This window comes from Cannabis sativa, chromosome 5 (assembly GCF_029168945.1).
Source record: "Cannabis sativa cultivar Pink pepper isolate KNU-18-1 chromosome 5, ASM2916894v1, whole genome shotgun sequence".
Lineage (NCBI taxonomy): Eukaryota > Viridiplantae > Streptophyta > Magnoliopsida > Rosales > Cannabaceae > Cannabis > Cannabis sativa.
In genome coordinates this window covers 72539507-72594528 of record NC_083605.1, presented here as the reverse complement: position 1 = coordinate 72594528, position 55022 = coordinate 72539507, and the positions used below count along the sequence as shown (strand labels likewise).

At 34.3% G+C, this 55022-nt stretch overlaps 5 protein-coding genes across 5 annotated transcripts; 3 read left to right on the top strand and 2 right to left on the bottom strand.

The window, feature by feature from the left end:
* The first annotated feature begins 28770 nt into the window (after positions 1-28770).
* LOC133037687 (uncharacterized) lies at positions 28771-29991 on the top strand. Its single transcript, XM_061115065.1, has 2 exons — positions 28771-29511; positions 29713-29991. Exons 1-2 carry the CDS (start codon positions 29248-29250, stop codon positions 29944-29946), a joined length of 498 nt encoding a protein of 165 aa, XP_060971048.1. The 5' UTR covers positions 28771-29247; the 3' UTR covers positions 29947-29991.
* Positions 29992-30426: 435 nt separating this feature from the next.
* LOC133038015 (nonsense-mediated mRNA decay protein 2-like) lies at positions 30427-32003 on the top strand. The gene is made up of 3 exons (XM_061115948.1): positions 30427-30762; positions 30912-31202; positions 31303-32003. The coding sequence occupies exons 1-3, from the start codon at positions 30493-30495 to the stop codon at positions 31714-31716; spliced, it is 975 nt and encodes a 324-aa protein (XP_060971931.1). The 5' UTR covers positions 30427-30492; the 3' UTR covers positions 31717-32003.
* Positions 31780-32964, top strand: LOC133038497 (uncharacterized). The gene is made up of 4 exons (XM_061116667.1): positions 31780-31830; positions 31955-32286; positions 32394-32523; positions 32665-32964. The coding sequence occupies exons 1-4, from the start codon at positions 31780-31782 to the stop codon at positions 32932-32934; spliced, it is 783 nt and encodes a 260-aa protein (XP_060972650.1). The 3' UTR covers positions 32935-32964.
* A 702-nt stretch (positions 32965-33666) lies between these two features.
* On the bottom strand, positions 33667-36084 carry LOC115718113 (uncharacterized). The gene is made up of 4 exons (XM_061116666.1): positions 35798-36084; positions 35151-35634; positions 34560-35036; positions 33667-34429 (listed from the first exon to the last, which is right to left on the bottom strand). Exons 1-4 carry the CDS (start codon positions 36082-36084, stop codon positions 34283-34285), a joined length of 1395 nt encoding a protein of 464 aa, XP_060972649.1. The 3' UTR covers positions 33667-34282.
* A 5697-nt stretch (positions 36085-41781) lies between these two features.
* Positions 41782-43894, bottom strand: LOC115716791 (receptor-like protein 51). The gene has a single exon (XM_030645692.2). The coding sequence runs from the start codon at positions 43575-43577 to the stop codon at positions 42231-42233; it is 1347 nt and encodes a 448-aa protein (XP_030501552.2). The 5' UTR covers positions 43578-43894; the 3' UTR covers positions 41782-42230.
* Positions 43895-55022: the final 11128 nt, after the last annotated feature.

The following is a 55022-nucleotide window of genomic DNA, read 5'->3' as shown; positions in this document are numbered from 1 at the left end:
TGTATGGGTCTGATGGATCCGTCCGATGTCCCTGGGCTGGGGTCCGATTGTCCGATTTATAGGGTCCGATTTATAGGGCCCGATTGTGATCTACGAAGAGGGTCCGATTGGACCGATGGGTCCGATGGGTACCCCTATCGGGCCAGTCGGACCCATCGGACCCGAGCATTTTTTTTTTTTTTTTGAAAGAATTTTTCGTTTTGTTTTAAATATTAATGATTTAGTTATTGTTTTATGTATTATTTTATTTGTATTGATTTATTAAGTATTGTTTAATTAATTATTGTTTTATTATTAATAATTAATTAGTGTGTTTTGTTTTATTAATTATTGTATTTTTAGTAATTATTAATTAATGTTTTATTATTAATTATTAATTATTGAATTAATTTGTATTGTTTTATTAATTATTATTTTTGTACTAATTGTTAATTATTAATTATTAATTTTTATTATTTATTAATTATTGTTTTATTATTAATTATTAATTTTGTACTAATTGTTTTTTGTTATTTATTGATTAGTGTTTAATTATTAATGATTAATTATTGTATTATTTTATATTGTTTTATTAATTATTGTTATAGTATTGTTTTATTTGTTATTGTTTTGTTAATTATGGTTTTTTTATTAATTATTTATTATTGTTTTTTATTAATTATTAATTAATGTTTTATTATTAATTATTAATTATTGAATTAATTTGTATTGTTTTAGTAATTATTATTTTTGTACTAATTGTTATTTATTAATTATTAATATTTTTTATTTATTAATAATTGTTTTACATTAATCATTAATAATTGTTATATTAATAATTTGTTTATTAATAATTTTTTTTATTATTAATCATTAATTATTGTTTTGTTATTAATTATGAATTAGTGTTTTTTTTCTATTAACAATTATTTTATATTATTTACTAGGTGTGGTTTTATATTAATTATTGTTTTATTATTAATGATTAATTATTGTATTATTTTTTATTGTTTTATTATTTATTAATTTTTTACTAATTATTAGTTATTAATTATTAATTTTTGTTAATTATTAATTAATGTTTATTATTAATTATTATTTTTTTACTAATTATTAATTATTAATTTATATTATTTATTAATTATTGTTTTATTATTAATTATTATTTTTTGTATTAATTTTTATTGTCTTATTAATTTTTTATTATTTATTGATTATTGTTTTATTATTAATGATTAATTGTTGTTTATTTATAGGTTTAGGGTGTAATATAATTTTTTTTTTTTTTTCAGTCTTCCAAAGTTCCACGACTTTTCTTGCCGGTTGTCGAACATTACCTTGGTCGTGTTACTTGGCGGGGCGGTAGTTACTATTACCCCAAAGTAAAAGCCAAGTTTGTACAAATGCGGTTGTTGGAAAGGGTGAAGGAGGAATCCTTTCAACAATTTTTTTGAGAGAGAGCCATTAGCGTTTTCGGGTGCTCTTATCCATCGGCTCTTCATGCATAAGATAAAATCGGATAAAGATGATGAGGTGCATTTTTATATTGCAAAGAAGAGATGCCGATTCGGCGAACCGAGTTTGCCTTGGTAGTGGGCTTAATTTGTTACGTGGACCGACCGAGGCGAGGTTTCGGAGAGGGCGACGTCGGAGCCGTTTGATAGTAGAATATTTTAATGGGGATCCATCTATCAGCATTGGTCGTCTGCGCAGCGTCTTTGAGAGTTGCACTGAGAAGGATGATTGTTACAAGTTGGGTTTGGTCTTGTTCGTGATGGGTGTTCGACCGGGAAAGAAGAGAAGAACACAGGTTCCCCCATTTATCATTAGAATGGTTGAGGACCTCCCTTTTTTCTACAATTACCGTGGGGGAAAATTTCTTTCAACTTGTTGAAAGATACTTGGAGTAAGGACTTTGTACAAAAGAAAAAGCATTTGGATGAGAAGATTGTGAAGGGAACGACTCAGAAGGAGTCAAAGTCTTCGGCCTATGGATATGTTGTAGCATTGCAGTATTGGGCTTATGAGTCCATCCTCCAGCTTGCTGAGAAATTTGCAATCATAAGATTGCATCGCTTTCCCCGAATGGTGAACTGGGAGAGTAAGGATGCCCCACTCGGGAAAGAGGAAGTCATCAGATTATTTGCAAAAAAAGTGAGTTTGTTAATTCATTGCATTTGCTTACGTTTATTTATTTATTTTATTTTAATTTAAGTCTAATAATCAATTTGTTATAATTTGCAGTTGACAGTGTACTCCGTTTTATGTCCGCGGAGTAATGAGGCCGAGTTTTTGAGCCACGTCACTGGAGGTGAGGCGCCTCATTTGTGGATATGGAAGAATTGGTTATTGGCGATGATGGCCACCTACTCGGGATAGTTTGCGCGGCCAAGCTTCAAAGCTTGCACTCACGCTAGAACGGCGAGCGGAGGAAGGCTGGAATCTTCGGAGATGATACACCACCACATTCTCCACCATCGGGGCCCGTTCTATTCCACCGTACGCCTCGATGCCGGGTCTGCATCTATGCGCGGTCGGCATCTATTCCCAGCACCTCACAGCCTCAGGTGCCAATATCTTCTGCCATATTGGCAAGATTGGAGCGTGTTGAAAAGGAACAGCTTGCTTTGAAGCAAGGCCAGACTGATATTTTGAAAGGGCAGAATGAGATAATGGGTTACTTGAAGACCCTATTGGCTCTTATGGGAGATCAGAGAAGGCCCAGCGCGAGAGGCGAGCCACGGCGGACGCCGTGTCTCCGGGAGATGAGTTCATTCTTCGAATGATTACGGACCTAATGATGAGGAAGATGTACTCCGGACACCTCGAACATGTCGGTCACGTCCATTGGAGATACCCCGAGATTCGGAGGTTCGGGTTTTAGAGGCAGTTCCAACACGGTGGAGAAGAGAACGAAGAAAAGGCCAAGGTGGTTTGACGAGTACACCGAAATGAAGAAGAAGATGAAGCCATCAACAACCAATGTGAATGTTGACCCACTTCGGCCGTTGATGAGAAGCTACTACATAGTTTTCGAAATTGGTTAGTGGGAACCATCGGAAACAAGTATCCGAGGGACGTCTTCAACGGTACGTGTGGCGTGGCTTGGTTCTCGACCCTAAATACGGACAAACTATGGCTTTCGATGACGTAAGTTTATTAACTAAGTATTATATGTTGATATTCTTGCTTTTTACCGTTGTTATTGTTTTTTTTTAATGTTGTTATTCTTCTTTGACTTATTTATATGTCTTGTGCGGCATTTGGATCTTGCTTTCCATATGATGAGGAGGAGGCAACACTTCTTCCGGAGTTGTACCCACGTAAGTGTATCTTGTGATGCCATCTTGGTTTACCTCATCGTTGAGGGGTCGGTGGGATGCTTGGAAGAGCAATACTCCATGATGGTTTTGTTTGGGATGAGTCCATCTTGGAACTCCTTCGTGGGGATCCAAACCAATTTTTGCCTTCTTGGAAGGGTATGGAGTGCATATACATGTCCATGTTCTTGAACGCAGACGGAACATTGGATCGCTATGGAGGTCAATCTTGAGTTGTGGAAGATATTCCTCTTCGATTCGAGTCTTGGATCTCTAACGAAAGACGAGCGAATTCGCTTATGGATGTGTGGTGCCCTTTACTAGCCAAATTGGTGGACCGGTGTGGTGTATGTGACACTCATTACATGGTGATGGTCCCTCAAATGACGGCCTCCGAAAGTCAGTCGGACCCTTCGGCGGGAAATGATGGACAATAAAGTTGTACCTCAGACAAAATCGAGGTAATTTAAATGCATTTTTTTATAGTATGTTTATTAATTAACAAAAAAATTTTATAATATTCTCTATGGTTTATTAAATTTGGCGTTTACCTACTATTGCAGCGGCGATTGTGGAATGTACGTCATAGAGCATATTGAGCATAAGTTATTGGATCTACCATTCGATGGAGTACATGATCAGCATATGTCGCTCTTTCGCCAGAGATGGGCAGTAGATTTATTCTACCAGAATTTGGCATGAACTTTAGATGTTTAATTTTTTATATTTGTTGAACAATGTTTACTTTTACACTTTTCAATTTTAACAAACTACTTTCACTAAAATTATTTTATTTTATCAGTAGAACTTGTTTTTGGCTCAGATTTTTAACAAAGTTTAGAAATAATGCAATGCGAAATACGTAACAGTACAACACATGTTCATGCCACAAATTAAAAATTTTTTACACCATAAATATAAATAACATAATAGTCCAGCGCATCACAATACTAATAAACTAAAAATTTATGTTAAACCTCGGTAGGTGCAAGTGCTTCTGTTGTGTCCCGTGGCACCGCACTTGCTACATTTTCGTGATTTGATAATCCTTTCACCATTACAAGCAGTTCGGTTGTTCTTAATTCTTCCAACCTTTTGCTTCTTGGGTCGCCCTACTGGTTGCTTCTCAACAGGCACTCCAAGCTGTCATGTTCTTTATGTCATCGGGTAATTCCCAATCATCCTCGTCACCAGCGGCATAATTGTTCCTTCGTATGTTCTCCTCCAATATTCGGTTGTGTAATATGGCGAGCATAGTGTGTACACGCTAATACTTCGCTCTGAGATGCGGCACATGCATGAGGACAAGGAAACTTCATGCCTTTGGAACAAGCGCAAGTGCAACTCTTTTCCCGCAAGTCCACTACGCCACGGTGAGAACTGTTCTTCCGGGGTGAACACCGCAACGTGTAAGGCCCGCATGAGTCAACGTTCAAAAACTGACCTTTTTCAAAATGCAATGCCAAGTCCTCCTCCATTTCTGGTGCTAGGGGTTTCGTCCACTTGTCAGCTTTTTCTTTTCGTGAAGCAAACCACTTCTGGACTTTGGACCTCAGGAATGCTACAGCAGCAGTGATCGGGAAGCCTCTTGCATCCTTAGTTGTGTTGTTGAAGCTCTCAGCCCAGTTGCTCGTCATTACATTGTAACGTACCCCTGGAAAGTACGACCGAACCCATTTTTCAAATCCGATTTCCTCAAGATATTTTGCAACCGCTGGATTCATGGCCGAATGTTCTCAAATTCTCTGTGAAACTACGATCTTGAATACGTGTACGCACACGTGTAAATGTGATTCGTGAAGACGTCAGTCTTGAACTTGTGGTTCACGTTCATAATAATGTGGTGGTAGCATGCACCGTGGTGTGCATCAGGGAACACGATATCCAAAGCACGAACAATACTTTGATGCCTATCCGAAACAAAAGCTAAGTTCTCAACATCACCAATCGTTTCTTTTAATTTTCTCATAAAATAGGTCCGGGAATTGTGGTTTTCAGTCAACTATAGCAAAAGCTATCGGAAAGATATGACTCCGCATCCAAAGCCACTGCACACAACATTTGCCCACCATACCTAGTCTTCAAGAAAGACCCATCAACACATATAACAGGTCGACAAAACTTAAACCCCTGAATAGAAGGACCCAGAGAGAAGAAACAATACTTGAAGCGACCATCTTCTACCACAAAATCCGTGATGGTACCTGGATTCCGCAGCTGTAGCATGTGCAAGTAACTAGGTAATAAAGAGTACGAATCTTCAGGTGTACCGAGTCGGGTGTATTGCCTTCTCCGCACCTCCATGCCTTTTCGTAACTCATTTGGATCCCGTAATCCTTGTGCATACTTTTTCTTATATCAGAGGGCAACTGATCCGAGCCGTCAGTTGTGAACTTATCCTTAATTAGATGGGCAACTATTACAGGTGATGCTTGACGGTTATCTTTTCCTCGAAGATCAAGGGAACATTTATGTACATTATGAAATGTACTCACCTCAAACATGTTAGAAAGTACGTTCTTCTTCGCTCTTAATCTCCACCCACAATCTGTATCCTTACATGTGACGTACCAAATATCGATCTGGGACTTCCTAACGTAGTAGTCAAACCCTTTCTTCATTGCATACGAGCCAACAACCATCTTTAAATGCTCTTTGTCTCTAAAAAACTTTCCCACATGTAACTCCCCCGGTGTGCCACCGTAGATATATAATGACTATGATCCTCGATGTCTTCTCTTGTATACATTTTCTCCTTGAATTTACCGTAACTTGTCGAAGAAGAAAATGGATCGCTCCATCCGATCACATTGGTACCTCGAGCATCGGTAGGACCACTAACATCATTGGTCTCTCTACCATTATTAGGACTGTCTTGTCGGTAGTTCCTCTAGCATGGTGGTTTCGCCTGGACGACTACTACTAGTACCAGGTGTTTGGCAATTTCCTCTACGGGGCATTCTTTTATGTGTCGGTGGCCTCGGTGGCCTCGGTGGTATTTGGTACGATAGTGGAGTCAAGTTCAAAGGTACAGCAACAGGGGCCTCTGTACCTTCGTCGTCTCTTACGCCATCATTGCCCTCAACATAATATTCGGGGTACGGACCATCACAAAAACCATCAATGAAGGGCATTTGTGCTACAATATCAGCACTCGGCATCATAGTGTTTAATTCAGGTAATACATCCGCAACCAACACCTCTGGATTTGTTTCTGGAACAAAACTCCCAACCTCGCTACGATTATCCTTAACAGAACTTGGTGTGGGACTAGGATCAACCCAAACATTCTTCTTTAACAAAGTCACAAACAAAGGAATAAATTCATCTGGCTTCTTCGCAAGTGTAGATAAAAAGTACCTTGCACGCTTATCATTTCGAATAACTTCAGCAGGATACTCATAGCCTTTCCTGTACTTGTAATTTACTTCCAATTTCAAGTCATACTCCGCTTTGTCAACATCCAGTTCTTCGTACAAAACATCAACCAAACCTGAGTAGCTTAGGTTCGGATCAATGTCAATTGTCAAAGCGGCACTCCCTTTATAAATCCAATCTCTACCATCAAGCTCCCAAACACCATTATACATAACACACGCATTAACGATTGAATGTCACAAACATTTAAAAAAACACAGTTATAATTTACAACAAAAATCTCACCGAAAAAAATCTTAATTAATCATTAATAACAAAACAATAATAATTAATTGATAATAAAACAATAATTAATAATTAATAAATAATAATAAAATAATTATTAATAAAAAAATGAAAAATAAAACTATAATTAATAATTCATAATAAAACAATATTTTAATAATAAAAAATTAAAAAAAAATAATAATAAAATATAATTAATAATTATTACTAAAACCATAAAAAATATAACAATAATTAATAAAACAATAATTAATAATAATTCATAATATAAAACAATTATTATTTAAAATAATAATTAATAATAAAAAATAATTATTAATTGATAATAAAATAATAATTATTAATAAAAGAAAAATTAATAACACAAATATTAATAAATCACTACAAAATAAATTAAGCATACAATAATAAACAATAAATAATCATAATTAATTAAATAAAAAAATAAAGAAAAAACTTGCAGTAGGGTCCGATTGGTCCGACCATCGGACCCCATGGAGGTGCATCGGACCATCCTTTAAAAAAATAAAAAAAAATCAAAAAAGATCCAAAAACCACTCGGGTCCGATGTCGGACCCATATGGAGAGCATCGGCCCCAGGGTCAAAAAAAATTAAAAAATCAAATTTCCCATAAAAATAATAAAAAAAAAAACCAAAAGGGTCGGACCATCGGACCCACATGGTCCGACCATCGGACCCATCGGGCCCACATAAAGAGCATCGGACCCAGGTCCAAAAAATAAAAAAAAATAAAAAAAAAAACCAAAAGGGTCGGACCATCGGACCCACATGGTCCGACCATCGGACCCATCGGGCCCACATAAAGAGCATCGGACCCCGAGTCCAAAAAATAAAAAAAATAAAAAAAAAAAAACCAAAAGGGTCGGACCATCGGACCCACATGGTCCGACCATCGGACCCATCGGGCCCACATAAAGAGCATCGGACCCAGGTCCAAAAAATAAAAAAAAAATTAAAAAAAATTAAAAAAAATACAGAACGGGTCAGACCATCGGACCCATATGGTCCGACCATCGGACCCATCGGGCCGTCTTCCCTGCCATCAAATTTTTCAGCTCATCGGACCCCCATCGGGCCAGCATCGGGCCCGACGAAAAAAATGCAGAAAACCAGAACAAATCCAGATTTCACAGGCAGCAAACTTTATCAGAAAAAACAGCTAAATAACAGCAACAATCTACAGATCAAGCATCAAAATAACATTCTAAACTAAATATAACAACAACAAACAAGATTGTTCAAACAAAAAAAAAATTACCCATAAGTTAGTGTATGATGCTCGTCCAAAAATGAGAGAAATTATATGGTGAGCCTTGTGGTGAGCCTTGTGCAGTGTGGTGCTAGTGTAGTGAGGATGAGAATAGAGGAGCAAAATTTGACCTCCTCTGTGTAGCTTCGGGCAAGTTAGAGAAAAGAAGAGAGAGGGAAAGAGAGAAGAAGTGATAGGGGGGTGAAGGAAAAAAGAGAGGGTATTTTGGGCATAATAGAAAAATTGTCATATATTTTAAATATAGGGTATTATGAGTTTTGAGGATAAATTTTATTATTTATTAAGCATACAAATTCAAATTTCCCAAAATTTAATAGATAAAAAAGTGAAAAAAAAAAAAAAAATCCTAAACTATTGAAATTATTGAATTTAAAAATTTTTGTTCAACTAATTTAGTAAAAAAAATTTAACATGAATGAAAGTTCAAGGGGCATGGTTTAGTACATATCAAAGTTTGAGGGGCATGATTTGGTAGATATCAAAATCTAGGGAGTATGGTTTAGTACATAAACAATCACCGAAACCGTAAAATTGAATGAAATTAGATTAAAGTTTTTAAATCTAACAATCTCAATAATTCAGGGGAAATTTTTAACGGCTAAAAAAGTTCAGAAAACATGATTTGATACATGTCGAAATTCGGAAGGAAAAAAATCATAATTATTAACATGAAAAAAAATTGTTTTTACACTATAATTTTTTATTTATATAAACATATTTTCAATAAAAATAATAAATTATTTTTTAGTTATTTTATAGTTATTATGATATTTAATTTATAATTATTGTGAGATTAATTTCTGGTAAAATTTTCTTATCTTTTGTTAAATAAAATGTATTTTATAATTTTAAAACTTCAAAATATATTTTTAAAAATAAAAATTTTAAGTTTAAAAATATATTGGAGAAGATTGTCCTACATAGATTAATTGTAAAAGTATTGAGCCATATATAAGAACAATGAGCTACTCCACTCATTACTAATTGGTTTTGAGATGGAACCCGATGATTCTCAACATGGTATCAGAGTCATATCCTTAGCGGGCTTTCGATCCACACCTATCCAGATAGTTAGCCAGTCACACGAGATCCAGCTGGTGCAAAGACGCTTGAGATCCAAACAAAAATAAGCGAACAACTGACATGACTTGTGATAAGGTGATTTAAGATTGGTGAGCAAAAATAGCCACAATCTTAAGGGAAAATATTGGAGAAGATTGTTCCATATAGAATTAATGTAAAAGTATTGAGGCATATATAAGAACAATGGACTAATCTATTTATCACTAATTAGTTTTGAGATAGAACCTCATAATTCTCAACAATAAATAAAACATAAATAAAAAAAATTTTAAAACATTTCATATTTATATTTATTTATTGGCATTGTATTACTTTCCTATTTTTGTTTTGTTCAAATTCAGCTTTCATTCTACTGAAAGACAAAACAAGTAATTAATGAAAGAAAGAATCCAAATTCAAAAGCATAGTTAATATATGAGAAAAATGAAGATTAATTACAATTTCCTATTATAATTTTTTAGTTAAATTTTATGTTTGAAATCACATGCCAAAATATATAAATTTTTTTAATTTTTTTATGGTAATTTTGGTTATAGTTACAATATCATCGTTTTAAATTTTTAAAAAACTCTAAATAATTTACAGTTGTTGATGCCAAAAATTAGCTCAATAGCAAAATTGTATTATCACTTTAAATTCTTTACACCAGGTTCAGTCTAATCAAAATATAATATCTATCGGTTTATACAATTTTTCTCTCAATTCACTCAATCTAGTTTGGGTCGATTGCTTCCTTAGCTCAAATGTGTTCTTGAGGATATACTCCAATAGAATTTCGATTAGTCTGGTGTGAGCAAGAATCCACCTTCTTTTTTTGAATGAGAGAATCTTCTATTTTATAGGTGCGAAGAATCATTAGCTTCCCTCCTTCCATTTGTTATGATTTGTCCACGTATATAAATTTTCATCTGCTCCTTCGTGTGCTTTCTTTTTCTCGCTTTCAAAGGTCCTTAGGCACATTGTTGTTCTTTCCTTTACAAAGCTTTTTTCTTTTGTTTCTAGGTTTTCTATTCTGTTTCTTTTCTAATGAAATTAAAATATAATAATAACTTGATACAAAAGTGTCATGACAAGATTGATTATATTTTTTGTTTTTATTTACGCTAAAATTCGACTTTAAGTTGGTTATACTAAAAAAAAACTAATGACGAAAATTGATTTTAAGATCTATTTTATATTATTTTAAAATATACAAAATTTAAATTATTATTTAATAAAATAAAAGTTCCGTTCATTAGTTTTTATAAAACAGATGGTCAAAAAAACAATTACCCAAATATATATCATGTGAAGCACGAGGAAAAGATAAACAATCATGAGTTTGGACATTTTAGTACGTAATTTTAGTGGAATTGCCACTACAGAAGACTAGATATACATTGTACTTATTTAATTCTTAAATTAATATATACTATATAATATTTATTTGACTAATATAGGGGACTAGGAATGATAGTATTGTATTCATATAATATTATATTTGATATTTGTTTGTATTAATAGTTTGTGTAAAATTATAATATCTTTACAATAAACTTGACTCCAACTCTGACCTCGTTCAAGTTTTGGGGATTCAAGATCGGGTCTAGGGTTTGAGTTTGGGGTTCGAGGTCTGAGAACAGGTCGGGGTCTAGGTCCGAGATTCAGGGTCTGAGTCCGGGTCTGAGTTCAAGTTTGGGATTTGGGGCTAGCTAGGTTTGGGGCCGAGTTCAAGATAGGGGCCAGGTCTGGAGTCTGAGTCTAGGTCTAGGGATTTGGGATTGGGGCCAAAGTCCCCAACCTTTGGACCATTTGCAAATATTATAATACAAGTTAATTATGGGTAGTTTGTTATGTATTGAATAATATAATTCACATTGTATTAAATTGTATTGTCGTAATAATTAATACAATATAATATTTTATCCAAACATAATGTTACTTATTATTTAATATAGTACGACTCTTATACGGTCCACTAAATGAGCTTAATATGTATAACATTAAATATTATATTAAGTTTACCGTTATGCAAATTATAGTTCTTGTAGAGTTGTATTATCTTGTATCCAACTAATGTTGTTGCGAACTTGTGATATTGGACCCCCTTCTAATGATAGGCTAAAGATCAATTGTGTCGCTAAGGTGGGGATGAGGTGTGTGCGATTGGCCTTGGCTAGAAATCACCATGGGGAGGTTTCAGGCGGCTTCCAAGCAGCTCGTATTTTTTAATCCCCTCCTCGACGAAGTAGATGTTTGTCTTCTTGCAATTGAGAATGCAGTTTCTCAAAAATGTCTTTTTGTAATGATAAAAAACAACTCGAAAATTGTTATCAACGCGCCAACAAGAATATGTTCTTAGTGGAATTAATAATTATATTTGGTATCGTGTTCCATGTAGTCATTGATATTATATTTAGTGGCTGAGTACTAAGGAAATTTTAAAAATATAACTTAATTATTATTAAAAATTAAATTTAAATATTTATCTCTAATATTAAATTTAATTATTTTTATATGTCAGTCCAAATTATCTTATTATATAAATAATTATAAATTTTCGTTGACCATAAAATAATTTGTCTTGGTCTTCATATTTATATATAGTCAATTAATAGTTAAAGGTGGTTAAATGTGATACACACTCGAATTCTCTCACTTTCCAACTCATGAATAAGATCAAAAATTCTATCTTAAAAATTCACCATCCCATATTAATAATGGCCTATAATAAGTTTATATACCTAATAAGATTTTGAATTTTGATAATGATAATGATGATTACATAAAAAGATTAATTTTCAGATTTAATTAATACATGCAATATTGAACCAGGAAAAATTATATTTATATATAGGTCTTCGCATTATTATGCAATATGCACACTTTTTTCATAGTGAAATTAATTTGTATAAATAATAATTTAATTTAGGTGGTATTTTACATTTTTGTTTTTAAATTTTTTAATCATAAAAATAAAAGTAAAACTTTTGTTTTTGAAATTGTAATTTTGAAAAATAAAAATGTAGTTTATAACCACTTTTATTTTTTAATTTAAAAAATAGAAAATAAAAATGTGTTCCGTAAATTTTATTTTTATTTTTATTTTTATTTACTGATTTTATTTAAGTTGGGTTCGAGTCCGTCAATCTGAAGCTGGGATCGGGAGTTGAGTCCGGGTCCGGAGGTCGGAGCGAGGGTCTATCTGAGTTCCAAAATCTAGGTTGGAGTCAAAATCTAAAATATTATTTAAAAAAATTTAGAAAGTGATTTCTTTTTGTCTTCAAAATTTTAAAATTTTAATTTTCAATTAAAAAATTAAAAAGTGAAAACAAATTTATAGAACACGATTTTAGAAAATACTTTTACTTTTTTAATTTTAAAAATAAAAAACTAATTAAAAAAATATTATAACACACCTAAAAAAAAATTAGATAAGATGATATGCTAACAACTCTTCTTTTGTCTTGTTGGATTGGGTAATAATGCTAGGGTAGTGTGGTGGCTTTCTTATTTTCTTTTTTGAAATAATTAACTAAATAATTAATAAAAATAAGTATAATTAAGATTTGGAAGAAGTGACCAAATTATTGCCAAAGTCTTATTCAAAATCATGTTATGAGAGAATAAGAAATTTAATTATGTACACATATATATACCAAATTTCTTCCTAGATAATATTATAAGTGCAATGGTCTGGTCTGTTTGACCTGTGTTGTTCTCTCTGTTTTGCTGTTTAGTCGTTTATGGTGTAAAGTGGTATTTTGGCTATTTGCGTCTCTTTGTTTCTTGGCCTGATTTGATCATGACAGATACAGAGAGGATGGATATCGAAAATGATAGGGACTTTGTCATCCTTACAAGTGGAGACGATGATGATGGAGGTTTGCTGTATGATACGAACGACAAGGAGTTGTCTGATTTTGATGATCGATGGTGCATTGTCGGACGATTTCTCACTGAAAGATCCTTGGATTTTATGGCTATGCAACACAAGATGGCGTCTTTGTGGAGACCAGGAAAAGGTATGTTTGTGAAAGAATTGGAAGACAACTTATATTTATTTCAATTTTATCATCAAATAGATGTGGATAAAGTGGTAGAAGGCAGCCCCTGGACGTTTGACAGGGTTCCTTTAATTTTTTCAAAACTCAAATCGGGGGAGAATCCACGATCAGTGGTTCTTGATAAACTAGATTTTTGGATTCAATTACATGGATTGTCAACCGGTTTTATGTCAGCGAAAGTGGTTAAGGATGTTGGAAACTACATTGGCATGTTCATTGAAGCCGATAAGAACAATTTCATGGGAATATGGCGTGACTACCTTCGGGTACGGGTTTCTGTTCGAATTGATCTTCCTCTGAAACGAAGAATGAAGCTAGAGAAGAAAGGAGGAGAGATATGCTATGCTAATTTTAAATATGAGGATCTCCCAACCTTTTGTTTCATCTGTGGGATCCTGGGACATTCTGAAAAATTCTGCCCAAGATTGTTTGACACACCACCTCACCTGTTGAAGAAACCTTATAGTCTAGAATTGAAAGCTATGCCGAAAAGGAGACAGCACACAATTGGGACCAAATGGCTTCGACAAGGCTTACTGATTAGAGGAGAGAGCTCCGGTGAAGGATCTGGAAAAAACTCAACCGAGAGGGGCACTACGACAGGGAGAGAAATTGATGGCGAGATTCAAGGGAGGTTGCAATCAGTTCCACAATCTGTGGGATTGGATAGAGGAATTAAAGATATTGGATTGGCTATCAATGGAAATAAATCCCATGTTACTCATTCGGATTTGCCAGCAGGAAATATTGACAGAATCAATGCTACAAGTGAGGATTTAGCTGATGACGTGGATGGGGATTTGTTGGTTCTTGAATCAAAAAGGAAAAGAGTTGCTGAAACACAACTTGTTGGGCCGAATATGGATATTGAGGACTGTATGACTATTTCAGAAATGACAAAAAACTTTGTTGGGGCGGGTTCTGTGTCACAGGCCCGCCAAGCATTATGAATGTGTTAAGCTGGAATTGCCGTGGGCTTGGGAACCAACGGGCTTTTCAATTCCTTAAAGAGACTGTTACTCAAAAGAAACCCAATTTTATTTTTTTGTGTGAGACAAAAAGTAATAAAGCTAGAATTGACTATGTGGGCCGGGGTTTAGGCTTTGAAGGAATGTTCACTGTTGAAGCCCAAGGTAGGAGTGGTGGTCTTGCTTTATTATGGAAAAATGAAAAAGATGGTAAAATAATTGGTTTTTCTCAAAACCATATTGATTTTATGGTAGAAATTGAAGGCAGCCCAACGTGGAGACTTACAGGAATATATGGTGAACCCCAAAGACATCAAAGAATGGATACTTGGAATCTCTTAAGGTCCCTATTCAATAATTCAAGGGATCCGTGGTGTGTTGTAGGCGACTTAAACAATGTCCTTAGCCAAAGTGACAAACGTGGAGGGAAACCTTATCCCAATTGGCTCATCTCCGGGTTTGAACAAGCTATAACGGAGTGCGATTTATTCGATATGGAATTGATTGGTTATCCTTACACTTGGGAAAAAGGGAGGGGAACACCTCGTTGGATAGAAGTCCGGTTGGATCGAGCACTTGTGTCTTCTTCGTGGCTTCAAAACTTCACGCAAGCACGGCTTTTAAACCTTGAAGTTTCTCCTTCGGATCACTCGCCAATTTTCTTAGAGTTCATTGCTCCGGATATTTTCATTCCAAATAGGCGTTTCCGTTTTGAAAATGCATGGTTAAAGGAACCAATGTGCTTGGAAATTGTGAAGGATTGTTGGAATGCTTCTAGCCTTGCTTCGGTAGCAGAGAAGATTTCTTGTTGTGCTGATAAGTTGGCCATTTGGGGAAAGAATGTAACCGGTAACTTTAAACTCCGAATTAAGAATTGCCGTGATGAACTGAAAAACTTGAAGAACAAGAGGGATCCTATCTCGGTTCAGCGGTATAATGAGAAGAGAAAGGAGTTGTTTTTGGTGTTGGATCAAAAGCAAGCATTTTGGAAACAGAGGGCAAAGCAATTTTGGTTGAAGGAAGGCGATCAGAACAGTAAATATTTCCATAGAGCGGCTAGTAATCGTCGAACTTTCAACCAAATATCGAAGCTCATGGATTCTAATGGTATATGGAAAGATTGGGAGAATGGATTAGAGGATGTAGTTGTGGACTATTTCTCTTCATTATTCAGTGCTTCGCATGTGGGCAGTGACATGGTGATTCAATGTATCCAAAGGAAGGTGACATCTCAGATTAATGAAGAACTACATCAACCAATTGTTGCTGAGGAAGTGAAGAAAGCCATTTTCAGTATGCATCCAGATAAGAGTCCTGGCCCGGACGGTATGACACCTGCGTTTTATCAAAAGTGTTGGGAGGTCATTCAGTTTGATATTGTAGCCGTGGTACAGAAATTTGTTACTTCAGGGGAGCTTGATTCGGCTTGTGGTGAGGCAAATGTTGTGTTGATTCCGAAAAAGAAACTTCCTGAAAGTATGGTGGATCTGAGACCTATTGCTCTTTGTAATGTTCTGTATAAGATCATTACTAAAGTAATGGCTAATAAAATGAAGCCGTATATGGATCAAATTGTTTCGGAAGCCCAAAGTGCGTTTATACCGGGAAGACTCATAACTGATAACATCATGGTTTCCTTTGAAGTGCTACATTATTTGAAAAGGAAAAGAAAGGGCAAGGATGGGTATATGGCTTTAAAACTGGACCTCAGCAAAGCCTATGACCGCATTGAGTGGAGCTTCTTGGATTAGTTCTTAGGAAGATTGGCTTCTCGGACCATTGGAGCTCTTTGGTGATGAAGTGTGTTAGTTCGGCAAAGTACAAGGTGATTCATGGAGGGAGAACTATGGGGCCGATTACTCCGTCTCGAGGCATACGTCAAGGTGATCCTTTGTCGCCTTACATCTTTATCCTGTGTGCGGAAGGTTTATCAGCTTTGATTAGAAGATATGAGGCTATGGGCTTTATTCATGGATGTAAAGTGGCGAATGGGGCTCCGAAAGTGACTCACATGCTTTTTGCTGACGATAGTTATCTGTATTGCAAAGCCACTCTTCAAGAAGCCAATCGAATTAGGGACCTCCTTCACCAATTTGAGTGCGCTTCAGGACAGAAAGTCAACCTGGGAAAATCATCAATCTTTTATAGTACAAATACAACAACTCATGTTAGAGATGATATCAATACTCTGTTACAAATGCCACAAGCGGATGAAAGGAGTACGTATCTGGGTCTCCCCAGCACTATGGGAAGAAATAAGTCAGCTGTGTTGGGGTTTCTGAAGGATAGGGTGAGGAAAAAGCTTCAAGGCTGGGATTCAAAAGTCCTTTCTCGTGCTGGTAAAGAAGTGTTAATCAAATCGGTAGCGCAAGCCCTTCCTAGTTATGCTATGAATGTATTCTTACTTCCGTTGGAAATTAGTAGAGATATTGAGAGTACCATGGCGAGATTTTGGTGGAAGAGTTCATCAAAAGAGAACAAGGGCATCCCTTGGATGTCTTGGGATCGTATGTGCAATAGCAAGAGCAATGGGGGACTTGGTTTTCGGAATTTACATGATTTTAATTTGGCTCTCTTGGGAAAACAAGGTTGGCGCTTCTTAACAAGAGCCGAGTCTTTAGTGGCTCGAATATTCAAGGCTAGATACTTTCCCAATGGAACATATACCTCTCGGCCTCTTTAGGGAACAACCCAAGCTTTGTATGGCGTAGTATTTGGGAAGCTCAAGCTCTTGTTCGTGCGGGAGTTCGTTGGAGTGTGGGAAATGGATCTTCCATTGACGTGTTGAACGAACCTTGGCTGCCCGATCAACTACAACCGTGTGTGATTTCCTCCCATCCAGCCCTTCACCTTGCTAAGGTGAGTAACTTAATGTCCATGGACATGGCATCTTGGGATGTGGATATCCTTGAAGATCTTTTTGAGGAGAGGGATCTTAGATTGATATTGCAAATTCCTTTAAGTGTGCACCAGCAACCGGACGTGCTCTGCTGGTCTAATGAAGCCAACGGCTTGTACTCTGTCAAGAGTGCATATGCTTTACAACAAAAAATGAAGGGTACTGCTACAGAGAGTGAAGCTTCCGACTTTTGGAAGGCTCTTTGGTACTTGAAATTGCCTACAAAAATTAAAAATCTGTTGTGGAGGGCTGGCTCTAACTGCCTCCCGACCCTTGCTCAGTTAGCTTCCAAGCGTGTTCCAGTTAATACACGCTGCCCTTTGTGCGAGGAGATGGACGAAACAATATCGCACATTCTCCTTACCTGCAGAGTGGTCAAATTGGTGTGGGAAAGAGTTGGTATTGGTACCACTGTTGTTGCAGCAGGAAGCGGTTTTATGGACTGGTGTATGCATATTTTCACGCCCCTGACAGCAGAAAAAAAAGAATTGGCTGCTGCCCTTTGTTGGGCAATTTGGGGAGCGAGAAATGATGTTGTTTGGCAAGGGAAACCGTTTATTATTTCAACTATAATTGTCTCTGCAAAAGGCTATCTTGATCAATGGAAACACGCTCAAAAAACTCAAATTGAGTCATTATGGTCTAATCTTCAAGACTGTGATGGGATGGAGCGTTGGCTTAAACCTCAGGAAAATAGTATCAAGATCAATGTGGATGCAGCTATATTTGAAAGAGAGAACCGGTTTGGAAGTGCCATGGTGGTGCGTGACCATAATGGTTTGCTCATTGAAGGTCGCACCAAGTTACATAATGGAAACATCGCTCCAACCACCGCTGAAGCATTGAGCTTTCGGGAAGCTTTGAGTTGGCTCAAAGATCAAATTTATACTTCAGCTTGGGTTGAGACAGATTGTTTAGTGGTGGTCCAAGCGCTGAGGAATTCAACTAATCTGTCTTCTCAGTTTGGTTGTGTGATTCAGGAATGTAAAGCCATGTTGGCTAGTCTAAATAATGTTTATTTTTGCTTTGTTAAGCGGTCAGCTAATAGAGTCGCTCATGAGTTTGCTAGAGCGTCTTTATTATATCCTGATTGTATGTTCAGTATGGAAAATATTCCAACTGATTTGTTACCTGTTTTGGTGACGGATTTTGAAGGTTAATAAAGATTGATTTTACCTTTAAAAAAAAAATCATGTTATGAGAGATTAATTAATTTCTCCAATTCGTATTAATTACTATATTAGGGTCGCATTATTAGGGTTAGAAAGTGAATTAGTGTAGACTTTAGAATGGTGCTACATGTAATGAGTTTCTTGTACTTATTTTTTTAAAATAAAAATCATTGCAAATTCTTATTGAAATAAACTAAAATTATAAAATAAATAAATAAATAAATAAATAAAATTATTATTATTATTATTATTATTATTATTATTATTATTATTATTATTATTATTATTATTATTATTATTATTATTATTATTATTATTATTATTATTAGGATAAATGGAGGCAAAACCCCAACACTTTCGTTTTGGTTTCACTAAACCCCCAAAACCCAAATTTGTGCGGGTAAACCCCCAAAACTAGGAAACTGTTAGCAATTTAACACTTCTGTTCAAATTTAGCTGTTAACTGCCAAGTTGGTTTGTCCACGTAGACACAATATACACGTGGCACAATTTTATTAGTCCACGTAAAAAATTATTTAAAAAAAATTCAAAATTAAAATAAAATTAATTTAAAATTAAAAAAAAAATTATAAATAAAACTTTCTTTTTTTCCTTTCTTTCTTTTTCTTTTTCTTTCTTTTCTTTTTTTTTATTTTTCTGGTGAAACCTCTCTCTCTCTCTCTCTCTCTCTCTCTCTCTCTCTCTCTCTCTCTCTCTCTCTCTCTCTCTCTCTCTCTCTCTCTCTCTCTCTCTCTCTCTCTCTCTCTCTCTCTCTCTCTCTCTCTCTCTCTCTCTCTCTCTCTCTCTATAAGGTTTTGCTCCATTTCTCCTTCTTTTCCTGTTTTAGGTTTCTAGTGCTTGGGCGCCGCCGGCCGAATCTGGCTTGTGGCACCTAGGGTCTAGGCTCCTCGTTGCTACAGGTAGAAGGTGGAGGTTCCTCTGTCTGGTAGCTATAGTGAGTGGAGGGGATGAATGTCTGCCCTTTTTCTCTCTCCTTGAGACCGGCTCTTTGATGCCCGAGGTTTCAGGTAAGGGACCGCCGACCATGGTTGATGGATGTCTCTGTTTAAGTGTCGTAAGTCCGAAGTTGGTGGTCATGGGTAGATCTAGTTTCTTGGATTGGTGGGAGGCAGCGTAGGTGGGTTTCTTTGGGCAATCTACCTTTCGATTTTAGGGACAACGAGTTACTGTGGCCTTTCTCAAGTGAGAGTGTGGGCTGTGGAGCGTTGTTCCTCTTTCTTTTTTCTCAGATCTCTTTGTCCCTCGGGTAACTATTCAGGCATCACGGCTTTGGTGCACAAGAGCTCGCAGTTGGCTTTCTAAGTTTTGTTGATGTAGAGGGAGGGACTCAGGTTTTACCGTTCAGAACCCCAGTGGATGGCAGAGTGTAGGCTTTTTTCATCGGAAGATGCCTTCGTTTTTGTGCCTTTGGTCGGCTTGTCTTGGGCCTTCGCGTGACCTCCTTTACGCGAAAAGAAAGTCCTTTAAAACTGTTTTATGTTATGGTTTTATTTGGTTTGTCATTTTTATTTTGTTTAGTTTTGTCAATTTTTTGTACCATTTCTCCTTTGTGGTGTTGGCCTTAGGCCTTTTTGGGCGGTTTATCCTTGTAGATGCTCCTGCGTGAACCATGAGCTTTTTTCTCCTTTCAGTATTGGCATGGTTGGTCGATATTTGAGTCATCTCTAAGTGAGATCTGTGCGGTTCTTCCGCCGAACATGTAAGGCATCTGCCTTTGCTTAACCTTAAATGAAGCTTTCTTTTCAAAAAAAAAAAGTTATAAATATACAAAAGATGTTTAAAAATTAAAATAAAATTTAATGCCTTCACAACAACTAGTTTTTTGTTTAGCTCACTCAACATCTTTTTTGGCCTCTTCCAATGCTTTCTGTAAGTCATCAGTGGTCGTGCTAGTTTTTAGAGCTGTAGACTTGGCTCGGGAATAAGTATAGGCCAACTTCAAGTTAGCTCGCAAAGAGAAATAAAAATTATAATTATCTGGTGGCAAAATTCGTACAAAGAACTCTAGATTTAAAAGTTTACCTTGGTGATCTCTTTCAAAACTCCACCGACCAAGAGTTCTATAGGCATGTCCTCCGCCACAGTAAGTTTCTCATTGACCTCGACCATCAGGCGATCCTTGTGACAGTCAATAGTCCCGTGATCCGTAAGGGGAAACACCGGGTAAGCTGTGCAATCCCACATCGCCTGGGGAAGGTCAAGTGTGATGATTCTGAGACTGTGTAGGTATGGGACTGCACAGTTGAAGAGGGCTTAAATGGATTGATTGGTACTACCTATATCAACAAGGTGCATCTTATTTTTCGGTAGCCCATCTCGAAAGAACTCCACAGTTAAGCGTGCTTGGCCTGGAGCAATTTTAGGATGGGTGACCTCCTGGGAAGTTTTCCCAGGAAGCGTGCGAGTGAGGACAAAGCACGCTACAAACACTCGTGTTGGTCTGTAGGGTCAGTCATCAGTCCATAAAGCAGCTAGAGTGGCGTACTCGTGTATAAGAGCCATTAGTCCGTGGGTGTAAGGATCCAATGGAGGCTTGAAGCGGGGACGTTACAAATGGTATCAGAGCCTTGACCCAGCCGGAAGTGTGGTCGACGAGGACGTCGGACCCCGTAAAGGGGTGATTGTGACATTCAGTAGTCTCGTGATCCGTAAGGGGAAACATCGGGTAAGCTGTGCAATCCCACATCGCCTGGGGAAGGTCAAGTGTGATGATTCTGAGACTGTGTAGGTATGGGACTGCACAGTAGAAGAGGGCTTAAATGGATTGATCGGTACTACCTATATCAACAAGGTGAATCTTATTTTTCGGTAGCCCATCTCGAAAGAACTCCACAGTTAAGCGTGCTTGGCCTGGAGCAATTTTAGGATGGGTGACCTCCTGGGAAGTTTTCCCAGAAAGCGTGCGAGTGAGGACAAAGCGCACTGGAAATACTCGTGTTGGTCTGTAGGGTCAGTCATCAGTCCATAAAGCATCTAGAGTGGCGTACTCGTGTATATGAGCCATTAGTCCGTGGGTGTAAGGATCCAATGGAGGCTTGAAGCGGGGACGTTACAATCCTAGTAGAAGCCAAACATTTCTTTAGCCTTCTTCATCTCTAACTGGATGGTGGGTGTAGTGGCATTTGGCTTTGGCAGGTCAGGCCATTCAACATTGGCCCCTTTAGAACTTTTGGCTGGAGCAGTGGGAAGTTAATCTTTTGAAGTCTTCTTGGCTAGAGGAAGGGACTAATAAATGTCCATGACGACAGTTGTCGAGCTCCTCTCAACTTCTACTTAGGTGTTTTGGAGTTCGAGCCAATACTTGTTGGAAGAGCAGCATCAACCTTTGGTCATTTTGTAGGTAATTTTGGTCGGATGCATCACCGATCCTTTTTTTGAGAGCGCGTGTTTCATCTTCTCTGACATGGCTACACAAAAGAAAACATTTGTTAAAAATTAGAACAAGTAAAAATAAACAAAGATAAGTAAAGCAATGGCTACCCTAGACTTCAGGGGGAGCACCCTCCCAAACAAGAAAAGACGGAGCATCCTCGTTTTAAGAATCCCCATCATCTTCCACTACTACGACCTTCCCATTCCCTATTACATAGACAACATGACGAATGGATACCTCGGGGTCATCTGTGATCTTCATAGACCGGTTAGTTGGCACCTGATGCCCATTTGGAGTTTTCTTCTATCCTGGAGCCTCCTGCTCAGTGATAATCTCCTTAACTTCCTGTTCAGATTCTTAAACCTCATTGGATGGGTAAAGCCCATACTTAAGAAACAAATTTGTCGTTTCCAAGGAAGAAATGTTTCGAGCTGACTCCGACAGTTCAAGAATTTCTTGAGCTCTAGACCTTAGCCTTAAGGTGAAATGAGGACGACAGTAGGGGATCTGTTAGAAAGAAAGGTGGTTAGTATCCATGTCTTTGACAATGTATTAATCCTCAAGAAATCCACCAATCTTGGATACCTCCTTATCCGTAGTACCGCTTAGCCACTAGTGCTCATTTTGGGATAAATAAAAATTTCAGACCAATCCTGCTTCAAACTTGACTTCAAGTGAAAAAGCTAGTTGGTATCATGGGCGGAAGGCTGGCTCCATCCGTGTGTGGCAACACAAACACTGTGGCCAAATACTTAATGCCCTTGGGAGTGAGCTAGGTCAGACAAATCTTGTAGTATTTGGCTATTTTCTTAAAGTACGGATGCAAGGGAAAGATTTCACTTATTTTTGCATGGGGCCCAGACCATTCACATAGCCCTTTTCCTAGGTTCATTGCCAATTGCCCGGAACAAGGTAATAAAGCCTCTACTTCCCCGAGGAGACCCTCGTCTAAGAGGTTCTTCTTCCTCTTTTAAGTGAGTATGGACGGAGGCAAAATCAACCGAGGACCCTTCTTTCCTTCGGTGCTCAAGGGCCAGTCTTCCTCGTATTCCACCTAGACATAATCTTGGCCCGCCACCAGGATATCACTCAGCTCGGAGACAGGCTCTCCAACTTTATTGTATCTACCAAAAGGGAAAACTTGAACTCCTTTTTCCTTTTTTGATATCAGAAGGGCCAGCAAAGCAGACCTCACCCTGGTCCTCAATTTTTTGGACTTTGGCGTCCCCAGTAACAACTTTAACATCCTCATTCGGGGGTCTAGCCTGCTCCACCCCAGCCATTGCTAATAGCGAAGCAAAGTGAGGGTCAGATTCTAAATTCTTCCTCAAGGTTTGTTTTGATTTTGCCATCCTACTATCTTTGGACAGTGGATTCAACTCAGAAGTGTGCCTCGCAACAGTAACGACAACCTCTATTGCGGTGGTGTCAAACGTCACACACGTGTCACACAACTGTCATTACGTGTCTCGAGGTTCAACTTTCAAGAAAAGGTATTAAATTCCCCAAATATTGTAGGGACATTCAATCAGTCACATCGGCTCAAATGAAAGGACTGAACACGTGTCAACCGGATCAGTCAACTTAATGACCGAATAAGTCCACGTGTGACCAAGAAGTTCTTGCACAGACTTGGGGGAAAAATATTATCCTAATTTTTACACAAGGTAATGTGGCATCTATCTGGGTGACACATGGAGAATCCTACAACCTGGATGGGTTATTCTAACTGTGGTGGCCCGTTCAGGGAGATTTGATATTCAAAGTCAGTTGAAGTTGAGACATCCAAGTAGAGCATGAAAGAGCACCCAACTAGCTTTCATCATAAAGGCAGCTCGAATAAGCCGACCAAGGACTGCAAGTTGAACATTTCTATAGATATATCCCATCATCATGCTTGCAAGACACGATAATATCCCTAATTTCATGGGATAAATACGCAGTATCAAGGAAGAAAGAAAACCTACCTTGTTTCCCATTTTATTTATTGTAATTATAGAAAGTAAATAGGTTTTTCATTTTATTTCTTATTAGTTTTGGGAAATCTACTAATGTAATTTATCGCTATAAATAGTAGAATCATCTCACTATTCAGTGACACGAAATTCATATAAAGAAAACACATGAGAAAAATATAGACTTAAGATTGAAATACTCAGAGATCACTGTAAGAGCTTTCGAGAGAGATCAAGGCCTTCTTGATTCTCTACTCAAGTTAGTACAAACTAATGGGGAGTAGGCTATTACCGTCACCAAGGGGTTGAACCTCTATAATTTTGATATTTTTTTTCTTTATTATTATTATCATTATTGTTATTCAATTATTTTAAACGCTTTAATTTGACTCACTGTCGTTAGCTAAAAGTGAGGTCAATAGGTACGATATGTATTTTCATAGGCTTTTCAAAATACTGGTTGGACCAACACGACACACACATATTTACAGCTCTGATATTTTGACATAATAAATCTCTCTTTTGGTAGTTTTTTCTACACAAGAATAAACATGTATTTTCTTTTTATTGTATTTCTACTACATATCTTAGTCTATTCTTTCTTTAAATTTTCAATTGTAACTCCAATGTGTAAATATTTGAGGATTTTTAGTTTTTGTTTCGCTAATGATTTGATCTTATTTTCTAAGTGGTCAACAAAAGCCTATCATGTAATTCAAGATGCCTTCGTTATGTTTAGTAGTTGCTCTAGCCTCAATGCTAATCTAAATTAGTCTCATATTTAATTTGGTGGGTTGATGAAGTGCTTAAATAAGGCATTTTAGATATAGTTTTGTTTGAAGAGGACATTTTCCTCTTAAGTATTTTGGGGCACTATAAGACTGACAAAATAGAAGGCAAAGGATTGTAAGCTTTGTTTTAAAGAAGATTCAATTGAAGCTCCATAATTGGGCAACTCGCCACCTCTTATTTGCTGGTGGGACGCAATTGATTTAGTCAATACTGTTAGGCAATTCGTTGTTATTAGATGAGCATCTTTATGATCCCCCAAGAAGTGGTCAAGAAAGCTAGCAAACTCTATAAGGACTTTCTAGGGGTGCGAAAGGGAATACTAGTAAAATCCACATTGCATCTTGAGACCTTGTTTGTAAGCCTAAGTATTATGGAGGCTTGGGATTCTGTGATGGAACCAAGTAGAACAAAGCCTCGATTGCCCAATTTGTATGGGCTCTTACCATAAAGCAAGATGTTATTTGGGCTAAATGGATTAATTCCATCTACTTAAAGCACCAATACTTTAATGGCATGTTTACTAATAAGTAATGGGAATCAATGGTAAGGTGATCATTCCCTTACATTTGTTTACTTACATTATTAAAATTAGGAAAGGGACAACTTGATTAAATAAGGGAGAAAAGAAAGGGAGAACTTCCTCCACCAATTTTATAAGGAATGGGAATGGGCTGGGGAATGCGAATGAGAATGGAAATGGGTTGGGGAATGGGAATGGGAATGGGCCAGAGAATGGGAATGTGAATGGGAATGTGAATAGGAATGTGAATAAAAATGGAAATGGGAATGGGCCAGGGAACGGGAATGGGAATGGGAATGGATCGGGGAATGGGAATTGGGGTTTGGGATTTGGGGTTTGGGGTTTTGGGGTTTTGGCATTTGGGGTTTTGTGCTTTGGGAATGAGAATGGGAATGGCAATGGGAATAGGAATGGGAATGGGTCGGGGAATGGGAATGAGTGGGAATGGGAATGGGAATTGGCCAGGGAATGGGAATGGGAATGGGCCAGGGAATGGGAATGGGAATGGGAATTGGAATGGGTTAGGGAATGGAAATTAGAATTTGAATGGGAATGAGGATGGGAATGGGAATGGGAATGGGAATGGGCCAGGGAATGGGAATGAGAATGGGAATGGGAATGGGAATAGGAATGGCAATGGGCTGGGGAATGAGAATGAGAATAGGAATGTGAATGTAAATGGGAATAGGGAATGGAATGGGAATGGGATGGGATTTGGGTTTTGAGGTTTTGGGTTTGGGGTTTGGGGTTTGGGGTTTAGGGTTTAGGGGTTAGAGGGTAGGGGTAGGGGTTTGGGGCCAGGGGTCAGGGGTCAGGGTTTACAAATATTGATTCCGATTATTTTTCATTTAACTCGATTAATTTCTTCCATTGATTATTCTGATTCTAAATACAGTTTAGTAAACATGTCATTAATGGCATTCCTTACAAAATTGGTGGGGGAAGTTCTCCCTTTCTTTTCTTCCTTATTTAATCAAGTTCTACATTTTCTAATTTTAATAATTTAAGTAAACAAATGTAAGGGAATGATTACCTTATTATTGATTCCCATTACTTATTAGTAAACATGTCATAAAGTTTTTTTTTTTTATAGGAAAGGGGATGTAAGTCGGTATTGGCGCAAAGTCCTCAATCTCAAAAATAATTTCACTCAAGATGCAATTTTGGAGGCTGAAAAATGGGGGAGATTTCGTGTTAGGAAGCTCTATAATTATTTTCCAATTCCTTATGCAAATGTGGATAATTGTAAGGTGATTTGGTATAGATTATCCACACCAAAGTATAGATTTATTCTTTGGCGTCTATCATAATCACTTGCTAACTAAAGATCACTTAGTGACTATTACTATCAATTCTCAGCTCTGCCTAGTGTGTGATATAGGATATGACTAACAAACTCGCCTTTTCTTTGAGTGTCCTTTCTTCAAGAAAATTGTGCAAGTTATTCAATCTTGGCTTGAAGGGATCATTTGGCCAGATACTTACTTTGATTGGCTGTTATAGAGTTCTTTAAAGAGACATCGCATCTTATTTTTTGATGTTTCAACAGTTGTTTATGTGGCATTAGTACTTCATTTGGTGAAATCAGAATACTTGTATTTTTTAATAGAAAAAGTTTATGATTTCCTATATAGATTGTATGATTAGAATGATTTTGAAAGCTAGATTGAAATTTGTTGATAGGAGAAAAATCTCTAAAAGAGACTAAAAAATTTATGATTTTGTGTGTAATATGTAAGTGTATGGAGCAGGTTATTGGGTGCTGGTTGGTGTAGCAATTTTTCAGTTTTGATTCATAAAATCTTTTTTAATAATAATTAAAATAATTTAAATCTCAAGGCACTCACTCGTAATAAATATGATTATATAGCATAGCAACTCAAAAGGCATGCACCAAAGCAAAATATACATATTTAATTAGAATTAATCAGTACTAATGAGTGTGATTGATATTTGACCAAGAAAATTAAGAGAGGGCAGACAAAATGAGACTCACACACATTAGTAACTAGATTAACAAAATAAAAAAAATCAATTAAATACAAATTAAACTTATATTATTATTATTATATAATATTTACAAGGACTTTTAGAGTAGTCCAAACCACTTTGCCTGAACTTGAGCAAGCATTAGCCAACATTTTGTTTGACATTATAGTAGTTGTTCTCCACAAGTGTTGATAAAATGTTTATTTGTACAATGGCACCAAAGGGACAAATAAAAGGGAATGCCGAAAGAGGTAGACAACAATGACATGGGATAAGGTCTCTCAATTCCCCATGAAAGAAAAAGCTCACCTTACTATAATTTCATTTCCATTTCATTTTTCTTATGAGATTTCACAACTAGACCAATTGCCCTCTTTTCAATTTTGACTTCTTTCTTCACACTTTGAATTGAATAGCATTGTTATAATTAGACACTAACTCTCCGTTTAGCTGGCCGTATAATGGGTAAAAACATTGGATACAACTTTATATTATATAAATTATTACAATCATAATATTTAATACATAAGTCATGTATTACCCTGTATTATATTATTTAAAAATAATCATAGATCGCAGTTTGAGGTCGAGACCGTAGTTCAAGGTTGAGATCGAGGCCACAGTTCAGGTCTGGAGCTGAGGCCAGGGCTAGAGTCCAGGTTCGGGTCTAGAACTGAGGCTAGAGTCTGGGGTTGGGGACAGAATCTGAGTTCGGGTTCGAGTTCAGGTCCGGAATCAGGGTCAGCATCTTGTGTCCGAGGTCCGGGACTGGGGTCGGGGTCGGGGTTGGCGTGCGAGTCCGAGGTCGGGGTTTGCGTCTTGGGCTAGGATTTGGCGCTGAATCTAAGGAAGAGTGAGGTCGGGGCCTTGTTTATGGTGAAGACAGTATAATTTTATACAACCTATTAATACAGCACGATACAATCAATACAATATAATACATTACAATACAGTGTACTAAACAGACTTCATCAGTATTATGCACGACATTATTATGAGGTAGTGGTTTTTTATAATATTTATTAAATTAAGATATATCAAACTCGATATTTTTTTATTGAGATAATAAAAGTATGACCACTCATAGTAATACTAATTGCTTAATTTTTTTGCTCAACTTATTACCCTTGTATTGTATGATAATGTTAATGAACACATCTCATCATCAATATATATGACTTTGTATGAGCCTTGCATTATTGTTGAATTTTTTGTCCTCAAATTATTTCTTCTAAAGATTATTGGGAAATAGATCATTGCTATATATTTCCATGTGAATGTTCACTCATTTGTTGCACAATGTCATTATACCACTGCTCATAGTTTATTTTTTTAATCTATAAATTATACATCATCAATAAACAATTGGTCAATTGTGAAAAAAAAAAGTCAACCATTCAAAATTCAAATTTGTCATTTCTCTATACGCATATACAAACAAAAATCCCAATAGTATGTTCATTAGCTCACTTTTGGTTTTAAAGAAAATTATTTTCGTTTACAAAAGAAAATAAAAATAGTAAAAGCATATGTCAAAAAAAAAAAAAAGTACAAGCATGTCACTTTACAAATATAAAATTAGTTGAATATTATTATCTATTAGGATGGAAGCACCACATATCATAAAAAGGCTTAATATAAGATTAGAGAGATATAAAAGGAATTTTAAGTAGGGAAATTTACATCCTCTACTGTTTTTTCCCAATTTATTACTTTTATACTGTTGCACGGCAAATTCAACATTTATACTGTTTTTTTTTTTTTTTTGGCAGTTTACTGCCTTTAAAACTTTAGCCGCTTGATGTGAGTGGTGTTTGTTTTCATTGCCACTTGTCACGATAGGGTTTTGCCACGTTTTTTTTTCTTTTTTATAAAAAAAAAGTAATTGTTTTGATTTTGACGGTTATATGTTATGATCAAAAAGTGTTGTATTTATGTATTTTTCTTTTATTTTTTTTATATTATTTTCGAATCTAAATTTTGTAATTGGTATTCTCTCTCATTTCAACTGTTCATCTTCTTCCCCATTTTTCAGTTTGCTTAGACGGTTGTAATAGTGGGTAGTTTTTTCATTTTAAAAAATTTCAAATCCCATCCCACTATCTTAAACTTCCCTCTCATTTTCCCTCCCATTTTTATTATTTTTGTCTATAAATACCTTCATAGTTCTTCATAATGGCCGTTACTCGTTCATCACCATCTCCGGCCAAAGTTACAAAACCCAGAAAACAATCGCAGAAAACCAGACCCAAATCAAAAATGGGTAAAAAAAATCTGAAAGAGAACCCTCCTAGCCCCACTTCCCCTTCTGTTAAGAGAAAAACCATTGCTGGACCTTCGAAGAACACTCGAGGAAAAAGACCTCGAACTGTTGTTGAAAATTCAGACTCAGATTTTGAGTTGGATTCTGAATTTCTTAAGTCGCCTGTTTCTGTTAAGGTATTTTACTATTTATCTGTTGTTGTTTTTGAGGTTTTTTGTTTTTTGGTTAAATTCGATATTTGAGGTTCATATATCTGGGTATTTGTTTGTTTTTGTTTATGTATTTGTAATTGTTTTATATATATTGTTCGATTTATTTATGTGTTTTTGTTAATTTTTTATTTGTTGTTTTGTTGGTGTTGTTATTTTTTATTTTAGGGCAAGGGTAAATCCCCTGTGAAGGTGTTGCCATCATCAGGTGTTTCTGAAGAAATTCCTGTTAATAGGATTGTTGAGGTTTGTGATGTTATGCATTCTGTTCTATGTTTTTTGGTTGTTTTTTTGTTGTTGTTATTTTCGTATTGTTTTTTTGGTGTTTTATCAGTGTTTTCATTGTTCTGTTTTTTAGGATTGGGAATGCAAGTACACTCGATCTCAATTTTATCATTCTAGAGTAGTAACATCTGGTTATTACTCTGTACTTGGTGACATTAAGAGAATTTTAGCGAAAGCCAATTGGAAATTTTTTCAAAATCTCGTGTTTGGTTATTTTCTTCGAATTCCTGAGTACATAATTCATTACCAATTGCTGCATTGTTTGCTGTTGAGGGAGGTTCAGCAGCCTAATGGGTTGGAGTTTTGGGTTTGTGTCCAAGGGAAATACCTTAGGTTTAGTATCGAAGAGTTTGCGTTGGTCACGGGGTTAGATTGTCATGTTGATTCTGATTTTTATCAGTTTAAGCAAGATGATAATGAATTGGTCAAATCTTGTTTTAAGGGGTACAAAAAAATTACCAAGGGTGCTATTCAGACTGCTTTTATTGCTGACAATCTTAAGGATAACGACGATCTTGCAGTCAAGTTGGTCGTATTGTATTTTGTGCGGTGTTATTTGTTAGGTGGTCCCCGGTAAAGTTGTTTCGTACCGAGGAAATAGATGTTGTGGATAGTGGTCGATATAATGAATTTGGGTGGGGCAAGCATTGTTTTGATATCACTATGCATTCTTTGAAGGGTAAGATAGATTCTGGTTATAAGAGGGTAGTTCGTAGTGACGAGGATGGTGGGTATTACAGGTTATTGGGTTTTCCTTTGGCTATTCAATTTTGGTTTTTCGAGTGTTGCCCGTATGTTATTGGGAAACTATCCTTGTACTCAAATGTTGGCATTCCAAGGATTTTGAATTGGCCTATATTACCCAAGGACAAGGAGGGTATGGTGAAAATGGATGTCATGAACACCCTCATTTTCGATCGGTCTTTGAAAGAGGTAATCCTGTTGTTTTTTATTATTTTTTCACTGTTGTTTTAATGTTGTTTTTGTATACATTATTTACACTTTATGTTTTTATTGTTGTTGTTATTTTATAATTTCAGTTTCATGTGCATATTGTTTTTTGTTGGTTTTTGTTGTTTCAGTTAAAATTAAGAAACCTCACTCCAACTTCCGTTGAGAGATTGAGTTTGAGCCTCACTGATTTTTTCTCTGGTGAGACTACTCCCGAGGCTGTGAAATTCAAAATTAAAGGTGGTTCCAAGCCTGCTGGTCAACCTGGCTTGATGGGTTCTTCTTCATCAACTGCTCATGAGAATGTCTCCCGAGTTGAATTTGAGGAATTTAAAAAGTGTTTATCTGTTGTTGTCAGCCAGCAAGGGATTCTTATGAAATCTGTTGCTGAGATGAACAAGAAGCTGGACATTCTTATTGAGGTTTTTTTTTTAAATTGTCATTACTTTTTCTGTTATTTTTTTAATAGTTTTTTTATGTTGTTTTATACATTTACTTATTTTTTTTCTTTTTTTTTCTCAGTCATCCCAAGGTGGTCCCACTCACAATGGATCTCAGTCTGAAGATGCTCTTCGTACTTCAGAAAATGAGGATGATGAAGATTCCACTTCGGAGGAAGACGAGGATGATAAATTCGACGATGACAAAGGAGATGATCATCATGACGATGAAACTGATGATGATGATGATGATCTTGGGGGAGATGGTGTTGGTGCTGGTCAGGATGAGGCTCACACGGGCGATGTTCGTAACGATGAGGGTGTTGTTGTCCCCGCGGTTGTTTCGAGGGATGATGATACCGGCAAGGTCGATGATGCCAAGAATTCTGAAACTGTGGAACCTATTGCAGAGATCAAACAGGTGTGTTTCTTGTTTGGACATCATTTTTGGTTTGTGCTTTTTTTTGTGTGTTTCTGTGTTTTGTGTTTGTTTTAATAGTGTTTTACTGTTTTTTTTGTTATCAGCCTGATCAGTCTCAAGGTGGGGAGGAGAACATTGATGTTGATGCAACAATTGCATCTGCTGTTAAAGCTGTGGAGAATTTGGTTTGTGTTTATGTTTTTTTTTAAATATTTGTATTTATTTGGTTTTATATTGTTGTTTTTATGGTGTTTTAATTGTACTGTTTGAAATTTAAACATAAGTCTTTTTATTTATCCTTTCTCTTTTTTAGATTGGTTCCTCAACTCATGCCCCTGCTCCTGTTGAGACTTCTGAGAAGAGTGATCTTGAAATGGTTGTCATTCAAGAGACTCCTATTTTACGTCCTCAAAAGAGGGATCGGAAGAAAGGAGCTGTTTTGAAATCCCCATTCATTGAGCTTGCTTCTGGTGCATCTAAATCAGGTTCATCCTCGGTTTCTCCTGATGATTCTGTGTATAAGGTCGTTAAATATGTGCGTGGTTTGTGCCCGTTGGACAACAAGATTGGTGAACCTGTTGATCCGCAATTGGAAGCTGATTTTGTCAAGTGGGTTGATTCAGGTCTTAGAAAGCATAAATCTAAGTAAGTATTTTTGTATGTGTTTTCAGTTGTATATCTGTTATTGTTTTCTATTTTTTTTTTTATTTTTTCATTTCTGTTTTGATATTTTTTTATTTGTTTTTTTTTAGCACAACAACTAATGTGTATTGTAAGGGTAAGGACACTATATTTCCGCCATTTCGTTTTGGTGTTGAGGACATCAGCAACAAGATGTGGTTTCACAACCTTGCCTACCCTAATTGTTTCCTTACCAATTCTGTAAGTTTTTATTTTATTATTATTATTATTTTACATATTATTTTTTTTATCTATTTTTTTTAATGTTTTTAAGTGTTGTTCTGTTAGTTTTTCATAAGTTTGAATGTTTTTTCACTTACTTTTTTTTATCTGTTTGTTCAGCACATTGACATCATTTTCTATTATCTTCGTAAGAAAATAATGTACTCAGCCGAGCCGAAAATCAAAGTCACCACAACTGATTGCCTCTTTTGTTCTAGCATAACAACTTTGTATGAGAGGTTTGTTGAGAAAAACAACGATATATCGGTGTTGTCTCTTTCTCACAATGTGGCCCAGTACATTCAAGGTGGTAAGATATTATGTGCCACTCCTTGGCATTTGGTTGATCATGTTATTATGCCTATCAATGTAAAATTACAGGATCATTGAATTTGTGGTCGTCTTAACATAGTTGACAGGCGCATATATCTGTACAATTCACTGCGTTCCGGGAGGTATATGATCGTCGCCAAAGAGGCTTGCAAGCCTTTCTCTGTTATTTTACCATATTACTTCTCTATGTTAGACTTCAAAGGCCTTCGCAACGAAACTAAGTTTAGCACTATGGAACCGTTCCCTATTGTTGCTGTTGATGGTTTACCCGAGCAGGTCACAGCGTAAGTTTTATGTTTAGTGTTCAATGTTTTTTCACTGGTTGTTTGTATTTTTATTTTTTTGTTGTTGACTTTGTTTTTTATCAGTGTTCTCATAGTGTCTATTTTTGTGTTTTATTGTTTTTTTTTCCAGTGATTGTGGTGTTTTTGTTGCATCATTTGCTGAGTATTTCATTGATGGCAAACCCATCCCATCCTCTGATTTTGATGTGGAAATTCACCGCGATCGTTTGGCTGCGTTATTTTATCAGTATGGGATGAAGAAGCAAACTGAGAACATTGAAAGTGAATCCGAGGCCCCTCCCAGCCTTCCCAAGAAGTGATTTGCTTTTTCAATCAGACTGTCATTGTTCTTATAGTTTTTTAATGTTGTTTTAATGTTTTTCATGTTGTTTTTCGTAAACAAACATTGGTGTTCTGTTGTTTTTCCTTACGCTTTGTGTGGACAATATGTAATCTTTTATTTTTGTATGTTTTTTCTTATTATTTTTATGTACAAACAAGTTGGTATGTTAAAGTTGTTTGTTTTTTCATTTCAGATCCATTCTTTTTTTGTTTTTTTTTTCTTATAGTTTCTCTGTTTTTTTGAATCCAAATATTCATTTCAGTATTAAAAACACAAACTGTTTCAATAACAAACTTCATATATATATTCAATTTAGTATCCAACATCTTTTAATATCCAATCTAGAGTATCAACAATTCCCAATGTAATCAATGTTTTTCAAATAAAAAACTGTATTCCCTGTGTATTTCAGAAATTTAAATTCCTCAATATCTAATTCTCATAACGTATGTGTAGTTTTCTTTTGTTTTTCCACTGTTGTTCTGTTGTTGTTTTCATTCCCTTCTACGTCTTCTGCTGCATGTTCTTTTGTTATGCCCCAGTTCTCCACATTTGCTGCACTTGTTGTGTTGATCCCTTTCCCATCCAGCCTTCCTTCTTAATGTTTTTGGTCTTCCTGATTTTACTCTTTCATGTGGAGGCAAGACTGTAATATTTTTCACTTCTTCCGGTACCTCCCATTCACTTTGGTGTCCTATTGGGTAAACTGTCCCTGAATAAGTTGCCAGCCAATTTTTTTTTGTGTAGTAATCTGAACAGTAGGTGTACGGGTCCATGTTCATCTCCTCATCACGGCCATCGCGTGCCCGCATGGCATTTCATCTATTTGGAACCTGTTGCACGTGCATGTTCTTTTTTCTAGGTCTACTTCCCACGATTCTTTCATTCTTGTTACCTCAAACAAGTAATCTGTTGTTGCTTTAACCTGTTTTAAATTTTATTGAAAAAAAAAAATCAAACCTAGCTGTAATTCCTACAACAACAATACAAAACTATTGAAACAGCACTACAACAACACTACAACACTACTAAAAAAAACATAATTAATATTTTACCTCCAGATTCAATGAGTATGTGTAATTTTTCAACAGTATGTCTTCTCCAGTTGGTGATAGCTTAGTGAAGGTGTTTTGTGCTTTTGTCCTATTAGTATGCGTCCATTGTTGCACCAATGCTCTCAAGCATTCTAGCAGCGTTGTAATGGGTAGCTCCCTTGCTGCCAAATTTGCAGCGTTCAGTGATTCTGATATGTTTGAGGTCATTGTGGAATACCTCTTGTTTTGGCTATGAATTCTTGACCACTTTTCATACCCGATTTTTTTGAGGTAAGGTCTTATGCGTTTGTCCAATCCATCCAATTCAGCCATGTGGAACTCGAATTGCTTTTCTGTGTAGGCTTTCACTGCTCCAAAGAATGGCAGATTGTATTTGGCAGCATGTTGTTTGAAGCTTGTTTTAAGGTTGCTCAAAATGTGGTAACCGCAGAATCGTGTGCAATTTACGGATAGATTTCTCTCATTGCTTTGATGAGGCTTTCATTTCGTACCGAAATTAGGCATTGGTGTTCCCGTACACCATACGCTTCTTTAAATTTTTTGAAGAACCATTTCCAAGATTGGTCATTCTCAGAATCTGCAACACAAAACTCTAGTGGAAAAATATGACTCCGTTGCATCTTGTGTGCATGCGCACAACAAAGTTCCCCCATAAGCTGCTTTGAGGAACGTTCCGTCCACAACAACTATCGGTCTGCATGCTCCCCACCCTTTTATGGATGCATCCAACGCCATGAAAACAAAGAGCAAGCTGTTGTCTTCTGCCGTTTTCAGATCCACAAATGATCCAGGGTTTGTTTTTTCCACCATGTGTAAGAAACTCGGTATTAGGCTGTACGAGTCACTAGCATTTCCTCTCAAGTCGTTTACTGCATGTTCCTTACTTCTCCAAGCTTTCATATAGTTCATTTTGATGCCAAATCTGTATTTCAACTCCCCTTTTATGTCCATCGCTGTTGCCTTGGTCTTTATGTTCAAGAACTTCGGTTTTATGCATTCCCCTATCAGTTTCGATGTTGCTTGCCTTTGGTCTTCATGCCTTATATTTATGGGGCATGTGTGCATATTTGAGAACCTATTGAAACAAAAAAAAAAAACAACAAAAACAACATTAAAAAAATATTAAAACAAATCTGTTGCAGATACCAATCATGTGTATTTCAGTACAAATTGTGAAAACAGGTCATTTGTTAAGGATGCCAACAAAAACAACATTAAAAAACTATTAAAAAACCAACCTCCTGATTATGAATGTGTTTGTTGGCCCATTTCTCGATGCTCTTAGTGACCAATTGCAGCTTTCATAAACACATTTCAGACTGTATTCTTGAGAGCAGGACTTCCACACTTTGTACTGAAAGTTGTTTTTGATTGCGTAGTAGCTGAGGACATTTTTTAGAGTTTCTTTGTCTTTGTATGCCTGTCCTTTTTCCACTTCGGGGTGTTGCTTGTCTGTTATTAACTTTGCATTGTTGATGTCAATTTCGGATCCAGTTTTTTTGGTGTTTTCAAGTTGTTCTACCATTTCTTCAAAGAACTTGATTTGCATAGTCAATTATGTCGAATTTGTCCTCCTCATCTTCTATTGTTTCTGACTTTTCCCCTTCTACCGTTTGCTGTCCCGTTGTGTACGATTCTGTTGTTGTTATGTTGTTTTCAAGCGTTGTTGTGTTGTTTTCGATCATTGCAACATTATATTCATTCGGTGTTGTTGTGGATATCGAATTTGGTGTTGCAGCACGTGTTTTGTTGTTGTTTTCCTGGTTCACACATAGTGGATATGTCGTGAAATCTGTTTCCTTCATTTTCAATTCCAAGTAAAAGTAGAGGCTTCGATCGTTGCATATTTTGATCGGTGGTATTCCTTCTTTAGCTTGGTACTGTATTTGTAGTGTTGTGCTGGTGTTTTCGCACCCCAATGAAGTAACCAGTATTTGCAGTAGCTCTTCGTACTTGCATTTTGTTGGTATGAATTCTCCACTAGCCACATAGTTCTCATAATTGTGATCTTCATTCCATTGTCCATTGCTCTTGATGAGTACTGGTAGACGTTCCATTACCTGTCATTCCAGGGTCTTACTTAATGTTAAAACAATTGTATAACAACAATAAAACAATAGCAAAACAACAAAAAAAAAAATCAACAAAAAAAAAAAAAAACAACAATAAAACAACACAAAAACAACCAAACAGAAATACCCATTATTTTTTTTTAAGTTTTTATTATTATATTTGTATGATACATATATGTATGAATGTTGTTGTAGTACTGACCGCAAAACAACATTTGAACAACCCTGATGTTGTGTTTGAATAATTGTTCCAATTTATCGATTTTTTTTTTCGAAATCATTTTGTGTTGCAAACATCAAATTAACAATAGAACAACCCTCATTTATGTTTTTGCATCATAAATTAAAGAATATCACAGTTGTGTTTTAGTTTTTTTGTTTAAAACTTCAGATCTAAATCCTTTTTTTTTTTATTTTTAATTTTTTTTGGTTTCTTAAGAATTAAATTATTTTTTGGGTTTGTTGTGTTTACCTCTGTTATTTTGTTGGGACGGTTTTCTGTTCGTGTTGTTCTTCAATTCTGATTCCTTTTCAAAAAACTCTTCGCCGGATTTAATGGTTTTTTCTTGGTGATTTCCGTCTCCGGCGTCTCCTCACACACGAACAAGGCTGTTTCCCGTGTGTTGTACTGTTCACAGTAGAAATGAAATGATCTTGGGCTTGGGCAGTACAAAAGTAATGAAATTGGGCTTGGGCAGTACAAAAGTTGTTTTTGCCGTGTCCCAGTATAAATGTAAACTTTTGATCAAAAAGCAGTATTTTTGTAAAATTCCCTTTTAAGTACTATAGTTTTCTTCCTCTGAAATAATTTTTACTAGAAAAAAAAAAGCCCAACAAAAGACAATAATAATATTGTGGAATTTTTTTTGGAATAATAATAATAATAATGTGGAATTAGTAATATACATTACTTTTTTGTTGTTGCTATTTTTGGAAATTAATACATTTATAAATATTGATGAAAGATGGCTTTAGCGTTAATTAAACTTTATTATTTTTCAAAATTCGTACATGACGTACTGATCCGACCTATATTTATTCATACTTTTCAAAATATAGATCGTATCATGTCCTACCAACATTTTAAAGGGTAGGTCTGGCACAATTCATAAATTTGGTATTTTCGTGCCGTGTTCAGATTTATGTCGTATATTTTGCTCGTGCTGGCCTGTTTTTCTTAAACAAGTCAACTCGTTTACATAATTTTTTTTATAACTACTAAACTACATATTTATTTTATAAATTCAGCTATATTTATATAATTTTTCAATAATATTTTATAGATTATCATATAAAAAAAATTATAAGCATTATTAGAATTTAAATATTTACTTATAAATATTCAAATTTTTACATTACTCTATAAATAAATTTTATAATTTTAATTTTACATGCTGTATGAATTTTAATTATAAAATTATAATATTCAATTTTAGTTTTATTATTATTTTAATTTATTTATAATTGATAAATATCTATCTATCTATTTATTAATAATAATAATAAATTATTTCAAAAAAAAAAAAACAATAATAATAAATTATAAATTTTTTTAATATGTCCTGTCATAATTTTTGGCTAATCTATTTGTGCTTATGTATCATATTTTTTGTGCTTCTCCTGTTGTGTTATGTTTACACATATATTTTTCATGTCAATTTGTAGCATTATACCCATACTTTTTTTTTATTTAATCATGCCCGTGCCTTCCAAGCTTGTGTCATGTCAAAAAATACTACTCCTATTTACAACACTACTTTCCATGCTCTATTTGAAAATATATGCATTTTCCATGTGCAAATAGAAGTGAGTGAGTGAGTGTGAAAGGAAAATAGAGATGTTGATAAATAAATAAACAAATATATATATATACATAAATTTTACAATACTAATTTTACAATACTTCTATACTTCGTATATTTGGGTTGGTGAAACTAAATGAACGCTAAAAAATAAAACAATAATAATCTAAATAATTTTTACTAAAGATTAATTGATTATGCTATGTAAGTTAAAGATTTCCTTAAAAAAAATAACAATTTCTTTTTCCTTTAGTAGGAAAAATAACTCCACAAAGCTCAAGCCAAAAAAACATTATTTTGGTATTTATGTGGCCTTTTATAAATGACTCCATTGTTACATATATGTAAAAAAGAAAGGAATCCCACTAAGTTAGCAAAATGGTTCTTTACTAAAAAATTTACATAAAATCCCCATCATCTCTATTTAGAACTCTATTTCAACTAATACATATAATATTAATACTAACCTAACATTCTCACTACTAAAGCAAAACTTTTAACTCTTCAACATTCTTTACTTGAGTACTCTTCATTAACCTTTTCATTAGATTCTTATTCATTTACTTGGCAAAGGTTTAGAAATCTGATCTGTAAAGCTACCTATATACTTGTAGAGAAATCATTCCTTCCAAAACCAAATATGGAATGGTTCTTCTTCTGTCCAAGAGACAGAAAAAAAAATACCCGAATGGCTCAAGAACAAACCGAGCTACTAAAGCTGGCTACTGGAAGGCCACTGGGAAAGACAGGAAAGTTGTGTGTCAATCTGGTAGTGTAACTGCATACCAAAAGACCCTTGTCTTCTACTGTGGACGCGCTCCTTTAGGAGACCGAACAGATTGGATCATGCACGAGTATCGCCACTCAGTCAAACTGTTTTCACTTCATATTAACTTGCTTAGCTCAGAAAACTGATGGAAATAGGCAGCAGGGTGCCTATGCATTGTGTCGAGCTGTGAAAAAGAATTAGGATGGACAGAAGCTCAACGATTGCCTTCGAGAACCGAAAGGCAAGAAGATTGGAAGTAGCTCAAGTAATAAACTCTGGTGAGGCTTCATCTCATGCCAGTTGCCAGCACAACATACTCAAGTCCAGAACAAAGTCAAATAAAATTACATATTCTATGTTGGAGACACTAGTAAGTTGATGCAACTGAAGCCATGAGCATCCATTTATCATTGGTTTGAGCACACTATATTCAGTTATTGCTTCTTGAGTAGACTCAAAACCTGATTGATGAGCTATAATGATCATTTCTGTCTTCCCATTTATTTCAATAAGAATTTAAATTATATAGAGGGAGTGATGTTAACAGGGCTAAGGAAACTTAGAAAGAGAAGAAGCACAAATAAAGCCTTATTTTCTTCCTTGGGAGACCCTATAACCAATGCCTAGTACCTCAGATATGTAGCATCACATGCTTCATTTCAAACCTAACATTACACACATTAAGACAGAGAATGACATAGCTTGAGATGAAATAAATAAATTATGACAGAGACATTAACTCTATCAAGTCAAGTAAAGATTGCTGGAATTCTTATTGAACTTGCTGAAAATTACAATCTCCCAAAGCTTTTGAGAGGCTTGGTCTCTCCAAGATTAACCTTGACAAAATCAATCAAGATTTCTCTCCCAATAACAAGGTTTAGCTATTCATCCAATAATCTAGGCTAAAACTAACAACAACTAACTAATTCCTCCTCCTCCAAAGATAACTACAATCCATTCTAACAAAACTATAATATTATGTCTAACAAGTTGTTGTTCTAACCAGACACTTGTGTAAAAAAGCAGTGAAGGCACTACAAACCTTACCAACTTAGGGCCTTCTTTATAATCATATGATAGCGCCGCTGCTGCCAATGCATCCATGCTGTTATAAACTGGAAGATGTCCCTTGAAAGAAACCCAGAGTTATTTTAAACAATAAGTCCATATATATAGTTCCTTACCTTGACAGGCATTCTTGGAGGGTTGTTTAAAACAAGAATACCATAATCACTTATAATGCAGATAAGTTTTTCTCAATTACAAATTCTTAACTAGGAATTCAGCTAAGACATGCCTTTTAGTAAACAAGTCTTGCAAGTAAGCTATCTCATCAGCATTTAGGAATAGTAACAAATCTTCTGGAAATCCTAGTCTCTGCAACTGAAATAGGTACATAAACTCTGGTCCCTACTTCCATGACATCATTGAGCTTTATCTCTGTAGTTCATTTAGTTTTTGTAGATTAATTAAGCCAAAATAAGAATGCATCACACCAAACTTTTCATAATAAAATAAACTAAACCAATGTGATCAATTCTCTTCCTTCCTCATTGTGTTTGCATTTCCATCCTTTTTACTCAAGGAGTCACCGAAATATGAGCACTTTACCAGGACCTAAACTAAAAAAAATTATAAAAATAATCATAACCCAATGATTACACATCCAAAACCTCAACAATTATCCAGAAGCCTGACCTGGGACAACAAAATTTTCAGTTAAAAAATCAAATATTCCAAATAAAACTATAATATTTTCGATAAAAAGATATATGTATGGATAAAGATATGAAACTCACAGAACCCTTGTTGAAATGGGATTGAACCAGCATTCTCAAGAAGCTCATCAAAGTAATACTTGCCCCAGCTAACGGCGGCGACATGTGGTCATTGCCCCGAAAAGGTAACTGACTTTTTTATGACAACTTCTTCTATCTTAGAAACCTAAACCAATCCCACCAAATCGCAGAAGCAAAAAAAAAATACTAAAATAAAATACAAATAAAATAATATTGTTTACAATCTTACAAACCTACCATCAAATACTACCATACATCATAATTATCTACATACATATTTATGTTAAACAATTTTTGTTCAAGGTGTACCTACAATGAAAATAGTATTTTCATACCAAATTGTACATTCCAAAAATTAGAGAGAGTATATTACCGTAGTATATACATAGAACCAAATTAAAATAATGAAGTACAGCTGTGCACATGGCATATAGCAATGGCCAGCTGAATACTAAATGGTTTATCATTACTTCAATAAAGACTAACATTAATTGAAGGTAATGAATACAAGAAGAGCTTTTTTAAATGTTTCTTTGATTGTAAAACAATCATCCCATCAACAATCACCACCACTTATCACTATAATTGAGTGTTTACAAAGAATTTCCTAACATCAATATTTTTGCACAACACACTTCAAAAATAAGCTAATAAATGTATGACATATCTGGTATTCTAAATTATTGTAGCTTATACTGATTAAGGTTAAGATAAATACCAATAAAAAGCTAAAATAAATTACACAAAAAATTATGAAAATAGTGTAAGACAGAGAGAGACTCAAGGAAACAATATAGTTTGATTGGGGATTTGAATAGAAAAGATACAAAGCCAAAATAAATTGGAGAAAAGAATAACATTTCAAGGATAACAATTCCCCACTATTGCTACTAATTACACAAACAAATAGACCACACCTAATAATACAAATGTAAATCCCCTCAACACTACCCTTTGCTTCAAAAAAATTATGCCTGGAAAAAAAGCACTGAAAATAAATATTACACACACACCAACTCTTCTTCATCTTCTTCTTCTTCTGTTTCTTCTTCCGTGTATTCCTCTTCTTACTTGTTCTTCTTCATTCTCATTAAGTATAATTAATTAATTAAGAAATAAATAATAATAAAAAAAAATGAATCTTTTTGTTCTGTTACCAGAAATTTCCTAAATCTACTAAAATTTGCAGAACAAGGTTTTAGAACATGGAGATAAAGTTTCAATTTTTAGCGACAGCATTTTGAGATAAGAACTAAGAAAATAATGAGGAAAACAATTGAAGAGAGGCCAATTGCCACACCAAGAACATACTTGTTTGGGCCACGATGATGGTCTTTTCGAGTTGTATCATCAGAACTACTGTCGTCGTCATAATCACTGCTATCATCTTCTGATGAATCTTTTGCCGGAGGTGGAGACAAAGGGAACCCGTGTTTATCACAGGGAGAAATTCCCAACTTCATTTTCGATGACAGAATCGATTTATTGTAACAGAGATTATCGTTCCCACCGACTTTGAAAACATCCAATCTACTTATAAACGATGCATTGAACGGCATTACCCCACGGAAGTTGTTGTTAGCTAGATTCAAGTGCTTTAATGTCTTCATTGCTGTGAAGTATCTGGGAATGGTTCCGTTGAGCTGATTTGAGCTCAGATCAATGTGAACCAAACTAGGTATTGCCGAAAACGAATCAGGAACTGCCCCAGACAACGAGTTCGAAGCCAAGGAGAGATTTTTAAGCGAAATTAGGTCACCAATCGCATCGGGTATTTCTCCATTCAATGTATTAGAAGAAAGATTCAAGATCAGAAGATTTTCCAAGCGACTAATCGTACTAGGTATTCTTCCCCTAAGCTTATTACCTGAAAAATCGATGTGAGTAAGATTCGGATTCATGTGCCTCGGAAAAAAACCAGTCAAATTCGCATTTGAGACAGTCACAGACTTAATCTTCTTCATGTTTCCAAGAATCACAAAAGGGCCACTTGCGTTAACCTGAGTATTCGAAACCGTTAGATCGGTAAGGTTTTGAAGTCGAGATAACCATACGCCTGTTAATCTCCGGAGACTTCTTATACACGTGAAGGAACGGAGAGACTCGGTCAGCTCGGCCGGGAAGCTAATCGGGGCAATGGGGCAGTTAACGAACTGTAGAGACTGAAGAGTGGAAAGGGATTTGAGAGCAGTGAAGGACAAAGCGACGTCGTCTGAGCAGTTGAGGAGTCGAAGTGAGATAAGGTGGCTGAATGGCTTGGATGAGTCGCATTGAGTGATGTTGTTCTTTTGGAGCAGTGAAGTGGGATGTGTGCAGGGATCTTTAGATGTGGGAATGTTGAGAGATTGGAGAGCTCTGAGCTGTTTTGGGTCGAGAGCTGAAGAAGGAGTAGAAGGGGTTGAAGATGGAGGAAGAGGAGGAGAGGAGGAGGCGTTCTTGGTTGTCGGAGAAGAAACAGGCGCCGGAGTTGGAGAAACGACGACGGGAACTCCTCGAGGTGGAGTAGCTGAGAAGGTTTTGATGGAGAGAAGAAGTAGGAGAATGAGTAACAATGGCGGTTTTTGCTGGTCCATTGATGAAATGAGAGAATGAGAAAACAGAGAAAGAAAGGTTTTGAGTGTACGGACTTGACTTTGACTACCGTTATGGATTCTGATGCAGTGAGCTGTGGGAAGAAGAAGAAGAAGAGAGTTGAAAGGAAAAGGAAGACTTGGACGACGTCGTATATCTCAATTACTTTTATACCCTTTACTTTTTCATTTAATAAAAAAAAACTCTTATATATTAGAGGCATCATCATCTCTATTGGAATGGTCAAAAAAAAAATTATTTCACAAATAGACAGAAACAATAAAAATAATTACAAAAATATGGTTTAATTGAATTTTAAATAATTTTATGATTTTTTTTATTTTATTTACAGTCTTTTTATGTTGTACTCTTGTTAAATTTTTGTTATTTATTTGTTAACTTTTGTTGTTGTTTTGATGTTATTTTCTTATTACTTTTATGTAATTTTCTTGTTGTTTTCGTTTTGTATCTATAAAAAATCGTAAAAATATAAAAAAAAAATCTTAAAACGTAGAAATATAATTTTTTTTTTCTTACAAAAAATTTTATTTTATGTAGTTATTTTTTTAAAAAATAGTTGATTACATAGATATATTTTTAGTATTTATAATAAAGATTTATTATTATGGTATTTTTATTAATAAGTAATAGTAATCAAGGGTGTTTCAGTCTTTTTCTTGTTAATTTAGTTGTTTAAATATTATTTAATCTATTGTGAATTAAATATTAATTTTCTTGTATTAATTTCGTAGTTTATTTTTCTCTAAATGTTTGATTTCGATTTTACTGTATATAGTAAATCAAATAAACTTTATTTGACAGGTTTTGAAGATCAACTCGTGATCTTGGTCTTTTTTTAAAAAGTTTTCTAATTTGGAGCAACAGAATCTGAATTTAATGCTGCAAATCAAGGATTTTTTTAAGAAAGTCTTGTACAACTTTAAAAATGTGTTTATGGTTGTCTCTAAGGTTTTTATGTTCTATAAATAGAACATAGAAAGCAGTCAAATGGTCTTGTACAACTTTAAAAATGTGTTTGTGGTTGTCTCTAAGGTTTTTATGTTCTATAAATAGGACTTAAAGAGCAGTCAAATGTTCCTCATATCTTCTAGTCTCATATTTTCATATCTATCTTTGTGAGAATAGTGTTTCATATGTAAAAACTTAGAGTGTTTAACTATGTTTGGTTTTCTTGTTATGATATCGTATTATTCATAGAATACGTTGAAAAGAAGCTTTGATCAAGCGTGAGTCTTCAGGAGAAAACTTTTCCAAGTCTCATTTCAGGAAGAATTGAACATATATCTTCGGGAGAAAATTTCTTTAAGTCTTACTTCGAGAGAAAGTAAGTACACATCAATAGCTGAAGGGAGTTCACTACTTGGTGTGGTTCAGAAATCAAATTAGCAATGTAGATTACAAAGAGTTGCGGCAAATCATTAGAGAGAGTCTAAATTTGTTTAAGTCAATTGTGTTTGTAATCTTTGATACTTTACTAATTGATTTAATTCTCTGTGTGTGGCCTTGTAGATTAGTAGTGTTTGAAAGAACACTGATATCCCGTACAATTCTCTTGTGTCAAGTTTTAAATTTTGTACAATTTATTTCTGTTTCTGCAAGTCATTACAGTCACATTTTATTTACAGTTTTTAAAAAAGTATATCGGCATATGCAAAAACATGATATTTCAAATGACAAGATAGTCATTCTCTTACATTTGTCTACTTACTTTATTAAAATTAAGAAAGGGTGAACTTGATTAAATAATGGATAAAAGAAAAAGAATAGTTTTCCCACTAATTTTTTTAAGGAATGCCATTAAAGTTAATGACTTTTATTTATTTTTATTTTATTTTTAAATGTTAAATATATAATGACAATTTTATCCTTTAAAATACATATTATAAAATAAATATCATATATTATAGTTTAATTCAAAAGATTAATTTAGTTAATTCAAGCATTCCGATTATATTTCTTGATAAAATAACTAAGATAAATCATTATTATTCTATTTCCAAACAATTCTAATAAATAACATATTACAAATATTAATTGCGATTATTCTTCATTTATTCTAATATATTTCTCTATTAATTTATTCTCAGTTATAAATATTGTGTAGTAAACATGTCAAAGTAAAAAAAATTACCAAGAAATAATGTTATTCCATCATTTATATCTTCTCTTTCTTATTTTTTTTATAATTATTTTGTGGTAAAATAAGAAAATCTAATTATATAATATATATATATGCTAAATAATAATATAGTATTATTTTAATAATTTTTAGAGGTTTTTACTATTGGAATATTTTAGAGCAAAAAGTACCAAAATTAATGTGAAAAAAGAGATAAAATACAATATTATATTTTTAGGTGATGTGCAACTGTGTCAACTACCACAAGAGATGACATACCACTATTGGTACAATTTAATATCAGATCTCACATATTTTAATTTAATAAAAAATATAAAAAATCGCTGACCACTCACAACGTGTCATATAAGTATGAAGTTAGGCGCCATAAGGGGGACAACTAAAGGGGCAATGGTGCCCATTTTAGAATCTTTTTAGTAACTCTCTCTTCTCTCTTTTGCCACATAATACAATATGACCCACTATCTTTTGGGAGGTAAATACCATTTTAGACCATGTGTTTTGCAAAAGTTACCAATTAGACTCTCTGTTTTGTTAAAATGGACCGTGTATTTTTCAAAATGATAAAAATAGGACAATGAACTTAATTTTTGACAACTCTTTTTTTTAATTTAACCAACTTGAAGATAATTCCTAATACGAATAGATACAGAAAATGTAAACAGTTTTGTCATAACACTTTTAGATCGGATTATTATTAAGTTTTATTTTGATAAAAAATCAGTTTAGGGTTTTATTTGTACCATTTTAGAAAATACAGGGTCTATTTTGTCATTTAACAAAAGCAAAGGGTCCAATTGGTAACTTTTGCAAAACACAGGGTCTAAAATGGTACATCCATTGGAGTTGGTCTAATAGCAATGCTCATATTATAATGTAGGATTTTGTCCCCCCGACTTTTTTAGGACATTAAAAATTTCTTTTGAACTATTAGGATTATTGGATTTAAAGAATTTTTTTTAATTTTACTAATGGACGCCTAACGTGGATGAAAATTCAATGGCACGATTTGGTACATCACGTACAAGTCAAAGTCTGGGGTACAATTTGGTATATAGAGATTCGTCACGTTATTAAAATTGAACAGAATTGAATAGAAGTTCTTAAATCTAATAGTTCAAGAGAATTTTAATGATCTGTAAAGTTTTGGAGAATTTTAATGGTATGTGAAGTTTGAGAGCATGATTTGGTAAATGTCAAAATTTGAAAGACAAAAATTCTAATTAGCCTATTAAAATTCAACAAGTCTATTTAGAAGGAAATTTGTCAAATTAACACTATATGAAATTTTAAAATTTATAAAATAACTACATTGAATTTATATTATCATAATGTCGTACATTGTAAATATATGATCATAAAATAATTATTATAATCTGATCATTTTATAATCGCACAATGTAATTTTTGATCGTTTATGCAACTAAACGTTATTGTTTTTTTTTTTTTGAACAATTATTTTTCAATAAAAAAATTAGAAAGATTATTTTTAGAAAACGTAAAAATATTGCCATTGTAATTTTATGAAAATATTTATGGAAATTTTGATAATTTTATAGATATTTCAAAAATTGATCTAAAATTAATGATGGAAAATAGAATTATATGTTTGACAAAGTGTGTGGGTTGTTGATTTGTCAGATTTATTATGCATTAGAATTTGTAGACTTTTTGTGATTAATCACAGTTTAAACATGTCATTGCCAAGTACAAAAATTGAAGCTGATTTGGATGTTTTAACACATTTTCCTATCAACTCTGAATCGAATTGAAGCAGTTGGTTTTCTCTCTTTGAATTTGAGTACCACTTCTAAATATACACCATAAGTCTTTCTTAGTTTGCTTTTTTCTTTTCATTTATTATTGATGGAGAAAATATGAACCACCATTTTATATTTTATTTTTGTTCCTAAAAGTGCATATTATGTTGACTTTAAACCATATGCACTAAACTATAACTTTTTTTTCAAAAAAAAATGACCTCATTCAAATCTCAAAAGTAAAAATACCATATAATAACACTAAACTATAAATATTAAAGCATGCATACTCTATTAGATTTTTTTTGTCTTTTATCCTTAGTGACGCTTCTGTGTATGCTTCCTCTAACTAGGGCTCATCAGTCGTTCTTGGCATGGACGTGGCTTTGGTGAGACATTAATGATGGCCACACTTCTAAAATTTCCACGACTCAACATTCTCTTCGATTTTATGAGTTTTGTTCTCTTTTGTCAATAGTTTTCTTTGTTGTCATGGGGTTGTTGAGATTGTTTGGGTGGCCAGCAGTTGGCTTCATTCCCTCCGAATGACTTTTGGCTTTGAGGTATTTACTTTTTTCGAGATCTGGTTTCGAGATGGGGAGTGGTTTTTTATGGGCGATTTGGTTATGTTGTTGGATCTGTTAGATAGTTTCGACGTTCTTGTTGTGGGGCATTGTGGTTGGATCTTCTTCCAGATCTTGGATGGTGGTATCTCGAGGATTCAAGATGGTTGATAGGTCGATATGGTGAATCTGGTGTCGACTCTATTAGTTTTATAGTACTAAATTAAGTACGCAGTGGAAGAATTGTAATTTGATTATCATTGTACAATAGCCCCAAGAATGGTATAAATATTAAATCTAAAACATAAATTACATGAAAGAAATAAATACCTCTAGATGGCTATCAGGAAATCCTCGATACTTCTTATACAAGGAGTAGCGTATAATTTGTTCTTGTTAAATTCTCAACATATGAGAAAGAACAGTTTGAGAAAGGGAGAAAAATAATTTTTCTTTTCTTTGTGAATTTTAAAAATTACAGTGTAGAAAAATATCATCATTCTTAATTAATTATTTAAATAAATATTTATAATCGAAATTGGTTACTAATATTTCTAATGAGAGAATATCTCAACCAACTTAAAATATTTTTAGCTACTTTTGAAATTTAAATATTTATCTAATTAAATTAATTTAATTAATTAATTAGCCTAAAAAGACAAAACAGACACCCTACTATAGGGTACCTTGTCTTAATTAAGACAATGATGGTATCTTCTGTCATGACAAATTTTATCTTAACAACTTTTGTCCTAAAAAATTTTCTTTACAATTTTTGTCTTTTTTCCGATATAATTAATTTGAAAAAATAAATTATTTATTATAAAAGTAAATAATTACTATTTTTCCTATTTAATATAGATTTTTCCGAACAACATTATACAACTCTTTATCCGTACTATTGACAGTGTTTGAAGGTGGCGATTCAGGTAACATGGACCTATAATTCTGAACTCCAATAAACTAGATTATTAATTGAGTCTCATCAACCAAATAATCATGTTTATTAATTTCATGATTACTCTATTATAAATATGAAATTGAACTCTTAGTAATTATAGAATTATGTTTATTGAGTTTTATTATAGTGTCCATTAATATAATCAATTCCAGTAATTAGCCTTCCTTGTGTTAATTCGTAATTAGTTTTGGTTAAATTACTGTTTTATCCTTCTAATTACTTCGTTATCGTTTAGTACCATTAATTCACTCGTGGAAGTATAATTTAGATCCCATCTAAATTTTCACGTAACTTTCTAATTTCAAAATTAACACATAAAAGGAATCAACATTCGATCCATTAGGAAAGTCAGGATTCCATCATTGTAGATAATGTTCCCAGCCATTCACGTTATTAGATTCCCAAAACAAAAGTTGTAAGAATCTTCTTCTCTAAAAAAAACTTTAGCGAGTGAATGAAAGAAACTAATAACATGAACAGGAGTTCATGATTACTCAAGATTTAGGTCAATCTACTATTGATCATCATTATAATATGAATTAGGTCTTTATAGTAAACAGTAAGTTTGATAAAGATAACTTTATTCATATAGGTTCTTGTCATATATAATCTCTATTTTATATAGCACATTCCCTTAGATGTATCACTACATCAGCTATTCAAATCAAGATTGCTTGCATCGAAGAATAAGCATCAGTGTACCACACTAGCAACTATTAATTAAAGATTCCCGAAGTTTAACATGTTATTGACTGTTTTATTCATGGTTAAGTGATCTTAATTCTTCGTACAACTACAAGTCACAGCCTCATGTATAAATAATAAATTTTTCGATATTTATATATATAAATATAAATTATTCAATATTAAATATTAATAATTTAATATTCATGCATACATCAAAATATTCAACTCTTATTTATAATTAGAAATTTCTTTACGGGCTTTTTCAAAACATAAACTCTAACAATCTCCCACTTTCTCTAAAAGAAAATTGGGCATCTCCCTTAGTCTCATATTAGTTTTATGGCCCATAAAAGATTTCGTTGGTAGCGTCTTTGTGAATGGATCTGCTAGATTATGTTTCGACGCAATCTTTTAGACTGTCACTGTAATATCCCGATAAGCTTAATGGTAAATAATTTGAGTTTATATTTATACTATGGGTTAATCAGGTAATTAGTGGGATTATGATCTTACTAATCTATTTCAGTATAAAATTTAAATTTTGCTATAAGTGAGTAAATAATCGTAATTTGTTAATTACGGAGATTTATATAGCATGTGTGAATGTAATATGAGCTATATGTGGAATAAAAATATTTTCAGGTTGGGCGACCCTGGAGACTAAATAAGTGGATACATAAGCGTAATTTGTTAATTACGGAGATTTATTTGAAATACGTGGATATAATATAAGTTATTTGTGAAATAAAAATATTTTTAAGTTTAGCAACCCTGGAGACCCGATTGGAGGCCAAAAATATCACAACAGTTTTAGTTAGAAATATTAATGAGATTATTGGGATAAGTTGATTTTAAAAATATCGGGATATTTTAGGGTACTCAAAGTTGGCCAAATACCTTATAAATAGAAATTTCTTAGTGCTTAATAAATAATAAGATAACTATTAATAATAAAATTTTGATTAATATTATATTATTATTATTAATATATTATTATATTATTATTATTAATATTAATATATTATTATAATATTATTTTTATATATATAAGTTAACGTAAGTTAACTTATATATATATATATATTAAGTTATCAATGAAACAGAACAGAACGAACGACGAACTAAATCCTCGTTCTTCCTCCTTCGATAAAACATTCTCCCCTTATATCCATTTTCTTCAATTTTCAATCCAAAACTTAGCGATCTAAGCTCTGGTAGTAGCAGGATAGTAAATCCTTGAAGAGGGAAAGCTTAAGGGTCGAGATCATCGGGGATAGTTCTCCACTTGGGTTGGCCGAAATATATGAACCTGGATTAAAGGTAAGAAAAGTATATTGTACTGCATAGTACGTTGTATGTAATACAGTTAGTATTGTTATGAATTGATCAATATTGAGATATAGTTAATATTGTTATATATTGAAAAGTATATTGTACTGCATAGTAGGGGTGTTCAATAAAATTTACAAACCGCTCAACCCGAATAAACCGCCCAAACCAAACCGAATAAACCGACAAAAAATACAACCCGAAATAATATAATGAAAATCCAACCCGCCCAATGAATATATTGGGTGGTTTACAAGTTATTCTAAACCGCCCAATTAACCCGAATAAACCGAATTAAACCGATTTATATATTTTTTAATAAAAGTGTATATCTTATATTATATAAATTACATTTATTAGTTAAATTATTTTGTATTTAAAGTTTGGACATTTTAATTTTTAACTTAAAACTTAGATTTTATAGTTAATAATTTTTAATGTATTTGGATATTGAAGTTAAAGTTTAAAATCTACACTATATTATCACTTTTTTTATTATTTTATTCAATTATTTTATGTTTACTCAATTATATTTATCTTATATTAAAGTTCTTAAAATTAATTTAAACTATAGCATTATTTAACTTGAAATATAAATAATATATTTTTATTTTTTTAACTTTTTTATTACTTGAATTCTAGAAACGAACAATAATAATTATAAAAAAAAAATGAAGAACGGTTTGGACGGGTTAATCCGACCAAACCGACAAAATCATTGGGCGGGTTGAACTTTTTCTAAATTTTCATTGGGCGGGTTACGATTAAATTTTGCAACCCGATATTTATATTGGGTTAATAAAAATATGCTATAACCCGACTAAACCGACCGACGTACACCCCTACTGCATAGTACGTTGTATGTAATACAATTAGTATTGTTATGAATTGATTAATATTGAGATATAGTTAATATTGTTATATATTGAAAAGATTGATTGGTTGAGTATTGATAATGTGATAATATTATGCATGTGATATGTGGGCTCACCTGATTAGGTGATGCAATTTTCCTGGTAAAGTACTGGGCGTAAGTACGGGCGTCAGTAATATATGATGAGTACCGAGTGTAGGTACGGGCTCACCTGATTAGGTGATGTAATTTTCCTGGCGACGTACTGGGCGTAAGTACGGGCGTCAGTGACATGATAAGTACCGGGCGTAGGTACGAGCTCGTCTAATTAGATGATGCGATATATTGGTGCCAGATTGTGGCACGGGCTCACCTAATTAGGTGATGCAATTATATGATATATGAGTGCAAGTTTTTGGCATAGGCTCACCTGATTAGGTGATGCAGTTATGCGACATATGGGTGCCAGGCTATGGCACGGGCTTGCCTGATTAGGCGATACAATACAAGATCATCAGATTAAAGCATCGACTTGCCTGATTAGACAACATGATGTCAAGATGGTTGCTTTATGAGGTAACATATATATTATTTATATGATTAAATGAATATGAATTCCATTATTGGTATAATGGTTTCGTATTATCAAATATCTATATACTAATGTTTATTCGTGGCAGATGCCAGTAGTGATTTGAATTTCATCTTATGAACAAAGTGTGATGGTTTGATTCTTATTGTGTATAAATGACAATATTCGAATAATAAGCTATATGATTGTTATTATTACTTTTCTCACGAGTCCTCGTGACTCACGGGTGCTATGTGGTGGTGTGTAAAGGCAAAGAAACGCTAGATCAACCATGAGGTGGCGCTCTTCTCCAGAATGTACATATTGACATCGCCGTCCGCGTGCCGAGTTGCCGGAGTTGTTTTGATCGTCGTATCTCGTCCGTGTATTTTGATTTTATGTTTAAACGGTTGTCGTATATATTTCTTTAGCAAAACTTTTTATAACAGGGATTCCCGGAACACACTTTTTATGCCGTTATAATGTCCATTTTTAGTGTTTTATTTTAGTGAAATTTTTAATATTATCACGGTTTTTAATAATTAATTATTCTATTAGTATTAAACTATTTTATAAAATCACACACGTGGCGTCCCTATAGATTAGGGCGTTACAGTCACATCACATCTCTCTACTATATTTCTTAATAGATGGTACTTCCTCTCAACATGCTTGCCTCCCTTGTGGCTTCTTGATTCCTTGGAGTTGGCCACCGCTCCACTGCTGTCACAGTAGAGCTCCAATGATTTTTCTACTTCTGGAAATACTTCTAGATCAGTGTAGAATTTCTTCAATTGAATTGCTTCCTTTACTGCTTTGCAAGCTACTATATATTCATCTTTCATGGTTGAATCTACAATACGGGTTTGCTTAATGCTTCTTTAGACTACAGCTCCACCACCAAGAGTGAATATTGACCTAAATGTCGACTTTTGGCTATCTTTCTCTGATTCAAAATCAGAATCAGTATACCCAGTAAGATTTAACTCTCTACCATAATACACAAGCATGAGATCTCTCATTCCCTGAAGATACTTGAGAATGTGCTTTACAACTATCTAGTGTTCTGAACCTGGGTTAGATTTGTAACGACTAATAATCCCTACATCGTAGCATATGTCAGGTCATATATACAACACTGCATACATCAAGCTCCCTACTGTTGATGCATAAGGGTACTTTCTTATGTCATCCACTCTTGAGGAGTCTTTAGACACTGATCCTTGCATAGAGCGATTCCATATCTGGACTGTAATTGTCCTTTCTTAAAATCATCCATTGAGAATCTTTTGAGCACCTTATCGATATAAGTTGCTTGAGAAAGTACTAATATTCTCTGCTTTCTATCTCTATAGACTTTAATGCTGAGAACATAGCTTGCTTCTCTTAAATCATTCATTTAGAATTTTTTTAACTAACAATTTTTTTATGTCTGATAACCTTTCTACATTGTTTTCAATATGTAGAATGTCATCAACATAAAGAACAAGGAATATCACTACATTACCTTTAATGTATTTGTATACAAAGGCTTCGTCTTCATGTTGTTCGAAGTCATACTCTTTAGTAGTCTTATTAAAGGTGATATTCCAAGATCTAGAGGTTTGCATACCTTTCGATCTTCCCCTGGTAGCACATACCCTTTCGGTTGGCTGATAGGTGTGATTCGTCAGATGTTCATTCAGATCGGAGGTCTAGCATTCTTCGCACTTGATGCATCACCGCTGGCAGCTTATTGAGAAATATTAAAAGGCACTAGTGGTGTCTAGCACCCTCCTACGTGTCAATATCACTATTGGTGTAATTAAGTATCAGGTCCCATATAATTTAATATAATAATTTTTAGGGAGTATCGCTAAACAATTATAAGGTGACATGTCTAGAAGATGCTAGATACTACTGGTACCTAATAGCAATACTCTGACATATTGGTACTTTAGTTGAATGTGTCGTTAGAATTTTCTCCTTCCTTCCTGTTATTTTTTTTTAATAATCAATTTTAACTTTCTTTTCTTTTCTTTTTCTTAAGGAAATTTTTAACTTTCTCAAGTCAATTCTTCCTGTTTATTCTTTCTTAGATAGACCATAAGTAATAGTGTTCTTCATCAATTTTAATCTAATACGGTGATTATTTTGACCCAAAAAAAAAAAATCACAGTTAATTCCCCATTTAAAAAATTTGGTAACAAAATACTTAAACAGTACATTTGTGTTGCAGTCAGATTATTCTCAACCATGTAATTTTTTTCTTTTTAAATAAAATCTAATTAATCTGAACCATGTAATTTTTTTAATATATATACTTTGGGTTTTGTTGTTTTTTCTTTTTTTGAAAACCAATTATTATTTAATATCTTAAATTTATTATGTTAAAAAAATATTAAAATGGGTTTTAAATTAATAATAAAGTATTTAATATTTAATCCAAAGTATACCAACACATGTATTGATATGATATTACATAATTAGTTAGTAAATTTTTTTTTAAAAGAAATCTAATTTTTATTTTGAAAAAAAAAAAAAGAAAATCTACATATAGGAGAAGAATTTATTTTGTTTTCA

What these genes read in the sequence shown, in the direction of transcription:
- LOC115718113 (XM_061116666.1), bottom strand. Translation starts at nt 36,084, where the DNA reads ATGGTAGAACAACTTGAAAACACCAAAAAAACTGGATCCGAAATTGAC. An exon ending in AGTCATATTTTTCCACTAGA is followed by an intron (nt 35,037 to 35,150) that starts GTTTTGTGTTGC and finishes ACGAAATGAAAG; the next exon opens with CCTCATCAAAGCAATGAGAG. An exon ending in CATACTCATTGAATCTGGAG is followed by an intron (nt 34,430 to 34,559) that starts GTAAAATATTAA and finishes AATTTAAAACAG; the next exon opens with GTTAAAGCAACAACAGATTA.
- LOC115716791 (XM_030645692.2), bottom strand. Translation starts at nt 43,577, where the DNA reads ATGGACCAGCAAAAACCGCCATTGTTACTCATTCTCCTACTTCTTCTC.
- LOC133038015 (XM_061115948.1), top strand. Translation starts at nt 30,493, where the DNA reads ATGCATTCTTTGAAGGGTAAGATAGATTCTGGTTATAAGAGGGTAGTT. An exon ending in TCGATCGGTCTTTGAAAGAG is followed by an intron (nt 30,763 to 30,911) that starts GTAATCCTGTTG and finishes TTGTTGTTTCAG; the next exon opens with TTAAAATTAAGAAACCTCAC. An exon ending in AGCTGGACATTCTTATTGAG is followed by an intron (nt 31,203 to 31,302) that starts GTTTTTTTTTTA and finishes TTTTTTTCTCAG; the next exon opens with TCATCCCAAGGTGGTCCCAC.
- LOC133038497 (XM_061116667.1), top strand. Translation starts at nt 31,780, where the DNA reads ATGTTGATGCAACAATTGCATCTGCTGTTAAAGCTGTGGAGAATTTGG. An exon ending in AGCTGTGGAGAATTTGGTTT is followed by an intron (nt 31,831 to 31,954) that starts GTGTTTATGTTT and finishes TCTCTTTTTTAG; the next exon opens with ATTGGTTCCTCAACTCATGC. An exon ending in ATTGTTTCCTTACCAATTCT is followed by an intron (nt 32,524 to 32,664) that starts GTAAGTTTTTAT and finishes CTGTTTGTTCAG; the next exon opens with CACATTGACATCATTTTCTA.
- LOC133037687 (XM_061115065.1), top strand. Translation starts at nt 29,248, where the DNA reads ATGGCCGTTACTCGTTCATCACCATCTCCGGCCAAAGTTACAAAACCC. An exon ending in AGTCGCCTGTTTCTGTTAAG is followed by an intron (nt 29,512 to 29,712) that starts GTATTTTACTAT and finishes TTTTTATTTTAG; the next exon opens with GGCAAGGGTAAATCCCCTGT.